General features: G+C 48.0%; 4 protein-coding genes across 6 annotated transcripts in view; 2 read left to right on the top strand and 2 right to left on the bottom strand.

Annotated features, from left to right (window-relative positions):
• Positions 1–11,493: 11,493 nt before the first annotated feature.
• On the top strand, positions 11,494–24,037 carry LOC124485983 (probable ribonuclease ZC3H12C). Its single transcript, XM_047047925.1, has 6 exons — positions 11,494–11,967; positions 16,099–16,898; positions 17,721–17,860; positions 18,756–18,990; positions 19,167–19,273; positions 19,645–24,037. The coding sequence occupies exons 2-6, from the start codon at positions 16,216–16,218 to the stop codon at positions 21,099–21,101; spliced, it is 2,622 nt and encodes an 873-aa protein (XP_046903881.1). The 5' UTR covers positions 11,494–11,967; positions 16,099–16,215; the 3' UTR covers positions 21,102–24,037.
• An 836-nt stretch (positions 24,038–24,873) lies between these two features.
• On the bottom strand, positions 24,874–50,669 carry LOC124485465 (radixin). Of its 3 annotated transcripts, XM_047047096.1 has the most exons (15): positions 50,462–50,669; positions 46,620–46,719; positions 39,996–40,079; positions 36,797–36,892; positions 36,462–36,584; positions 35,536–35,687; positions 34,730–34,813; positions 34,274–34,420; positions 32,471–32,567; positions 32,164–32,327; positions 31,601–31,731; positions 28,623–28,783; positions 27,423–27,515; positions 26,524–26,733; positions 24,876–26,113 (listed from the first exon to the last, which is right to left on the bottom strand). In XM_047047096.1, exons 2-15 carry the CDS (start codon positions 46,629–46,631, stop codon positions 25,949–25,951), a joined length of 1,719 nt encoding a protein of 572 aa, XP_046903052.1. In that variant the 5' UTR covers positions 46,632–46,719; positions 50,462–50,669; the 3' UTR covers positions 24,876–25,948. The 3 variants fall into 3 exon arrangements, with proteins under 3 accessions (XP_046903054.1, XP_046903052.1, XP_046903053.1); XM_047047097.1 differs by lacking the exon at positions 27,423–27,515 and having other exon boundaries at positions 24,877–26,113; XM_047047098.1 differs by lacking the exons at positions 35,536–35,687; positions 36,462–36,584; positions 36,797–36,892; positions 46,620–46,719; positions 50,462–50,669 and having other exon boundaries at positions 24,874–26,113; positions 39,996–40,054.
• Positions 50,670–55,645: 4,976 nt separating this feature from the next.
• Positions 55,646–62,128, top strand: fdx1 (ferredoxin 1). Its single transcript, XM_047047806.1, has 5 exons — positions 55,646–55,656; positions 55,981–56,028; positions 56,130–56,254; positions 60,213–60,342; positions 61,810–62,128. Exons 1-5 carry the CDS (start codon positions 55,646–55,648, stop codon positions 61,928–61,930), a joined length of 435 nt encoding a protein of 144 aa, XP_046903762.1. The 3' UTR covers positions 61,931–62,128.
• A 4,421-nt stretch (positions 62,129–66,549) lies between these two features.
• arhgap20 (Rho GTPase activating protein 20) overlaps positions 66,550–70,526 on the bottom strand; it is a 19,673-nt gene continuing 15,696 nt past the window's right edge. Inside the window, exons 14-15 of the mRNA XM_047047047.1 lie at positions 69,481–69,595; positions 66,550–68,733 (exon numbers count right to left, since the gene is read on the bottom strand). Of these exons, the coding sequence (XP_046903003.1) occupies positions 67,136–68,733; positions 69,481–69,595 (1,713 nt within the window). The 3' untranslated portion in view covers positions 66,550–67,135. The remainder of the gene's footprint in view (positions 68,734–69,480; positions 69,596–70,526) is intronic.

Below are 70,526 nucleotides of genomic sequence, written 5' to 3'. Positions count from 1 at the left end.
AGATACTCTTCCTGAATGACAGGCCCTGATCCAGAGTCACCAGCCGTCAGAGATACTCTTCCTGAATGACAGGCCCTGATCCAGAGTCACCAGCCGTCAGAGATACTCTTCCTGAATGACAGGCCCTGATCCAGAGTCACCAGCCATCAGAGATACTCTTCCTGAATGACAGGCCCTGATCCAGAGTCACCAGCCATCAGAGATACTCTTCCTGAATGACAGGCCCTGATCCAGAGTCACCAGCCATCAGAGATACTCTTCCTGAATGACAGGCCCTGATCCAGAGTCACCAGCCATCAGAGATACTCTTCCTGAATGACAGGCCCTGATCCAGAGTCACCAGCCGTCAGAGATACTCTTCCTGAATGACAGGCCCTGATCCAGAGTCACCAGCCATCAGAGATACTCTTCCTGAATGACAGGCCCTGATCCAGAGTCACCAGCCATCAGAGATACTCTTCCTGAATGACAGGCCCTGATCCAGAGTCACCAGCCATCAGAGATACTCTTCCTGAATGACAGGCCCTGATCCAGAGTCACCAGCCATCAGAGATACTCTTCCTGAATGACAGGCCCTGATCCAGAGTCACCAGCCATCAGAGATACTCTTCCTGAATGACAGGCCCTGATCCAGAGTCACCAGCCGTCAGAGATACTCTTCCTGAATGACAGGCCCTGATCCAGAGTCACCAGCCGTCAGAGATACTCTTCCTGAATGACAGGCCCTGATCCAGAGTCACCAGCCATCAGAGATACTCTTCCTGAATGACAGGCCCTGATCCAGAGTCACCAGCCATCAGAGATACTCTTCCTGAATGACAGGCCCTGATCCAGAGTCTAAAGCCGTCAGAGATACTCTTCCTGAATGACAGGCCCTGATCCAGAGTCACCAGCCATCAGAGATACTCTTCCTGAATGACAGGCCCTGATCCAGAGTCACCAGCCGTCAGAGATACTCTTCCTGAATGACAGGCCCTGATCCAGAGTCACCAGCCATCAGAGATACTCTTCCTGAATGACAGGCCCTGATCCAGAGTCACCAGCCATCAGAGATACTCTTCCTGAATGACAGGCCCTGATCCAGAGTCACCAGCCATCAGAGATACTCTTCCTGAATGACAGGCCCTGATCCAGAGTCACCAGCCATCAGAGATACTCTTCCTGAATGACAGGCCCTGATCCAGAGTCACCAGCCATCAGAGATACTCTTCCTGAATGACAGGCCCTGATCCAGAGTCACCAGCCGTCAGAGATACTCTTCCTGAATGACAGGCCCTGATCCAGAGTCACCAGCCATCAGAGATACTCTTCCTGAATGACAGGCCCTGATCCAGAGTCACCAGCCATCAGAGATACTCTTCCTGAATGACAGGCCCTGATCCAGAGTCACCAGCCATCAGAGATACTCTTCCTGAATGACAGGCCCTGATCCAGAGTCACCAGCCATCAGAGATACTCTTCCTGAATGACAGGCCCTGATCCAGAGTCACCAGCCATCAGAGATACTCTTCCTGAATGACAGGCCCTGATCCAGAGTCACCAGCCGTCAGAGATACTCTTCCTGAATGACAGGCCCTGATCCAGAGTCACCAGCCGTCAGAGATACTCTTCCTGAATGACAGGCCCTGATCCAGAGTCACCAGCCATCAGAGATACTCTTCCTGAATGACAGGCCCTGATCCAGAGTCACCAGCCATCAGAGATACTCTTCCTGAATGACAGGCCCTGATCCAGAGTCTAAAGCCGTCAGAGATACTCTTCCTGAATGACAGGCCCTGATCCAGAGTCACCAGCCATCAGAGATACTCTTCCTGAATGACAGGCCCTGATCCAGAGTCACCAGCCGTCAGAGATACTCTTCCTGAATGACAGGCCCTGATCCAGAGTCACCAGCCATCAGAGATACTCTTCCTGAATGACAGGCCCTGATCCAGAGTCACCAGCCATCAGAGATACTCTTCCTGAATGACAGGCCCTGATCCAGAGTCACCAGCCATCAGAAATACTCTTCCTGAATGACAGGCCCTGATCCAGAGTCACCAGCCATCAGAGATACTCTTCCTGAATGACAGGCCCTGATCCAGAGTCACCAGCCATCAGAGATACTCTTCCTGAATGACAGGCCCTGATCCAGAGTCACCAGCCATCAGAGATACTCTTCCTGAATGACAGGCCCTGATCCAGAGTCACCAGAATGACAGGCCCTGATCCACCAGCCATCAGAGATACTCTTCCTGAATGACAGGCCCTGATCCAGAGTCACCAGCCATCAGAGATACTCTTCCTGAATGACAGGCCCTGATCCAGAGTCACCAGCCGTCAGAGATACTCTTCCTGAATGACAGGCCCTGATCCAGAGTCACCAGCCATCAGAGATACTCTTCCTGAATGACAGGCCCTGATCCAGAGTCACCAGCCGTCAGAGATACTCTTCCTGAATGACAGGCCCTGATCCAGAGTCACCAGCCATCAGAGATACTCTTCCTGAATGACAGGCCCTGATCCAGAGTCACCAGCCATCAGAGATACTCTTCCTGAATGACAGGCCCTGATCCAGAGTCACCAGCCATCAGAGATACTCTTCCTGAATGACAGGCCCTGATCCAGAGTCACCAGCCGTCAGAGATACTCTTCCTGAATGACAGGCCCTGATCCAGAGTCACCAGCCATCAGAGATACTCTTCCTGAATGACAGGCCCTGATCCAGAGTCACCAGCCATCAGAGATACTCTTCCTGAATGACAGGCCCTGATCCAGAGTCACCAGCCATCAGAGATACTCTTCCTGAATGACAGGCCCTGATCCAGAGTCACCAGCCATCAGAGATACTCTTCCTGAATGACAGGCCCTGATCCAGAGTCACCAGCCATCAGAGATACTCTTCCTGAATGACAGGCCCTGATCCAGAGTCACCAGCCGTCAGAGATACTCTTCCTGAATGACAGGCCCTGATCCAGAGTCACCAGCCGTCAGAGATACTCTTCCTGAATGACAGGCCCTGATCCAGAGTCACCAGCCATCAGAGATACTCTTCCTGAATGACAGGCCCTGATCCAGAGTCACCAGCCATCAGAGATACTCTTCCTGAATGACAGGCCCTGATCCAGAGTCTAAAGCCGTCAGAGATACTCTTCCTGAATGACAGGCCCTGATCCAGAGTCACCAGCCATCAGAGATACTCTTCCTGAATGACAGGCCCTGATCCAGAGTCACCAGCCATCAGAGATACTCTTCCTGAATGACAGGCCCTGATCCAGAGTCACCAGCCGTCAGAGATACTCTTCCTGAATGACAGGCCCTGATCCAGAGTCACCAGCCGTCAGAGATACTCTTCCTGAATGACAGGCCCTGATCCAGAGTCACCAGCCGTCAGAGATACTCTTCCTGAATGACAGGCCCTGATCCAGAGTCACCAGCCATCAGAGATACTCTTCCTGAATGACAGGCCCTGATCCAGAGTCACCAGCCATCAGAGATACTCTTCCTGAATGACAGGCCCTGATCCAGAGTCACCAGCCGTCAGAGATACTCTTCCTGAATGACAGGCCCTGATCCAGAGTCACCAGCCATCAGAGATACTCTTCCTGAATGACAGGCCCTGATCCAGAGTCACCAGCCATCAGAGATACTCTTCCTGAATGACAGGCCCTGATCCAGAGTCACCAGCCATCAGAGATACTCTTCCTGAATGACAGGCCCTGATCCAGAGTCACCAGCCGTCAGAGATACTCTTCCTGAATGACAGGCCCTGATCCAGAGTCACCAGCCGTCAGAGATACTCTTCCTGAATGACAGGCCCTGATCCAGAGTCACCAGCCGTCAGAGATGACAAGAAGATCCCTAGCACTCTTCTGCTTTGAATACAACCATGGAAATCCCCCCCCCCCACCACCCCCAAACAAAAGAGACACACATTCCTGATACGACACAGGACTTGTATCACCACAACCCCCCCCCCTCCCGACACACACATGCATTCCTGCTAGCATACAGAACAAGAATTACAACTTCCCGCTCCCCAAATCAAATCAAACTTGATTTGTTTAGCGCATTTCATACAATTAGGCGCCACAATACTTCACAGAAGCAAAAAGGGTTGGAGGGATACAAACACTTATGTTTGACACAAATGTCCCAGAGGGAAGCAAAAAAACAAATCCCCCATTATCAACAAACACACACACACATTCCTGCAAGCATACAGAACTAGAATTACAGCTGCTCCCCTCTCATTGTGCCTGACTAAGCAATTACGCCTGAACCAACACTGGTAAATGTCACAGCTTACATCCAAATGTTCCTTGTCACCTACTGGAGGAACCTGCAACAGCGTCAACGTGAGCCTTCATACTGCATCTGCTGCTTCTCTGGAACTCTGTTAATAATGTCTGCAATTAAAGAGAAAAATGATGACGTCTGCTTGTGTTTGCATACTCCTTGGTCAGTGGTATGCGTCTGTGTGTGTGGTGTGTATCAGTGTGTTTGTAGTGTGTGTGTGTGTGTATTTGCGTGTGTGTGCAGTAGGTTGAGAAATGCTACATCTATAGTTTCATAAAGAAATAGACACCGCCTCAATTTTTTTGCATTTTCCTGTGTCTTTTATTTTGGGTGACATCCAAACCAGTAAAGGGCGCTAAGCGCTACTGTGGGGACTAAAGGGACAAGGCGCAGACGCGGTCTCAGAATTAAATGAGCTGTGGCAAGACTAACGTCTCCTCCGTCTCTCCTCAGCGTCACCACACCTTTAGGCTACACAGTCTATCCTTAGCTGTGTGCCACTTGTTACTACCCAGCTTCCCCTAGGACTGGCGGTGGTAATATGTGCCTATGTGCATATGTGTGTGCGTGTTTAGCTGCTGATGTTGTCTGACTAACCTGACACCTCCAAGCCATCTGTTCTCATGACATACAGTATCTGGGGTTACACGTGCAAACACACCTGAGGACATTGTGTGGTGTGTGTGTGTGTGTTAGTCGCTGTATTGGTTGTGTGGTTAATCCAGCCAGTGGGCGAGAGAATGCAAGAGACAGACAGTCTGACATTTACTTGAAGGCCATTATCTGTTTGGTGAAACATGTCTTTAAGATTGCTTCAAGCTTGAGCTTCCTGTTGTTTGACTGAGTGTTATGGTTCTAAACGGTTCCACCAAAGACAGCTGACAGTTGGATAAGCTCCTGTTGATGTGAGTAGACTCTATGCTATGGCAATTAAGCATACTTGTGACACGACATAGGCAGAATATTTATATTTGATCATTCATTGTTTCTGTTTGTGTGTGATGAAGCAGGTGGCTAGACCCAGGTCTGGGAAAAGACCAAGGATTATCGGACAGATACTTATTTCCAGTGACATACATCCCAGCTGTTTTTTTTCTAAAAGAAAATACGACAATAACATTCAAATAATAACAGTCACACACATACATGCATTTACACATTACAATAATGTTGCAGCTAAAAACCAACCAAGGCAGTCCATACAAACATCAGCCCATGATCTTAATCTGAACGTGTCGGAGTACGCAGCTCTGTGCAATTACAGAAAGCCAGGTGCCAAACATGGGGTTGTACCTTCGACGTAGATCTTCGTATCTACAGATGCTTTACAGGATAACACATCTTCTGTTGTAGTATGTGTGTATGCTGAATGTGTGTGTATGTATGTGAACGGTCGCATGTGTGTGTGAAAGAGAAAGAGAGAGATGGAGAAAACAGGCTCATGCATGTGGGTGCCTGTGCTTCGCATATGTCTCTATGTGACCTTTCCCCTAGCTTCTTGCCAGGCCCAGACGTGACCCTGGATCCCTGGGTGGAACGTGTGTGTGTCAGTGATGACGTTTGTCCGAACAGCTGTCCGTAGCCCTCTGGGGACCTGGTCTCTGGCTTTGTCCTCCTCTGGCCCCAGTGACATGGCACTCGTCCGGCTCCACACCCACCCCAACCCCCCATCCTTCTTCCTCTCCCCCCTCTCCCCCTATCTATCCCCCTCTCTCTCCCTATCTATCCCCCTCTCTCTCCCTATCTATCCCCCTCTCTCCCCCTATCTATCCCCTTCTCTCTCCCTATCTATCCCCCTCTCTCTCCCTATCTATCCCCCTCTCTCTCCCCCTATCTATCCCCCTCTCTCTCTCCCTATCTATCCCCCTCTCTCTCCCTATCTATCCCCCTCTCTCTCCCTATCTATCCCCCTCTCTCTCCCTATCTATCCCCCTCTCTCTCTCCCTATCTATCCCCCTCTCTCTCCCTATCTATCCCCCTCTCTCTCCCTATCTATCCCCCCTCTCTCCCTATCTATCCCCCTCTCTCTCCCTTTCTATCCCCCCTCTCTCCCTATCTATCCCCCCTCTCTCCCTATCTATCCCCCTCTCTCTCCCTATCTATCCCCCTCTCTCCCTATCTATCCCCCTCTCTCTCCCTATCTATCCCTCTCTCTCCCCCTATCTATCCCCCTCTCTCTCCCTATCTATCCCCCTCTCTCTCCCTATCTATCCCTCTCTCTCCCCCTATCTATCCCCCTCTCTCTCCCTATCTATCCCCCCCTCTCCCCCTATCTATCCCTCTCTCTCCCCCTATCTATCCCCCTCTCTCTCCCTATCTATCCCTCTCTCTCCCCCTATCTATCCCCCTCTCTCTCCCTATCTATCCCCCCCTCTCCCCCTATCTATCCCTCTCTCTCCCCCTATCTATCCCCCTCTCTCTCCCTATCTATCCCCCTCTCTCTCCCTATCTATCCCCCTCTCTCCCCCTATCCCCCCTCTCTCCCTATCTATCCCCCTCTCTCTCCCTATCTATCCCCCTCTCTCTCCCTATCTATCCCCCTCTCTCCCCCTATCTATCCCCCTCTCTCTCCCTATCTATCCCCCTCTCTCTCCCTATCTATCCCCCTCTCTCTCCCTATCTATCCCCCTCTCTCTCCCTATCCCCCTCTCTCTCCCTATCTATCCCCCTCTCTCTCCCTATCTATCCCCCTCTCTCTCCCTATCTATCCCCCTCTCTCTCCCTATCTATGCTTCTCTCTCCCCCTATCTATCCCCCTCTCTCTCCCTATCTATCCCCCTCTCTCTCCCTATCTATCCCCCTCTCTCTCCCTATCTATCCCCCTCTCTCTCTCCCTATCTATCCCCCTCTCTCTCCCTATCTATCCCCCTCTCTCTCCCTATCTATCCCCCTCTCTCTCCCTATCCCCCTCTCTCTCCCTATCTATCCCCCTCTCTCTCCCTATCTATCCCCCTCTCTCCCCCTATCTATCCCCCTCTCTCCCCCTATCTATCCCCCTCTCTCCCCCTATCTATCCCCCTCTCTCTCCCTATCTATCCCCCTCTCTCTCCCTATCTATCCCCCTCTCTCTCCCTATCTATCCCCCTCTCTCTCCCTATCTATCCCCCTCTCTCTCCCTATCTATCCCCCTCTCTCCCCCTATCTATCCCCCTCTCTCTCCCTATCTATCCCCCTCTCTCTCCCTATCTATCCCCCTCTCTCCCCCTATCTATCCCCCTCTCTCTCCCTATCTATCCCCCTCTCTCTCCCTATCTATCCCCCTCTCTCTCCCTATCTATCCCCCTCTCTCTCCCTATCTATCCCCCTCTCTCTCCCTATCTATCCCCCTCTCTCTCCCTATCTATCCCCCTCTCTCTCCCTATCTATCCCCCTCTCTCTCCCTATCTATCCCCCTCTCTCTTCCTATCTATCCCCCTCTCTCTCCCTATCTATCCCCCTCTCTCCCCCTATCTATCCCCCTCTCTCTCCCTATCTATCCCCCTCTCTCTCCCTATCTATCCCCCTCTCTCTCCCTATCTATCCCCCTCTCTCTCCCTATCTATCCCCCTCTCTCTTCCTATCTATCCCCCTCTCTCTCCCTATCTATCCCCCTCTCTCCCCCTATCTATCCCCCTCTCTCTCCCTATCTATCCCCCTCTCTCTCCCTATCTATCCCCCTCTCTCTCCCTATCTATCCCCCTCTCTCTCCCTATCTATCCCCCTCTCTCTCCCTATCTATCCCCCTCTCTCTCCCTATCCCTCTCCTGGACAATCCATCATGACTTAATCAGACTCTGCCGACACATGGTGACCTCCCAGCCTAGCATACATGGATATCTTCATACTGGTAGTTAGCTACATACTGATAGTTAGCTGCTGGTTAGCAACATACAGAATACTGGTGTTTAGCTACATGGTGGTGGTGAGCTTCATAGTGGTGGTTAGCTATGTATTGGTGGTTAGCTAAAAAAAAGAGTGGTTAGCTCCAAAAGTGATGGTTAGCTAAATACGAGTGGTTAGCTACATCCTGATAATTAGCTACATATTATGGTGGTTGGCTACACAGCTGGTTAGCAACGTACCGTTGGTTCGCTGTACTGATTGTTAGCTACACACGGGTGGTTAGCGACATACTGGAATTTAAACTAAACAGAACGTGCCTAGAACCCAGAGTAGTTGCACCTTGTCTGTATCAGATGGCATTATGAGCACAGAACTCACATGTTCTACAGTATATCAACATGAGTCACTATCTCCTGTTATGTAGTGTATTTTGAGCACTGTGAGTAGGGGTATGAGTAGTATTACCATTTTGTTTGTTGCAAGACTGTGTTCATGACATCACAGAATGTGGTGTTTCACTTCACAATTTCCACTCTAATACCCGGTAGCCTACAGAAACAGCAGGTGGTGTGTGTGTGTGCGCGTGTCTGTGTGTATGTGTGTGTGTGTGTGCAACTGTGTGTGTGTGTGTGTGCGCAACTGTGTGTGTAAGGGGGTTGGGGAGGGGGTCGTAAAGGACTTTGAGGGTACAAAAGATTGGCCTTAGGCCTAATGCCCTCAGGGTCACTTAAAGGCAATGTGTGCGCACACACACACCCACCATGTGGCCTGTTAGGTCCCTCTGGCTTGCTGATCCTCTGTGGGGGGTGAGGAGGCATGTGTGAGGGCTGTATTACGTTGGAGAAAAGGGTGTGTGTACTGTAATGGAGAGAGAGAGAGATGCCATGACAAAGTTTCATTGGAGCTCTTGGGCACAGATTGATTTGACCGTGTTGGATTGGAGTTAGTAGGCCTCGCTCTGGCCTTGAGGGCTGGGACTAGAGTAAGCCCTGCATCCCCCCAAACATGTTTACACAGTGAGCTTGAAAAGCAAGACCTGCCTGGCCATAGGGACTCCTTCTGTTCCGTCTGTTCCCCGAGTCTTCTGGTCAACAGGATTAGGAGTTGTATCTCCTTTCTCCACTCACACGCCCCTTTCTGTTCGTCTTCTACATCTGTGGCTGCTGACAAGTCTTTTTTCTCCGTCCAACTTTCTGGTGTATCTGTCTCTGCCACAGTCATGCTCCCTCCCTCCCTCCCTCCCTTTTTTGTTTTCTTTCTTTTATCCTTTCTCCCTAGCACTCCTCTCTCCCCCTTCTCTCTCTTCCTCTCTCCCCCTTCTCTCTCTTCCTCTCTCCCCCTTCTCTCTCTTCCTCTCTCCCCCTTCTCTCTCTTCCTCTCTCCCCCTTCTCTCTCTTCCTCTCTCCCAGTTCTGATCACTGGGGATTTTTTCTCATGCTGTATTGCACTTTGGATAAGATTCTTCCCAATGATGGAAACCTTGCCGTTTACCTTCCAGCAGCTGTCTCCCCAGACAAGCGTCAGCTAAGGACGGTCCCTCCCAGGTGCAGGCTGGAGGGTCTCTGAGGCTGGGCTGGCCTGGGCTGGGCTGGCCTGGGCTGGGAGGCAGGATGGGTGCATGGAACAGGGCTCTGTTAACAGTGCTGCAGGGTCTGGTAAGGTGCAGGCGGAGGGGAGAGGACACCTGTTTATGCTGGGCTGGCGAGCAGATGGCCGTCGTTTCACAGTCCCCCAGGGGCCAGCAGCCAGCTCAGGCTCCATTAAGGAGTCGGGGCAAGTCACAGAAGTGACAGAGAGACAGAGAGAGGGAGATACTCTCCAGATACACACACTCCACACACACACACACACACACACTGCATACATACACAAACTAGACACTCCCAAAGACACACACTCCACACACTGTACACACACAGGACAGTCCGAATGCATCCTGCAATTCCCTGCCTTAGCTCTGCAAACCTAGTCCACCTCTCTCCCTCTGATATTGTGTAAATGCAATGTGTTTTAAGCAGGAAGTCACTGACTCTAAATGACTTCCTGCTTAAAACACATTGCATTTACACAATTCCATCTTGTATTTGTATCTTTTATAATATTTGTATTTTTTGTATTCTCATATTGTAATTGGCAACTTATATTTTATTTTATTGTACATTTTATTTTGTTCTAATTCCACTTAGTACTGCTAGTTTATGTACCCTTAGTATGGATAGTCCCCATATTTTAATTTTAGGTTCTTATATGTTTATTGTATGCATCTTCCTGCCAAAGTAAATTCATTGTCTGTGCAAACCAGCATGGCGAATAAATCCCTTTCTGATTCTGATTCTGATATGACATTACCATCTGCTTCTTCTTACTTGTACTAGTCTAATGTCGAAGTGTATGTGTGGAACAAAGAGCTGGACTCCATATCTTGGATTGGGATTGAATTGAGCGAGTGAGCAGCGCTGTACTGCCAAGTCTCAGAGACCTCTGAACCAAGCAAACGCATTTATCCAATTCAATCTCCCGATAAAACGTATATTCCATTGGACTGATGTTCAGATTCCTTTGCTAGCCCGGGTGTGATTTTGTTAGTGTTAGCACTTTTTGTAGTTTGGAAGCAATGCGAACGTGTGAAAACGACATTGCTTTAGGTGTTTTGGGAGATTGTTAAATGCAAATATCTGAGGAGAGTCAACAAACATACTTTGTTTGATTGGCATGAGAACATACTTAGTTTGATTGGCGTGGCTGACTGTGTTCCTTGAGGCCAGCCATGTTTGCCTACAACCAAGCTTGTACACATTCTAACGTTCAGGGAAAGTTGTTCACCCTGTCGCCTGACATTAAATCTTTGGCTGCTTATTTGCCTGTAGTAATTCAGGACCTAGGGATGTACAGCATGATCTGCTTTCAACATGATCTGTTGTCTAACCCCTACGCCCCCCTCCCACCCCCCCCCCCCCCCCCCCCCCACCCCCCAATGGCAGACCAGGTGTTCCTCAGGGCTTAGCCATGGGTGCTCTTCATGTCTCTCTGTCTCTAATGGCTCTGTGCCTGGTGTCTGTGTGCAGCTGCCTGCCATGGGCCCTCCTTTGTGTGTATGTCCTCATTGTCAGCATACCCCCCACACACACACACCCATTCATGGCTCAAGTCGGCTGGATGTGGTGGTGGGGGGGAGGGGTGTGGGGGGGGGGGAGGGGTGTGGGGAGATTCTACTTTCTTATCGTAGTTTCCTTTGGTGTGCGTGTCTGTGTCTGTGTCTGTGTCTGTGTGTGTGTGTGTGTGTGTGTGTGTGTGTGTGTGTGTGTGTGAGAGAGAGAAGCAGAGTGTGTGTGTATGTAAAGGATGGGAGGGGGCAGTGTTTGAATGTGTGTGTGTGTGTTTGAAAAAAAGCGCGTGCCGTAGGAGAAGACTTGACGGAGGGAGAGAGAGAGGGTGTGGGTGTGTGCGAGTGTCTCATTGTGAGGTCACGGGGCTCTCATTGGTCAGGAGCAGATTGAATGTATTGAGGGAATAGTTGATACTGCCGCTCCATCTGCTAACTCTCACATTGTTCAAGCTGCCCCCCAGGGTCCTGCTGCCCACAGACGGGATCATAGACTCAGACACAGGGACCTCCTCTCCCCTCAGCTTCCCTGGGACTTTACCTCTTTCCTCCTCCTCTGCTTGGATGCAGAGCAGACTGTAGTCTGGGTCTGGAGTTTCCTTGACGTCGACACGGCAAAGCTGGGGAAAGCTCTCGGAAGTGAAACAACGTCCTTGCTGGAATGGCCCGCGGTGTTCTCTCAGGAGTTTACTTCCTGCAGAAGAAAGTGTGTGTTTGGCTGGATTAACTTCTCCCCGCATCACCGCTCACTGTGGAGCCCTGCGGTGAGTTTGTTTGTGGAGAATTCACTTTTACTGAAAGAGGGGTTCGGAAGTTTGGTTTAAAAGTGTTTTCAAAGTCAAAGTATTGGAAGAGAGAAGTCTTCAGTGTGTGTGTTTCTGTATTTAAAAGGGGCCCTCCCTTTATATCTGTGAATGTAAATGCTTTCTGTTTTATGAGTTGTCAATGACTGTAAATTAGATGTCCAACACTGGAGTTGATACAGTCAAATAAGGAGCAAAACTTTTGAAAAGTCACATTGTGGAATCGATCACTTCTTCTGAACCTGCTAACATGCAGTTTTATGGCTGTATAACCTTGATTACTGTCAAACTTGCTGGCTCCTGGTCATTAAACACTGTGCCAGTTGGCAGCCAATGCTAACCACAAACATTTGCATGTAGAGCAGAGTGATAAAAAGATTGAGTGCACTCATTTTGCTCAAGGCCAAAGGAAGTCTTTCCAACGATGAATACTGTACAATCTAAAGTGCAACTTCACAGGCATAAACTGATCAGAGTTGACAGAAAGAGAGGTTAAAGTTTAAAAACGTAACATACGTTTCGTTTTTTCATCCTGGTGTATACCTCAGTATGATTGGATGGTCAGTGGTGGAAAAGCGAAAGACCTGAACTGCTGACTAACAAAGAACAAGAGGAAACATATGTGAGAGCATTCAGCTGCTGTGTGTGTTCGTGTGTGTGTCTGTGTGTGTGTTTGAATAAGTGTGTGTAAGGCAACTGAGGTGTAACTGAGGTACTCAGCTGCTGCTGTGTGTGTGTGTGTGTGTGTGTGTGAGGACACATTTCCAGACGGGTGTAAGAGGGGTCCATGTCTGCACTGAGGGGTGATAGTTCCTACCCCCCTCCCCTACCCCCACACACACACGCACCCTTACTTAGGTCACATGACCACGGCGATATGTATCTGTGGTCTGTACTGAGCGCGCTCAGTGGAGGATGAGCAGGGACACCAGTTGCAGAGGGTTCCCCTGTGGCTTCAGCAGGCATCTGTTACCCCTGCTGCCTATGCAGCCCCCCATTCCCCCCTGTCCCCCCTCCCTCGATCCTCCCCTCCCTCCTCTCTCTTTGTTCCCCTCTCTCCAGACTCTAGTGGGGATCTGGAGCTGGCCTCCGTAAGGACCTGGCTCAGGTCTGGCCCCGAGGGAACCAGCAGTGCCCAGGGGAGCCCCTCCACTACCAGGCCAGAGGAGCTAACTCTGGCCCAGTTAGTCCCACCCCTCCCCCATGCCCAGGGGAGCTCACCCTGACCCAGAACCACCCCTGCCCTCCCACCCCTGGGCCCAGAGCAGTGGGGTCCAAACTGCAGCATCTGGTTTCTACCTCATCCTTCACCTTAGTGTTCTGCAGTCTCTGAACCAGACCTCATCTTTCAGTGTTCTGCAGTCTCTGAACCAGACCTCATCTTTCAGTGTTCTGCAGTCTCTGAACCAGACCTCATCTTTCAGTGTTCTGCAGTCTCTGAACCAGACCTCATCTTTCAGTGTTCTGCAGTCTCTGAACCAGACCTCATCATTCAGCGTTCTACAGTCTCTGAACCAGACCTCATCATTCAGTGTTCTGCAGTCTCTGAACCAGACCTCATCTGTCAGTGTTCTGCAGTCTCTGAACCAGACCTCATCTTTCAGTGCTCTGCAGTCTCTGAACCAGACCTCATCTTGCTCCCAGACAGACAGAGGTTAGACTGGGAAGCTCAGATATCGGTGACAGTCACGGTTTCCCAGGGAGTTTTTGGTTTCCCACGTGTCATTATTATTCTAACCTCAATGTTTGGAGAAGAGGATATCAGACTTGTTAAAGTCATTTGTGGTTTCTCAGTTTCATGAGATGTAAAATGTCCAATTTCGCAGCTGCTGCCTGTGTTTTTCCTGCTACCATGCAGGTTTTATAACAGTATATAAGTGTGCCCATGAAAAGGAACATATACTCTTATAGATGCATGAACAAGACATATATACACAGAATATGTAGTCAGACAGGCAATGGGACAGTCCACTACGAAAAGTACAAGCTCTTTATCTAGCAATGGTCGCTGAAGATCTTGAATCTTTTAAAGAGATCATCAGTCTGTATAACAGGTGTTATATTTAATAATGGCAGGTAGTATATTTAACAATGACAGATATTTGAGAGTTTGAGCTGGGCAACAGCACTCCTGAACTACAGCGGAGGAAACACATCTGTGCTTGTCTGGTATTTTAGCTGACAGCTAAACAGTGACTCAGGAAGCCCGCTACGCGAAGATGCATCGCTCATTGAGTGTGTGTTAGCGGCTGTGTGTGTAAGCGTATATTTGAGTGTGTGTGTGTGTGAGAGCATGTAAAGTGGAGGGTTGTTTGAATAGCTCCAGCCACCGTCTGTGCGTGGAGCCCAGGCCTGGTGAACAATGGCTGGTCAGAGAGCTCCAGATTGCGCTGGCAGCTGCTTTGTGAGGTGACAGCAAGCCAGACACACTTTCACGCACCCCCGACCCCCTCGTCCCCGTCCCCCCCTCGTCCCACCCCAATCCCCCCCTCGCTCACACGCACACACTCTCGCTCTCTTTCTCTCCTCTTTTGTTGTCGAGCGACTAAATTATTCCGTCTTTCTTCTGGCATTCGTGGACACGCCCTCTGGAGTGGCAGCTTGAGGAGAGGGGCGCGGGTCATGGGGCTTCTGTCTTCCGGTCCAGAGGCCCTCTGTCCTGCCGCTGCGTGCACGCTCCTAGCAGGAAGTCTCCTCTCTGCACCTCCACACGTGCACGCTCTTCAGCGCAGCTGTGGAATCCCGACTGGACAGAGACACAACTTCTGTTGATCGTGCGTCTGTTCAGTGGACAAAATCAGTCCACATTCATGCAGTGCCCAGACACACACAAAGTGTCCATGTGGATGAGCAGCCATGTTTACATTTACATTAACATTACATGTATGCATTTAGCAGACGCTTTTATCCGAAGCGACTTCCAAGAGAGAGCTTTACAAAAGTGCATATGTCACTGATAATGAGACAATAAGACAGCCCCAAACATTGTGGGTAGCCAAAACATAAAGCATACATTGTGAAAACCAAATAAGTCCCAAAGGGAAGAATCATAAGAGCATGTCGTTAAACAAGTTACAACTGAACAACATGAACCTCAAAGGTGCAAGGGTTTACCTCTGAAAAAAGCAAGTAACAATAATACATTTCACAGCCATGTGTGGATACTCAGACATTGTGAAGCTCAGATTATGCACTGAGGACAATGCCACACACAAGAAAACAAGCCCTTGTTTAAAGGGTCACTGAGCAATTAGCTGGGTAGGCCTGGCTTCAACAGATCTCCTTTGTGTTAGCCAATCAGGTTTCCCTTCCTTATACGACAGGCTCCGTCTCAGTGCTGTGTAAATATGAGGTGCCTGTCTTTATAAAACACGACAAACACAATAAGCCCCTGAAACCCAAGTGCTTCAAGTCTCCTTTGTCTGAAACATGCTTGAGTTGAAAGGTTGCTATTTGCCCAATAAACAGAAGACAGTGAAAGGTTTTATTGAATTAAGTCCAGAAGTTGGTGAGTTATCATCTTGTCGGCAGAGACTTAGTTGTGTGCAAGCATCTCAACACACCTCAAGCAAGTGATCGGTTAAATGCAAATCAGTTGACAGGGAGGTCGTGCAGGTAATGGAGACGAGAGAAACAATGGAAACGATTTTTGCCCTTTTGAAAATGCCCTCAGGTCTTTTTTCTGCAAAGTAGAATGATGTTGAATGCGTTGAGAACGTCAGAGGCTTAGCTCAAAGCTGTTCCAATGACAGATGACTTTATTTAATAATGTTCTTACTGTACATGCCCCAAGGGCCCAGTGCTGGTTGCAGTTGACTTTCTCAACACATTTAGGAGTACATTGAGTACAAACGTGTCATTCTTCCATTACAGAGAAAGTGGTTTGGCATTGATTGTATTGCATCTTAACACACTGCCTGGTGGTCCTTCCACAACAATGAGCAACGCATGTGTGTGTGTGTCTGTGAGTGTGTATATGTGTGAACCCCCCCCAACCCCTGTATACCACATTTGGCCGCAATGACAACATTTGATATCCAGGTAGGGACTTGATTGATTTATTTGTTTGATGTCAGTACCATTCTCTTTCAGGCTTCTGTGCCAGGATTAGTCAGACAGCAGCAACAGCGGTGACAGTGAGGTCATCCAGGGATTGCCAGAATCATCGAGGTCACGGAGGAGACAGAACTGGATGTATGAGACGACTTCATGGGCCTGAAGGAACACCTGGAGGATGAAACAGGCCGCATCCTCAGCCTGGGTCTCGATTTGGAATACCTCCACGTGGAGGGCAGCGTAAGGCAGGCAGACCTGAGCGCCACGGCTGGTGCAGACGCAGGGCCCTTGGAGGCAGGGGTGGCCAGGGGAGCCCATGGTATCAGCACCAGTACCAGCACCAGCACCAGTAGTAGTTGCAGCAACTACTCTGAAGAGAGTGCTGCTTCCGACAGTGAAGATGAGAGAGTCCAGATCTCTGCTTCTGAGGTCCAGAAACCTCATCGTCACCCCTCACCCGCCTCGTCAGCTCAGAACCCTACCCCTGAGGAGTCCCCTCACACAACAGCCCTCCTCACTCACAGCCAGACCAAGGTGGAGTTCGCGCTGAAGCTGGGCTACTCTGAGGATCTGGTGCTGCAGGTGCTGGGAAAGTTGGGCCCAGGCGCGCTCATCAACGACATCCTGGGAGAGCTGGTCAAACTTGGAACCAGGACAGAGATGGAACAGGAAGTGATCACCCATTATGCGTCTTCCTCCTCTTCCTTTCTATCTTCTTCCCACTCGTCCTCGTCGTCGTCTCTGGACTTCTGTCGCCAGGTGTGTGAGTCTTCCCGTCTGGAGGACCAGGACAACCTGAGGCCGGTGGTGGTGGATGGAAGCAACGTGGCCATGAGGTGAGTCTCCTGTCCCCTGACCTCCTCTCTGTCTCCCTTCTCCTGTCTCCTCCCCTCCTCTCCTCTCCCCACATCTGCTGTCTTTTGTTTCCCAGTATTGTAGCATGGTGTGAACGTGTTGGACATTCTGTCAGTTCACTAAGCCCCTCTCCTCCCTGTGCTGTCCCTTACTCAGGTATCAATGCTCAGTTGAGGTTGGGAATTCGGGGAACCCTGGTTGAAATGTGCCTGCATATACTGTAGACTATGTCATCCTGCTTTTCAAACTGTGGTTGTCTCTGATGCTGTGTTGGATCTGACCACCAAGCTCAATCTCACAGCCTCCCCTCCTCCCCTCCTCCCCTCCTCCCCTCCTCCCCTCCTCCTCTCCTCCCCTCCTCCCATCTTCCCCTCTTCCCCTCCTCTCCTCTCCTCCCCTCCTCCCCTCCTCCCCTTCTCCCCTCCTCCCCTTCTCCCCTCCTCCCCTCCTCTCCTCCCCTCCTCCTCTCCTCCCCTCCTCCCATCCTCCCCTCTTCCCCTCCTCTCTTCCACTCCTCACCTCCCCTCCTCCCCTCCACAGCTCCCCTCCTCCCCTCCCAAGCTCAATCTCACAGCCTCCTCTCCTCCCCTCCTCCCTTTCTCCCCTCCTCCCCTCCTCCCCTCCTCTCCTCTCCTCCTCTCCTCCCCTCCTCCCCTCTCCTCCCCTCCCCTCCCCTCCCCTCCTCCCCTCCACAGCTCCCCTCCCAAGCTCAATCTCAGAGCCATCCTGAAACTGCTGTAGACCTGACTGAGAGCGTTAAGCGCGTCCTGACACTACTGATCACGTCCTGTTGTGCTTCGCAGTCACGGGAATAAGGAAGTGTTCTCCTGCCACGGCATACAGCTGGCAGTTGATTGGTTCCTGGAGCGCGGCCACAGAGACGTCACGGTGTTTGTGCCCGCCTGGCGGAAAGAACAGTCGAGACCCGACGCACTTATCACAGGTACCAGCAGGGGTCGGGAGATGGTGTAACCTTTAGCAAGCACACACACACATGCATGTAGACACAGCCATGAACGTACATGCACACACACAGTCATACACACACAAGCAGACACACACACACACGGGTGCAGGCACACACCCATGAACGTGCACGCACACACACGTACACACACATGCACACACGCAGACACACACGCACTCATTATTCAGGTGCTTACTCAGGCTTTTTCCTCGTTAATTACATCAAAGGCCTACCACTGCCTCAGGTACAGACTTCACAACCCCTCAGATGGGCTGTGTTCAGCCATGTTTTGACTAGTTCTTCTAGGAAAAAGGCCAATCATTTTAAAGGGCAACACCGGAGGGCTTTTTTATGTGGCATCTAAATCTGATCCAGTGGAGTGTAGATCTGGTGAATTCGAAAACTTCAGATTAGAGAAACATGCAAATATGTGCAATTTATTTTCCTGATGCAATCTAATGAGCAGTGGCTACATAAGGAATCTAATGAGCAGTGGCTACATAAGGAATCTAATGTGCAGTGGCTACATAAGGAATCATGGCATGAAAGGGGGATTAAAGCTCACATTAGCTCTATGAACTATTCAACTGCTCTTCAAGAACAAACTTATGATGAAAGTAATGGTATGATGATAAGCATGTGTGCTTAACAAACAGTTTTTCATCAGTGTAGGTCACGTATAGCTTTACAAACAAAACCAACAAAGATATGAGAGGATGACATCACTTTTTAATACACTGCTTGTTTAATGTTTTTTCTGTATTTTTCTCTCTCCCTCCTTTTGTCCCTCTCTCTTTCTGTCCCCCCCCCCCCACCACCACCACCATCACCCTTCTACTTCACTGTCAATCTCTCTCTGTGTCTGCAACAGACCAGGAGATTCTTCGGCGCCTGGAGAAGGAGAAGATCCTGGTGTTCACGCCGTCACGCCGCGTCCAGGGCCGCAGGGTGGTCTGCTACGACGATCGCTTCATCGTCAAGCTGGCCCACGAGTCGGACGGCATCATCGTCTCCAACGACAACTACAGAGACCTGGCCAATGAGAAGCCAGAGTGGAAGAAGTTTGTCGACGAGCGACTCCTCATGTACTCGTTTGTGAACGACAAGTAAGGAAGCCCCGCCCACTTTGTCAATGACACAGACGGGTCATTGAGGTCTGACTGATTCCACATCAACAATGCAACTGTTGTTGATGTTGTTGTCATGTTTATCCTTGCTGTCTGCTGCCAGGACTCGTTCAGTAGAGTTGTGTCAGAACAAAGCTCACACTTCCTGTGTTCAGGTTCATGCCCCCTGATGACCCTCTTGGTCGCCATGGCCCCAGTCTGGAGAACTTCCTGCGGAAGAGACCTGTCATCCCTGAGCACAGGAAGCAGCCCTGTCCCTACGGTAACCACTTCTTCCTTCCTCCCTCTTTCATTTCATTCATTTCTTTATGTCTGGAAAGGGTAGTTGGTTCTGCAAATAGACCAGCAAAAAAACAGTTCTGGCATACATTAAGAAACATAATGAAAAAAACATACAAAACAATAAAACTCTTTTTAATGTCATCCCATAAAAAAATGCATCGTAATAATGTATTGGTCCAGCAAACACTTATCGCTTTGGATAAACCTGTCAGTCACTGGATGGGTTCTCTTGTTCTGAAGCCAAATGCTATACCCCTGAGCTATATTCATCCCATTTATAAAAGCAATGTAATGTAAGATTATGAGTTTTGGCAGCTTCTTGACTGGCTGTTGTTATCGTTCACTCCTCAGGTAAGAAGTGCACCTACGGGCACAAGTGTAAGTTCTACCACCCTGAGAGGGGCTCCCTACCACAGCGCTCCGTGGCCGACGAGCTCCGGGCAAGTGCCAAGGCCTCCTCTTCCTCCTCCTCCTCCTCCGCCTCTTCCTTATTCACCTCCTCCTTCTCTTTCTACTCCCCCTCCTCTTCCAAGACTCTGGGGGACTCCTTCACGGGAAAGAGCCCAGCAAGCTCCAGGATAGACTCGTTGTCCGAGTCCCGGGGCAGGCACCCTAAGAGGCGCTCAGACTCCTACAACAACCTTCTGGATGAGCAGCTGGAGGTGCGGAGCAGGACAGAAACTCGTAGCGGCAGCAGTGGTAGCTTCCTCCCTCCAGCTGCGACGCCCTCGGGCCAGCGGGACCGGAGAGAGCGACCCGAAGGAGGAGGAGCCTCCAGGGGCCATGGAGCGGTGGGGCTGGGTCCAGGGGAGTTTTACTCCAGGTGTGAATCCCCAGAGCTGGGCTACCCCTCCTTGATGAGGGCCTACTCAAGCCTGAGCCTGGTGGTGCCTCCGAGCCCAGAGAGGTTCTTCCCTGCAGAGCTGTGGCCCGGCTCCTTGCCCTCAGACTGTAGCAGTGAGGACAGCGTGAGCTCGGACTCCTTCTCCCCCGACCCAGTGCTGGAGGAGGGCCTCAGATATCCCCACCACCACCACCACCACCATCACCCCTGCCCCGGACGATACCCCCAACCGCCCTCTCACGCCCCAACCGGCATGTCCCAGCACCCACACCACAGCTACCCTCTTTCCCAGGGCCTGGGGAGGATGCATGGATACACCCTGGAGGATCCTCCCTCCTCCCTCCTCCACTTCAACGCTCCCCTTGCGTACCTGCCGTCCCACCTGCAGGCCCGCTCGGGCTACCCTGGGGACTATCCCCACCCCCCACCCCAGACCTCCAGCCCCCACGCTCGCTCACAGGGATCCCCTCTGGGGCGCACGCTGCTGGGCACAGCCTGGCAGGATGACGGGCTGTTGGAACCTCGGCTGTACGAGCACTCCCCCCACCGCCCCAGGAGGGGCTGCTCTGGGCAGGAGTCGCGTCTGGCCAGCTGGGACCCCCACTATCAGCTGCCCTCCCAACACTGCTACGAACCCTTCTCCTTTCACAGCCTGCCGGAGGGACACCCACAGCCCTGGTACTCCCCTTGGGCCAGGGGAACGCACTCCCCCCGTGGGCCTCCATCCTCCCTGCCCCCTGCCCCCCCAGCCCTCCCCACCCACTCCTCCATGATGGCCACCCAGCTCAAGGAATCCCCAGACCAGAGCCGTTACATCGAGCTGCGGGAGAAGGTGTTCACCAACTTGTGTAACATCTTTCCTCCGGAGCAGGTGAGGGTGGTGATGGGGAGGAACCCCCATGTGATCGATGCACAGCAACTGGCGGCAGCCATCTTGGTGGAGAAGACCCAGAATGGGTCTTGATGCTGGGGGCAGCCATCTTGGTGGATGACTCGGGCTTCTCTACCCCCAACACTAGAGGAACGGATCTGCTTGTGTGTAGCAGAAGCATTCTCACTTTTTCTGACTGTAGATCATCAGGAGCACTGATGTTAGCTTAGCTTCCAAATAATATGCTTCATCAAAGTGGTGTGTCTGTTACTTGATACTGTGTAAAGGAAAATCCTAGCTACCTTATTTTTCTATGTTGATGATTTTTTGTAACTGCTCAGAGTACCTTCAGCACTTCTTTCTCCATGGGCGGAAATGTTTTGGTGTAACAATGGGGAAATGTCTATGTGGTTTAATTGTGTGCAGAAAATGTATTTTATTGTGTTATTTGTTGACTTGTTGTTGTTGGGATCCATTGCTTTAATGTATTTATATTTTACAGATGTTTTAAGTATTTCATTATTCTTAAGTTATTTTAATAGCTAGCATTCTGTTCTGGCACTTTTTGTTGCTTTCTTATCAACATTTTAATTTTGGCAATCATACTTCGGGGAAGGATGATTAGTTAAATAGCTTTTGAAATATTTCCTGAAAATATTTAATTTGTCATGTACCAATTTGGCCTCAGTATGAACCGGTTTTAGTTTCAGACCTTAGATTCATCTTTATTAGATTTCTCTTACCAGGTGTTGTGTTTACAAAGGTGGTAATGTATTTTATGAATTTCCCCTTTAGAGAAGTGAAACCGAATTAAACTGCAAAAAAAGCCCTTCAATGTTTTAGGAAAAAACCCTTCAGATCTATTTACTGAGTTGACTTCCCCTCCTGGTCTAGCACCCGGCCCCCTTCAGAATCTGGGGGATTTCTACATAGAGTTTTACTTTTATTTATGATTTTTTGGTCCTCAAACCATCCTGGCCATTGAAATCACATCAGGATGGTTTTGGGAGATGTGCAAATGTGTTAATTTATCATTGTTAATTCTATCACGTATGTAAATGTTTGTGGTATGTCAACATGAGGTGTCTGTGGCTTGAGTACCATTGCAGAAAAAGAGTCTTGCCATCTGGTCAGGTGTAACTTCAATGACAGACAAGATCTGTCAGTTCCTGCAAGGACTTAGTGGTTTGGCACATGTTCAAAGTTATAACCTTCTCATGGCAAGCAAACAGTAAATTAAACTGCAAATTATACTTGCGTGTAGACACTGGCACACATACAAAAGGGATAATTTTGTCTTTACAGAACAGAGCTGTTGTCAGAGTGACCAGCTCAGCACTCCAGAAAACACCTCTCCTGTAGTTGATACAAATTGTATTCTTACTTACCCAGATAATTGTTTTATAAGAAAATATTTATACAAAAAAGTATTTGAATATATCTTCCATATTCTGTATAAGGATACAGCACGTCATTTGAGTTGGAGGAGAAAAAAAGAGCATCAAATGCTATTTCTTCCAATAGCAGGGTTTTCTGACAGTGTACAAGGAGGTGCCAGTAGAGCCTGTCAGCATAATTGTTATGTAACGTTGACCCGGAGGTGTGTATGCTGGGTGTTCAGAACATAAGTGATTGTTAGGACTGGTTAGTTAGCCTGTGCTTTGTGAGAAGCCTGTGGGTGCTTTTATAAAAGTCTTAGGCAGTTTACTACACCTAAGCCTGCCATCTTTCAATGCTAACCTGTCACTGCTCGGGGATGCCAGTGAGGTCAGCTTTGTGAATGTAGCACGTTTCCTCTCACATAGGAAAGATTCTTGCTCAGGGGAGAAGCTCAGGCATCTTAGGAACCAGTTTACTAACAGCATGTCATAAATATCTGCCTGACTCGCTTTTAAATGGTTTAAAAAAAGGCTTTTCCATATTTTGTCTGTCTGCATGGTAACAGTATTACGTGACATGGCCCTTGGTTACGTGTTGAGTTTCATCATCCCCTAAACTGGTTTGATTGCTTTGAGGTGACAGGGTTGATGGAATAAGCCTTTTTTTCTGAACACCTAGCCTGGAAAGCCCCTGGCACTGTGTGCCAGTGTGAGCTGACAGGTTGCTGGAAGCGGGGTTGGGGGGGGACAGCTGAAGCTATATCTGTTTTTTGTACTGTAATCTCAACCAGCGGATCATGTGGACGTGTCAAAGATAAAGCTTTCCACTTCAACGTTTTCTTTTTTTCTTTTTTGACAGATTGAAACCTTTCATCTGAGGGTGTCCTCCCTGTTGCTGAATTAGGGGGTTTTGATTTTTGCAGGAAAATATATTTACATCTGGTTGAGATTTTGTGTTCAGTTTATGTACTGTTTGATGCATGTTGGGACGGTTGGTGCTGGGGTATACCCCTGTCATGTTTGAAGCTCAGTTGTCATTTGGGTTTGCTGAGTCAGCTTTATAGAGAATCTTTTTCATTGTCAGCATGTCTGCCTTATATCAGTGTAGTTCAGTTGAACGCATACACATCCCAGTCAGGAACGTATCCCGTGTTCACTAGAACGCATCGCTGTTTATTTCTGCTGTCCTATCATCAAACTTGAAATGTGCTGTCTTTCAAGCTTCAACAAAATGTTTTAACCGGGTTAAATGTTGAAAGAAATGTTTAAAATCAGTTTAACCTGGACAAAGGTGGGATGTAGTATTCTTTCAGAGACCAAAGCAAATGGGCAACATAACAGTGTTAAGATGATTATAGTTATTCTGTAGCTTTCTGAGGTTCTTCTCCACAGTTTAGCCTGTATAGGGTGGAGGGAAGACAGAAACGTCCCGACCAGACTGGATGTTTGGATTCTTCCTACATGTTCTGGGGAAACTTTAGGCACTGCAACCCAAAGCCATGCCTTTCTCAGACAGGCCTGTGTTCAGCATAGGCTCAGACAGGCCTGTGTTCAGCATAGGCTCAGACAGGCCTGTGTTCAGCATAGGCCCTATTCAGGGAAAAGGACCAAAATGTTGACTTGTTTTAGTGTTGTGATTATTTACGCAATAAATTCCTACTTAAGCTTTCAGATGTTGCGCCGATTGTTTCTAATGGATTTTTGTGAGGCTAACAATTTAATGATTTATTTGAATTTTATATGGTAAAGTACCATGATTTCTCTGTAGAAATACAAATCTTTTTATTTTGTTAACATCCTGTCAACACGACTATAACTCAAATCTATCACAAACCTCCTTGTTTTAGCATATTTAGTATTTGAATCCTGTCACCACCAAGTAGAACTTTGTAGATGTAAGGAGTGGTTTTGTGTGAACGCTCCAAGCGCAGGTGCGTGTGATTACAGGCCATGATGAGAACTCTCCTTCGCTGACATTTACAGAAGTTCAAATTAATGCATGCTTGTGTGGGACAAGCACCATCAGGTTGCTTAATGTCATGTAGAAAGCTCCCTTTCGAGCTATAACCTTCAACTGTCTATTCTTGCCAGGCCTGGCAATTATGGGGTGCAGATTTACACCCAGAGGAAAACCCTCCAAAAAACTAGTGCCAGTGTTTATTTTTTTTTAAACGTGTTACATTTAGCAGACGCTCTTGTCCAGAGCGACTTACAGTAAGTACAGGGACATTCCCCCCAAGGAAAGTAGGGTGAAATGCCTTCCCCAAGGACACAACGTCATTTGGCACGGCGGGGAATCGATCCGGTAACCTTCTGATTACTAGCCTGACTCCCTCACCGCTCAGCCATCTGACCCCCAGTGTTAAACACTTACTTTCCATTAATCATGTTTATTGTTTAAACGCACTTGAGTCTTACGTTTTCTGGGAATAATGTCACAGATAGGATAGACTCAGGAGTTTCACTGATTAAATAGACTTTCTTGATCCTCAAGTGGGGAAATATGGCTCCAGAAGCCTGTTTATTGTTGATAAATGTGACACTTGAAAGTTAAATAACCAGTAGAACACTGTATCTGCTTCACAGAAGAATGACCTGATTCATAACATTATTCCTACTGGATATGTAAGCATCGGATGACAGTGAAAAAATGTAATCGAAATTTTATTGAGAACCAAGATTTAAATGTTAACGATGAACAATGAACATCCAATCAGAAAGACGGGTAACTAGTAATGAACAAGTATTCCTCAGGAAGTCATGACGGTTGGTAGTTAGTAGACAATTTGATGAAAATATAGCCTTTAGTACAAATAATTTATATATATATACATACATACTGTATATGTATATATCATTAGTCAGTCCTGACAGGACCATGAATGTATTGGCCATACTTAGCCCTGTGTTTGAAGAGACCCCAGATGGGGACTAAATGAGAAGCCTGTTTAGGCTGAAGAGTTAGGATGACACATCAGACATGACTGCATCTGATCCATCTAGCTTGACAAAATACTGCTCACCCTGGGAACTATGCACCAAATGGAGAAACCATGGAAACCCCTATTGATGGTGAAACCATGGAAACACAATGAGACAAGGCTGTTTATACAAGAACATTGTTTAAATCCTTCAACTGTTGACAAACAAAATAGGTATGCATAATTAAGCTTTAAATACAAGCTTAGTGACATCAAAAAGCTACAAATGGCCATTTTCAAATAAAAGCGAGATTATCAACCAGCTACAGTTCCTTCTTCTTATCCGTTCTTCCATAAGACAGTACGAGCGTTAAAGCAGCCTTGTCCGAAGGGGCCCGTTAGTTTGAACAGGATACCTCGTCTGCAGTTTGCAGCTGGTTTCCCGACGTGGCTACAGGCCACATGCTGTTTGCTTGGACGCCTGCTAGTGGGCGGAGCTTTGGCAAGGCGTAGAGGGCGGGACACTGGAGCCCCGCCCTTCTGACCTTTATTCTGCAGGGGGTTCGGGACGGGGCAGGGTCAAGGGTCAGCTGTACAAGGAAAGCGAGGCGTCGTCATGGCGAACGAGCGTCCCTCTCTCTCACATGGACTCAAACTCGTCGATGCGCTGCTTGGTGTTGCCCTGGCGGATCTGCCTCAGGGTCTTGTACTTGTCGCGGCCCGCCTTGACGTTCTCCGCGTGCAGAACGTCGTTCTGGGTCTTCTTGGAGTCGTCTCGGGCCTCAGCCAGCTCTGAGCTCAGTGCCTGAGAGGGGGAGGAGGACAGAGGTCAAAGAGGGGAGGAATGACATGGAAGTGAGTCAGTGAGTGAGTGAGTGAGTGAGTGAGTGAGTGAGTGAGTCAGTGAGTGAGAGAGAGAGAGAGAGAGATAGAGAGAGAGAGAGAGAGAGAGAGAGAGAGAGAGAGGGGGGGGGGGGAGAGAGAGAGAGACAGAGACAGATAGACAGAGACAGAGACAGAGACAGAGACAGAGACAGAGACAGAGACAGAGACAGAGACAGAGACAGAGAGAGACAGAGACAGAGACAGAGAGAGAGAGAGAGAGAGAGAGAGAGAGAGAGAGAGAGAGAGAGAGAGAGACAGAGCGAGAGACCAAGACGCGAGGTAGAGGTAGATACAGTGAGCTGGAGGGGTTAGGGGGCTGGCTCCTCCTACCTGCAGCTGCTTCTTGACACGGTCGTTCTTCTGGGCCTCGGTGATGCGCTCCTCCTCGCTGCGATGGCTGTTCACCCCGTCGCTGCGCAGCTCGGCGCTCGCCTCGCCATTCGTCTCGTCCTGCTCGTCCTGCTCCGGCGCCGGCGGCGATGACATCACGGTCTTCAGCTCCTCCTTGGTCTTCTCCAGGTCTTCCTGAGCTGACAATGCCTGCAGGGGCGGAGCCAGTCACCGGTCAGACACTAGGCAGGGGCGGAGCTAATCACGGGTCGGACACTAGGCAGGGGCGGAGCTTATCACGGGTCAGACACTAGGCAGGGGTGGAGCTAATCACAGGTGAGACACTAGGCAGGGGTGGAGCTAATCACGGGTCGGACACTAGACAGGGGCGGAGCTAAAAACGGGTCAGACACTAGGCAGGGGCGGAGCTAATCACAGGTAAGACACTAGGCAGGGGCGGAGCTAATCACGGGTCCGACACTAGGCAGGGGTGGAGCTAATCACGGGTCGGACACTAGGCAGGGGCGGAGCTAATCACGGGTCAGACACTAGGCAGGGGCGGAGCTAATCACGGGTCAGACACTAGGCAGGGGCGGAGCAAATCACGGGTCCGAAACTAGGCAGGGGCGGAGCTAATCACGGGTCGGACACTAGGCAGAGGCAGAGCTAATCACGGGTCAGACACTAGGCAGGGGCGGAGCTAATCACGGGTCCGACACTAGGCAGGGGCGGAGCTAATCACGGGTCCGACACTAGGCAGGGGTGATACTAAACATTTACACTCACACTGACACACATTCCCACACACATCCAGTCATGCCAGGGATGTCTGAAGATACAGGCAGAGAAAGTAGAGAGGGCAGCGTGCGTGTGAGGGGGGGGGGGGGGGTAACCGTTACTTTGTGCTGCCACTCGCTGGCCTCTTCCTCCTTCTTCCTCTTGGCTTCCTCAAGAAGAGCGATTTTGGCTGTGAACTCTCCAAGCTCAGCAGCCTGCAACCAACAAGCACAGGGCACACTCCTCTGTGACACACACTTACCTCTGTGACACACACTACGCTATTACAACGTTCCTAAGAAGAGCTTAGCGTTGAGAGCTTCTTAACGAATCTGGGAAATCCGGCCATTATTAGTGTTACACACACACACAACTTGCCAGAGACTGGAGCTCCATAGTGGGGCTGGGATGTCAGGGTTTATCACTTACTGGACGCTTTATTGAGTTATTTATCGAGATGCTAAATTGGGACCCCAGGTTTAACCCCTCCCCCAGAGTATAACTCCTCCCTCAAGTATAACCCCGACTTTTGACCCACCTCCCCCCCAACTCCCCCAAGTGTGACCCTCCAGGTATGACGTATGAGACCCCACCCAACCCCCCCCCCCCCCCCCCCCTCTCCTCCAGGTGTCTCCACCAGGTACAACCCCCCCCCCTCAAGGTGTCTCCACCAGGTATGACCCCCCCCCCCCTCCAGGTGTCTCCACCAGGTACGACCCCCCCCCCCCTCCAGGTGTCTCCACCAGGTACGACCCCTCCCCCCCCTCCAGGTGTCTCCACCAGGTACGACCCCCCCCCCCTCTCCTCCAGGTGTCTCCACCAGGTACAACCCCCCCCCCCTCAAGGTGTCTCCACCAGGTATGACCCCCCCCCCCCCTCCAGGTGTCTCCACCAGGTACGACCCCCCCCCCTCCAGGTGTCTCCACCAGGTATGACCCCCCCCCCCCCTCCAGGTGTCTCCACCAGGTATGACCCCCCCCCCCCTCCAGGTGTCTCCACCAGGTACGACCCCCCCCCCCCCCCCTCCAGGTGTCTCCACCAGGTACGACCCCCCCCCCCCTCCAGGTGTCTCCACCAGGTACGACCCCCCCCCCCCCCCTCCAGGTGTCTCCACCAGGTACGACCCCTCCCCCCCCCTCCAGGTGTCTCCACCAGGTACGACCCTCCCCCCCTCCCTCCCCTCCAGGTGTCTCCACCAGGTATGACCCCCCCCCCCCCCTCCCCTCCAGGTGTCTCCACCAGGTACGACCCTCCCCCCTCCCCTCCAGGTGTCTCCACCAGGTACGACCCCCCCGCCCTCCCCTCCAGGTGTGTGTCGTTACCAGCTGCTCCTGGTTCTTCATCTGGTCTGCAGCCTGCTGGGCCAGCGCTGCCTTGGCATCCTCCGCAGCCTGCTTCTCCCTCTCAAGCCGCTCTGCCTCCTCCTTCGCCCTCTTCCGCTCGTGCTCCAGCTCCAGAGCCCTCAGCGTCTGCTCCTCCAGCTCTGAGGACACACACACCCCCAGGACACACACGTTCATATAGATATACAGTGCCCTCCAAAAGTATTGGAACAGTGAGGCGAATTCCTTTATTTTTGCTGTAGACTGAAAACATTTGGGCTTGACATCAAATAATGAACGTGAGACCAGAGATCAACGTTTCAGCTTTTATTTCCAGGTATTTACATCAGGATCTGATGCACAACTAAGAAAATATCACATTTTGTTTGAATCCACCCATTTGTCATGTGAGCAAAAGTATTGGAACAGATATACTTAAAACATATTTAAGTGAATAAGACTTAATATTTAGTTGCAAATCCTTTGCTTTCAATAACTGCAGCAAGTCTGTGACCCATTGACGTCACCAAACTTTTGCATTCTTCCTTTTTGATGCTTTCCCAGGCTTTCACTGCAGCCTCTTTCAGTTGTTGTTTGTTTTGTGGGGTTCCTCCCTTCAGTCTCCTCTTAAGCAGGTAAAATGCATGCTCTATAGCAGGGGTGTCAAACTCATTTCGCATCGTGGGCCACATACGGCCTAGGGAGATGTCAAGTGGGCCGGACCATTAAAATTATACCATACTCTGCTATAAATAACCAAAATATCATGTCTTTCTTCTGTGTTATCTAGTTTAATTGATATAAAGACCATATCGTATAAAGTCCGTCCAACCGCTTTAACAAGTAATGATCTCTTCGGTGGTGTAGTTGGTTAAAGCGTTGTACGGCTACATATTGTTAATGCGAATCTGGGATCCCAAGTTCGCGCCCTAGTCCAGTGAATCTCGTACGATATTCTTTAACTTTTACTGTGAGAAAATGACATAATTCTAAAGGTCTACGGATGTATCACAACATTTTAATGTGTGAGCACTAATATCAGATCAAAATGAACACATGTAGCCTTAATTAAATATTGAATAACGTAGGGTAGTCTACCGTCGGAGACAACCACTACGCCTCATTCAGCCAGTTTAAACGGCTGCTAGATGACGCTGTTCATTTTCAAAGCGCCGATAGTTCGGCTCTTTGGGCCGGCACAATCCGGAAGAAACCACCAAAGCTTCACAAGGCATCGTTCGCCCATCCCTAGTAGAGACCAAGGTATTAATTGATACCGTCTGCTGTTTTCAGTCTGTCTCAGTGATGCGGCTTGTCTTCTACTCTGATGGAAAGAGTGCGCCCCTTAGCGGATAATCCATGAATTACAGCGAATTAAAAATATTAATTCCATGTCTTTTATGCATTTTTTCCACTTTCAAATTATCCTGCGGGCCTGATCGAACCTCCTTGGGGGCCGGTTCCGGCCCGCGGGCCGTATGTTTGACACCCCTGCTCTATAGGGTTTAAGTCTGGAGATTGACTTGGCCAGTCTAATACCTTCCATTTCTTGCCCCTGATGAACTCCTTTGTTGTTTTGGCAGTGTGTTTTGGGTCGTTATCTTGCTGCATGATGAAGGCTCTGCCAATCAGTTTGGTTGCATCTTTCCTTAAATTGGCAGACAAAATGTTTCTGTAGACTTCCGAGTTCATTTTGCTGCTGCCATCATGTGTTACATCCTCAATGAAGATTAATGAGCCCGTCCTAGAAGAAGCCATGCAAGCCCAAGCCATGACATTACCTCCACCGTGTTTCACAGATGAGCTTGTGTGTTTGGGATCATGAGCAGTTCCTTTCTTTCTCCAAACTTTAGCCTTTCCATCACTTTGGTAAAAGTTAATCTTTGTCTCATCAGTCCATAAAACTTTGTCCCAGAATTTTTGAGGTTCATCTCTGTACTTTTTGGCAAATTCCAGCCTGGCCTTCCTATTCTTCTTGCTAATGAGTGGTTTGCATCTTCTGGTGTAGCCCTTGTACTTTTGTTCATGAAGTCTTCTGCGAACAGTAGATAGTGATACCTTCACTCCTGCCATCTGGAGGTTGTTGCTGATCTCACTAACAGTTGTTTTAGGGTCTTTCTTTACAGCTCTCACAATGTTTCTGTCATCAACTGCTGATGTTTTCCTTGGTCTACCTGTTCGACGTCTGTTACTTAGTACACCAGTAGTTTTCTTCTTCTTCAGGACATTCCAAATGGTTGTACTGGCTATGGCCAATGTTTCTGCAATGGCTCTGATTGATTTTCCATCTTCTCTAAGACTCACAATTGCTTGTTTTTCACCCAAAGACAGCGCTCCGGTTTTCATGTTGTTTTCCCCTCTGAATACAGTCTGCATAGACAAAACCTATCTTACCCAATCTGAACCTGAGTGTAGACATTCAGTGGTATTTATTGATTGAATAATGTATGTAATAGGACACACCTGGGCAACAAAACACACCTGTCAGTCATATGTTCCAATACTTTTGCTCACGTGACAAATGGGTGGGTTCGAACAAAAAGGTGATATTTTCTAATTTGTGCATCAGATCCTGATGTAAATACCTGGAAATAAAAGCTGAAACGTTGATCTCTGGTTTCACATTCATCGTTTGATGTCAAGCCCAAATGTTTTCAGTCTACAGCAAAAATAAAGGAATTGGCCTCACTGTTCCAATACTTTTGGAGGGCACTGTATATATATATAGGACACGTGCAGGCATATACACAGACAAACATGCTTAGACACACACACAGTCACCCTAGACATACATGTACAGACACACAGATACATTTTGACATCAATCATCGCTCTCTCAGCTTGAATCTTAACAACCGCATGTTCACGTCCATTCCACAACTCCTAATCCACCAGTCTGTCGTGTGGGACCTCAGCTATGTTCACAGATACAGAACCTACTGTATATATATATGATATCAATATATAGTATACTGTACCTTTCTGGGCCTTTAGTGTCTGTCCCTCGATCTGTCTCAGCCTCTCAATGAGCTCGTCCTTCTCTCTCTCTATCCTCTCCTTCTCCTTCTCCGCGTGCTCTCTCTTCTTCTTCTCGTTCTCCAGCTGGGCTCTGCCGGGCGGAACCGTCAAAGTGATCAAAACAAGCGCGTGTCGTGACGTCCAACTGCGTGAGAGGAATCTACATGTAACCTGGCTTATCTATGAGTGTGTGATGGACCTCTCCAATCAACACCTCAGACACTTTGGCCCAGTTTCCCAGACATGAACTAAGCCTAGTCCGAGACTAAAAACCTTTTTCAATGGAGATCTTCATTGAATTCCTCTCTTACTTTAGGCTTAACCCATGCCTGGGAAACTGGGCCTCGGTGTACTACTATGATCCTTTTGTGTTTGGATGTCCCTGACAGTTTTACAAATACAATGCTGCCCCCTGTTGGTCAGGATGGTTCCATCACAGAGCTTGACTGAGGGGTCCTCTGTTCTGTGTATGTGAGTGTGTGTGTGTGTGTGTTTGTGTGTATGTGTGTGTGCTTCCAGTAACCTCTCCATCTGCTTGTGGTGCTTCTCCTCGCGGGCCTGGGCCTTCATCTGCTGCACCTCGATGGTGTCGGGCTTCCTCCTCCTCATGTACAGCTCGTGGTTACCCATGCACAGGGCCAGGATGCGCTTGTTGATTCGCAACCGGGGAGCGTAGAACACAAAGTCCTGGGGAGACGGCCTCTCGTTAGAGAGAGAGAGAGAGAGAGAGAGAGAGAGAGAGAGAGAGAGAGAGAGAGAGAGAGAGAGAGAGAGAGAGAGAGAGAGAGAGAGAGAGAGAGAGAGAGAGAGAGAGAGTACAGCAGACTTACTGGAGCTTTCTTGTCAATGGGTTTGATGACAAACTTCTTGTCATTGAAGGAGATGTTTCTTATCTCGCTCCAGGGGAAGCCGATCTTTGGCGTCAACCTGGAGAAAGAGAGAGAGACAGAGAGAGACAGAGAGAAGGGGAAAAAGAGCGAGACAGGGAGAAAGAGAGAGGAAGAGCCAGAGAGAGACAGAACAGCAGAGAGAGGGAGAGAGAATGCGAGAGACAGGGGGAGACAGAGAAAGTGAGGATGATTTAAATTCTGTCAACAGCCCTTCAGGGTTAGGGTAAGGGTGGTGTGTTTCCTGTGTTACTAAGCAGAATGGACCAGTATGTACTGCTGGCAGGCAGCAGAGGGCGCTAGTGAAACACAGCTGCTCTGGCCTGAACGTGCTCAGCCGTCTCCATGGTAGCAAGCCTGACGCTGCCTCATGGCATGTGAGGAAGCATTCTGATTGGCTGACACTGTCTGTTACCACAGAAACACAGATCAAGCACAAGAGCAGGTTGACATACACATACAGTTGTGTGGCTGGGTTAGCTTCAGAGACTGGGAACTAGGGTCAGGGACCAGATATAAGGAGTAGGGGTAGATGTGCTAGGTACTAGGTTTAGGGGATAGTTGTAGGTGTCAGAGGAATGTACTAGGGTGAGGGGCTAGGGGTAGGTAATATAGGAGTAGGCACTAGAGTTAATGTGATTAAGTTTTTAACTTCACGTTAGGGTTACATGAACTACCATGTAACTACATAACAATGTCTATAGTACTAACATTGTAGAAACACAGCAATGCTTATGTAGTGCGCTGTGTTAGCAGTACAAGTTATTGCGTGAAACTTGGTATGGGGCCGGCTAGGCTTTCCAGCGGTAAGAGGATGTTAACGCTGATCTTGTTTTGGTAACAACCTTCAACTGCCCCTGTACAGCATCCACATGCTCCTTCCATCCCTCCCTCACACAGTGCCTTCTTCCATCTTAGCAACATTCCACACCGCTAACGGCGAATACAATTTCATGAGATTTCAATTCCTACGTACCCACATGGTTTTGACTTCAGGTCTTGCCATGCAGTGACATGGTAGTTAATGTAACCTTAACGTGTTACGTGTGGCGTGGTAGAGGTGCAGTAGGAGAGTGTGGCGTGGTAGAGGAGCAGTAGCAGAGAGTGGCGTGGTAGAGGAGCAGTAGGAGAGTGGCGTAGTAGAGGAGCAGTAGGACAGTGTGGCAGGGTAGAGGAGCAGTAGGAGAGTGTGGCATGGTAAAGGAGCAGTAGGAGAGTGTGGCGTAGTAGAGGAGCAGTAGGAGAGTGTGGCGTGGTAGAGGAGCAGTAGGAGAGTGTGGCATGGTAGAGGAGCAGTAGGAGAGTGTGGCGTGGTAGAGGAGCAGTAGGAGAGTGTGGCATGGTAGAGGAGCAGTAGGAGAGTGTGGCGTGGTAGAGGAGCAGTAGGAGAGTGTAGCAGGGTAGAGGATCAGTAGGAGAGTGTGGCGTGGTAGAGGGCAGTAGGAGAGTGTGGCAGAGTAGAGGAGCAGTAGGAGAGAGTGGCGTGGTAGAGGAGCAGTAGGAGAGTGTGGCGTGGTAGAGGAGCAGTAGGAGAGTGTGGCGTGGTAGAGGAGCAGTAGGAGAGTGTAGCAGAGTAGAGGAGCAGTAGGTGAGTGTAGCAGGGTAGAGGAGCAGTAGGAGAGTGTGGCAGAGTAGAGGAGCAGTAGGAGAGTGTGGCAGGGTAGAGGAGCAGTAGGAGAGAGTAGCAGGGTAGAGGAGCAGTAGGAAAGTCTGGCGTGGTAGAGGGCCAGTAGGAAAGTGTCTGACTTGTCTTCGTGCTCGTAGATGTTGAGGCCCAGGGCGTCCACCCCCAGCCACAGCTCAGTGCCCTTCTTGTTCTTGATCTCAAAGTAGTTGACCCCATACATCTCCAGGTCCTGGGCGATCTTCAGGTACTCCATCATGGAGTCCTCCCTGCTCACACAGATACACACACACACAGGCACCGGATGTGTCAGATGAATGACATGTACACACACAAACAAGTATGTAGTGTATAAGTCAGGATAGTGACACAAACACACTTCTCACCATGTACACATATCCTGACGTCAAAAGATCTCAACGCGTACCTTGACAGACCCAGACAAAGGAAACACACATTCACACACGCGCACATACACTCACACGCGCACACACACATACACTCACACAGACACTCACACACACGCACACACACACATACACTCACACAGACACTCACACACACGCACGAACACGTACCTCAGCATGCCTCTGTGCTCCTCGTGCCAGCTCTGTATCCTGTCTTCCCACTGCTCCTTGGTAAGCTTGTGCTGCTCCAGTACTCTGCAGGACACACACACACACACAGATTAGACCCGACTAAAGACACACACACACACTCACAGAACACTAACACAGTCTCATACCACTACTATATAAGGGACACCTTTGGTTTGCACCTAAAGCATATTTGAGTCTATGCGGAGCATAGTCTCCATCCACATGAACGATGGCCGTCCGAGCACACAAACACACACACACATGTACATGCACACACACACCCTCACCACACACACGTGCACACACGTACAGGCCCCCTCTCAGAGGAGGGGGGCGGGGAGGAGACGGGCAGCACACAGAGGGGGTCCTGGGGGCCGGTCCTCCCAGTTACTATGACAACACGGCACCCACTCGAGCAGGAAGTGAACAGGCTAGACTAGCACTTGGTGGGGCTGAAGTGGAGGTTTTAACGTGGTGAACTTACAGCGATCCGTTGACTAGTAAACTATGAGAAACAATCATAGCTGCTGATTTGATCCACACCAAAACATGTATTGGAAACAAGTATTAGAATGACATCAGGACAGTTTAGAGTTAAACCTAGCGGAGAACGTCTCTGCTCGTCTAGCCAGCGTTCTACCCAGTGTCCTACCCCACAGACAGACAGACAGACAGACAGACAGACAGACAGACAGACAGACAGACAGACAGACAGACAGACAGACAGACAGACAGACAGACAGACAGACAGACAGACAGACAGACAGACAGGAAGGCTTGCAGACCTCTGGGGCAGCAGTCTGTCTGAGGTGAGGTATCCAGCCTTGTGGATGTCCTTGCTGTAGTCAGCGTATTTGGACTGGACAGAGTAGGAAGCCAGCAGCACGGCCGTCTCTGGAGGACAGTAGTTCTCATCGTTCAGTATGGCCTCCTTCACCTGGAACACACAGCATGGCTTTACTCTGCATCTCTACATCCCTACTCGACATATCTACTTTACATCACTACTCTACATCTCTACCTTCCATCTCTACTCTACATCTCTACCCTCCATCTCTACTCTACATATCTACTCTACAGCTCTACCATCCATCTCTACTCTACATCTCTACTCTACATCTCTACCTTCCATCTGTACTGTACATCTCTACTCTACATCTCTACCTTCTATCTCTACTGTACATCTCTACTGTACATCTCTACATTCCATCTCTACTGTACATCTCTACTCTCAGCCCTGTTCTCTACTTGCAGGGAAACCTCCACTGACGCTGGAGTTCCTGTTACAAACATCATGACATATTTAGGTGCTGAATTTTTTAATAAATTAAATTATTTTATAAAATCTTGACCTGCAAAAACAACATAGAGGTTCACCTCCGGGCTGACGGAAGGATGGGCATGTTTATGTGTGTGTGTGTGTGTGTGTGAGTGTGTGTGTGTGTGTGTGTGTGAGTGTGTGTATGTGTGTGTGTTTGTGTGTGTATGTGTGTGTGTGTGTATGTGTGTGTGTGTGTGTGTATGTGTGTGTGTGTGTGTATGTGTGTGTATGTGTGTGTGTGTATGTGTGTGTGTGTGTGTATGTGTGTATGTGTGTGTGTGTGTGTGTGTGTGTATGTATGTGTGTGTGTGTGTGTGTGTGTGTGTGTGTGTGTGTGTGTGTGTGTGTGTGAGTGTGTGTATGTGTGTGTGTAAGTGTGTGTGTGTGTACCTGCAGAAAGAAGAGCCTCTGTGTGATCTCCTGGATCAGCTCCTCTGACACGTCCTCGGGGAAGAACTTGGCCCTGAACTTAAACTGGAGGGGGTTTTCCTTCTTCACATCCTGCTGGGTCACCTGGGGTACAAACAAGCATCCACACACACACACACGCATCCACACACACACACACACATCCACAAATCCACACATGCATACACATACAAACATTGATACACACACTCGCACAAGCAAAGACACATCACACTGTCAATATGAACATCAGGTGAACACCGAGCACAGAGTATACATACATAAACAAACACGCATACACGCGCACACACACTGACCTTTTTGTTGAGCTTCAGCCAGGTGCTGTATCCTTTGCTGTCTGTGTACTGGAGGCCAAAGAACCACACCTCCCTCAGCCCCACGGTCTTGACCACCTGGAACACACACACGCGTACACACACACACGTACACACACACACGTGTCAGTGTGGCGTGATCCCAGTATGGTGGCACATATCACTGCTGCTTCCCCTCCTCTCCTAATCCCCATTCATAGTCATCAGACTAAAACGCTTCAGCCACTCCCTTCATCCCCTCCCTTCATCTGCTCCCTTCATCCTCTCCCTTCATCCACACCCTTTATCCACACCCTTCATCCACACCCTTCATCCTCTCCCTTCATCCTCTCCCTTCATCCTCTCCCTTCATCCTCTCCCTTCATCCACTCCCTTCATCCGCTCCCTTCATCCGCTCCCTTCATCCTCTCCCTTCATCCTCTCCCTTCATCCACTCCCTTCATCCTCTCCCTTCATCCTCTCCCTTCATCCTCTCCCTTCATCCACTCCCTTCATCCAATATAATCACACACAATAAGTATAATCAGCAGATAATCAGCACTGATACAGCACTGACAGCTCTGGTGCTGGAGGCTACTGTATGCTACTGGTTAGCACTAGATAGTTGCCGTGTATGTGTGTTTCAATGTGTGTAGGGGTGTGTATGTGTGTGTGTAGGTGTGTGCAAAGTAGGTTGCATGTTGGTAGCTCAACAACTAATATAAGACGGATGTCATCGTTGCTCTAAATTGCTCTAACTACGATACATATTGTATTTATTTTGCATTGCGATATATTGTACTACAACATATTCTTACACCCCTAATAGTGTATATATGTATACAGTATATGTACTGTTTAGTACTGTATATATATATTTACATAGACACACACATATGTAGATGTAGATGAGCCAAACCAAAGCAATGAAGATGACGGCAGAGCCCTCACATCCTGCCAACAGTCTCTTTAACTGTCTCCCCTCTGGACAGCGATACAGGGCCATCATGACCAAAACATCACGTCACCTCAACTGTTTTTCCCCCAAGCAATAGCCCTCCTAAATAGCTCCTACACATGAACTTTATGGCACTTTATTTAACTTTATTTACTGTAACATTACTATTGTTGCACTATCTCCATTCTTATTTATTATTTCGCTCATACTGGTACTATCTGTCCTTGTATTGTTGTTCTGTTTTGTCTTGTTGTTCTATTTGTGATGCTATAGCCTGCATGGAGAATACCAAAACCAATTCCTGTTATCTGTATACATGTCGAAATAAATAATAAAGTCATAAAGTCATCCCCAACTGCTTAAAGTGCTGCTGTTTCGGCTCATAAGTGTATGTGTACGTGTGTGTGTGCATGTGGGTTTGTCTTCCAATCAGACTTCTGTAAGCAGCCTATGATGTAATCTACCCCTGATCAGAAAATCAGCATGAGGAAAAATGAACTGACGGCTTTTCATGAATGAGATACACAGAGACACACAAACACCCTATCACTCTCTCTCATTCAGTAACACACACACACCCTATCACTCTCTCTCATTCAGTAACACACACACACAGCGGTTCACATGAAGGTCTAGCCACAGCCAGCGTGCATCAGTTACTGGCAGAGAGCTGGTTGCTATGGAGACTTCTGGGCACCGGCATCAGACATCGACAAGTGGTGAGTCAACGGTCTGTTTCTGGCCCGACTCAGCTGTACGGACCTGTGTGCGTGTGTGAGTGTATACGTGTGTATGTGTGTGTGTGTGTGTGTATGGGGATCATAAATAGACTGCATGTAGATGATGCCCCTATCCAGAACATCTGTGATCACATGATGGCCCTTTTCATATTTAAAAAGAGAGAGAGATGTGCCGTTTTCTTTATAGGGGTGTGAGAGCTTATGTGAGCAAGTGCATTAAAGTGTGTGTGTGTGTGTGTGTGTGTGTGTGTGTGTGTGTGTGTGTGGTGGAAAGCCCCAGAGGAGTCAGCAGAAGAGGATCGTCCCAGAGTCAGACTCTGGGCTGTGGTCCAACACTGTTTCAGTCAAAACCTCTCTGAAGCAGTGGATGGACCTGGTTCCACCGTCTGAAGGAACAGAACACACCTGGTACCCTCCTCTGAAGGAGCAGAACACACCTGGTACCCTCCTCTGAAGGAACAGAACACACCTGGTACCCTCCTCTGAAGGAACAGAACACACCTGGTACCCTGCTCTGAAGGAGCAGAACACACCTGGTACCCTCCTCTGAAGGAGCAGAACACACCTGGTACCCTCCTCTCATTCAGACCTTCTATCCTACTGTAAGTGTGAACCTCAACCTACACACACACACAAACACACACAAACACACACACACACACACACACACTTTTCCTTTTCTCAGCAGGCTGTCTCTGAGCACTGCAAACTGAAAGATAACCATTCTCCTCTCAAACAATATAAACACACATACACACATATGCCTCCCACCTCCTACCATTCTCCACCAGCCTCTCTCTGTGCTCATCTGTCTCTCTGTCACTGACATGGGGACAATGACTGTTCTGTCCTTGACCAGTCCAGGCCAGCTCGGCTCAGCCTAGTCCAGTCCCTCCACACTCCCTAACCAGGACTGCCCTCCACTTCTCCACCAGTCCACTTCAGTTTAGTGAAGAAAGAAAATAAAATGATTCCAAAACCAGCATAAGTTAGTAGTGTAGTATAAGTCAGTCGTGTATTAAGTCAGTAGTGTAGTATAAGTCAGTAGTGTATTAAGTCAGTAGTGTAGTATAAGTCAGTAGTGTAGGTCAGTAGTGTAGTATAAGTCAGTAGTGTAGGTCAGTAGTGTAGTATAAGTCAGTAGTGTAGTATAAGTCAGTAGTGTAGTATAAGTCAGTAGTGTAGGTCAGTAGTGTAGTATAAGTCAGTAGTGTAGTATAAGTCAGTAGTGTAGGTCAGTAGTGTAGTATAAGTCAGTAGTGTAGTATAAGTCAGTAGTGTAGGTCAGTAGTGTAGGTCAGTAGTGTAGTATAAGTCAGTAGTATAAGTCAGTAGTGTAGTATAAGTCAGTAGTGTAGGTCAGTAGTGTAGTATAAGTCAGTAGTGTAGGTCAGTAGTGTAGTATAAGTCAGTAGTGTAGTCAGTGTAGTAGTAGTCAGTAGTGTAGGTCAGTAGTGTAGTATAAGTCAGTAGTGTAGGTCAGTAAGCAGGGTCAGAATCCTACCTGGTCAAACAGCTGTTTTCCTGTGGTGTTGGGCTGGATGGCAAACTCCAGCTCCGCATCCATGGTGGTCACCCTCACATTTATCTGGAGGTACACACACACACACACATACACACACACACATATATACACACACACACACACACACACATACAGAGGCATATTAACATTAGTCACGTATGGATCATGTTGTTCGTGTTGTCAGTATGTCTACGATGTTACTAATCTAAGTTCACCCGGTTCAGACAATGTATGCTGTGTGCAACAGTGTTTTCCTACACAAACACACATCTACATACCCATCTTTACCACACCAAGCAGACACGCAATGTTACTGTGATGTCACACACACTCTCTCTTTGTCTACGTCACACACTCTGCGTGGTGCGCTTCTCTCGCCCCCCCCCCCGCCACTCTCCTCTTGCCCCTCCCTTCCTCCTCTCCTCTTATCTCCCTCCCTCTTTCGCTCTCTCGCTCTATCAGTCCTCTCAGCTGGTTGTCTAATTCAACCAACTCCACCTCAAAACAGAGAGAGAGAGAGAGAGAGAGAGAGAGAGAGAGAGAGAGAGAGAGAGAGAGAGAGAGAGAGAGAGAGAGAGAGAGCAGAGCGTGTCCTAGTGTCACCTAGTGTGCTGTGTTGTGTTAGATGCGTTGTATGTACACTGCCTCCTGATTGGAACTGCCGTATGTGCTGTGTGACTCGAGGAACATACCGTTAGCGTAAAGGTCTCAGCTGACTCGGGTGTGTGAGGGTGTGTGTGTGTGTGTGTTCCATTTCCTATCAGATTTCTATAAATACCCTGCACTTCTAGTGTGACAGCCTTGCAGTGCCCCGCTTACTTACAATGAAGTGATAGTGCTGTATATGGTTCTTACACATTGGGGGGGGAGAGGTGAGGGGAGAGGAAAAGTTTCATTACCAACTGGTTCTAAGTCAAGGGTCAAAGCTAATTTTCACCTTCAGTAGACAAAGGGCATAGAGAAAAAGAGACAGAGGGGGAGGGAGAAAGAGAGAGAGAGAAATAAAGAAAATAGAAAGAGAATGAAGAAATACAGGCAGACAGTGAGACACAGAGACAGGTAGGAGAGGGGGAGGGAGGGAGAGAGAGAGAGAGAGAGAGAGAGAGAGAGAGAGAGAGAGAGAGAGAGAGAGAGAGAGAGAGAGAGGAGAGAGAGAGAGAGAGAGAGAGAGACAGAGAGACAGAGAGACAGAGAGAAAGAGATAGTGTCACAGTATCTACCATACTGGAATAGCATGCAACCTTTCCCTCAGTTCACACTGCCCCAAATTTATTTTGCCTCAAAGTCATCCAACCTCATCAGGATTTCAACAGTCAATATAACCTAAACCGCTATCTTAATCCTGTCTAGTGAGCAGAGTGCCCCCACCCCTCCCCCCCAAAAAGGAGAGTGCATCAACCCCCTGCTCAAAGGAGACATTAGAGTGTCTGTGATGTTCTCAAAGGTCTGTCAAGGTCTCAGAGGGTCCGTCATAGCCACCATAAACACAATCCAGCTCTGGCTCAAAGGACATTCGACAGAAACAAGCTCCTTTTCCAAGTCCCTTAAAATAACTATTACATCAGGGATTCCTCCAAGCCTTATTGACCGCCAGAGTATGTTGGCTAAATGTGTGTGTGTGTGTTCCGGGAGAAAAGCCCCACACAATCCCAAGGAAGGCTTGTCAACGTGGAACGGTCCGCTTTTAGAAGAGCAAGGAACACTGTTGTGTCACTTGTGGCTTGGAAAACAGATTTGACGTTATTATGTGTGTATTTAGGGAAAGAGAGAGAGAGAGAGTGGGTTCCCAGTGGCTCAGTGGATGAGTGTTTAACGCCTCACAACTCATTTCCTAAAAAGCCTGGTGATGGTTCTACGCGGGGATTTAAACGTCGAAGAGCTGGAAAATAAACCAACCTGGATTAACCCGTCTTTAGACTGAGTGAAGGCCCGTGATCATGTAGCTCATGGACAGTACATAGTGTAGCTAACGGGGAGCTAACGCTCAGGCTAAATCCACTCTGACCTCCTACAGCCTGCTCACTAGACTAGTTTCCATGAACTGTATTACTAATGGAATGAATCTGGTGTATTTGTGCTGTTGTGATGTCCTTTGCACCCAAAATAGCTTACTTGAGGGACAGCTAGTGTTTGTGTGTGTGCAAGAGAGAGAGAGAAAGAGAGAGAGAGAGAGAGAGAGAGAGAAAGCGGGAGACAGACTGACATAGATAGAGCAGCAGACAGAGCAAGATGTGGTCAAACTGATAAGTTCTCACCAACTGTCAAACCTACACCAGCTGTGTGGGTTTGACGTTCGGCATTCGACACTCCTAATTCGGTATTTGGCAATTTGCCAGTAACAGACAGTGGTTGATCTGTGATCCATACGGAACCCTGTAATTCCCCAAAATCTCGATGCAGAGTTGCAGTGAAAAGATACAGACTAGACTATTATGTTTTAATATATCTTGTTTGTGCTGTATTTTACTCTGAAGTGCTAATTTCATTTGATTATTAACAAGCGTGAATTAGTTATGACCAAAAAGTTATCAAAAAGCAACAAAATAAAAAAGAGCAGTGACAGTCATAGCTAGCTGATGGAGCAGAAGAACTTGAAACGCCACTAGCATCATTTAAATAGCATGATTATTAACAATAACATTCAGGTAAATGGAAAGCAAAGTTACATTTGTAAAATATATTTGCTGATAAGGACAATGATCCCATCCATGACTCAAATCCGCGGTTCAATCTGAATTGTGAGTTTAGTGATCTGATGCTGCATTACTTGCAGGTACATCATTTGACTGGTAGATACTTGAGTACCAACAGCAGTAACCACTTCAACTGCAAGAGGCCAAGTTGCCCACCCAAGTTACTCATCAATCGTAAACAATTTAGCAAAAGCAAATCATATACTTCCAAAATGATATGGATTTACATTTAAATAACCAAAACAAAGGACATTAAATCGGCAAAATGCCGGCAGGACACAACACACTGCGATGGATTCAGTCCACCGCCCACCGTCCATTGCCAATGTATTCGTCATATGACGAACGCTTCCAACGCTGGACTGTGTGTGAGTGTGTACGTGTGTGTTTCAGCGAGCAGAGCCTGTGTGTTCTGTTTAGCCAGACAAGCCTCATTAAATGCACAGCTGTTTGTAGCTAAGCCGTTTAGCAGGGGCTTTAGGGCACAGAGGGCCTGTCTGGGTCTTCACCCCCCCTCACCCCTCCACCCCACCCCCCACTCCTCCTCGTCCTTCCATCCATCCACCCTCCCTCCATTAGCCTGCTCCTCCATTCCCTCCTCCATTCACCTTCCTTACTTCTCTCCTCCTCCCTCCCTCCATCCTCCTCCCCCTTTCACCTCCCCCAGACAGACAGTCTGTGTCCAGGGCCTTGGGAGAGATAATCCCCCTTAACCCCTCCTCTCCAGGAGCACAGACAACCTGGGGGAGGAGGAAGAGGAGACGGCAGAGATTGAGGTGGAGCAGAAAGAGGGAGAGATTAAGTACAGTAGAGGTAAGAGAAGGAGAAAGAGGAGGAGGGAGAGGCGGGTGTGTGTGAAGGAGGTGAGGGAGAGGAGGTAGAAGAGATGGAGGTGCAGATTAATGACAATGTAGAGGAAGAAGTGAAGGAGAGGAGGAGGTGGTCAAAAATAGGAGGAGGGCTGGGGGTGAAGGGGATGATGGAGAGAGAGAGAGAGAGAGAGAGAGAGAGAGAGAGAGAGAGAGAGAGAGAGAGATGAAGGGGTATAGGAGAGGGAGTAAAGTAGAGTAAGGGGAATGAAGGATCAGATGAAAGAGATAGGTGAACAAAGAGAACAGAAGGAATAAAACTGTCAGAGAGAGAAGAACGTGGGGAATTCACTCGCTTTAGGGTGTGTGTCTGTGTGTGTGTGTGTCTGTGTGTGTGCAAGAGAGAAACAAAACACGAGAGAGAAACAAAACATTTGAGAAGGAGGGAGGTAGCGTGTGTGTCTACAAGAGTGTGTGCATGCCAGCAAATGCAGGTGTGTGTGTGTGTGTGTATGGTCAGGGCAGGTTGGGGGTTAGTGAAGTTCACACCCTATAATTAGATTTAGTGACTTGGATAATTCCCATTATATTAATGAAAACTGGGCTCTGAAATATTTAGCGCTGTGGTCCGGAGGGGCGGTGTGTGTGGGGGGGGGGGGTCGACATGTGCAACACGGCTCAATAAATCAATAATGCATCAAGTCCCACTGTGCCTTTCACCGTGGCCAAGCAGACTGATACATGCTTGGACACACACATGCGCTAAACATGCATTCACACACACACACACACATATACCCAATTTATGTGTAAACAAACCAGACCTCCTAAAGGGGATTTGACTATGTGGACACACTCAAAGTAACAAGGAAAAGGTGCTATGAAGCAGCCAAACCCAAGACACACACACACCTGAGAGAACGGTCGTTTACTACGGACCTGGTACTTAGCAGCAGCTCTCACAGGATGAGAGACCCAGCTCGGGGGTCCAGCCAGGGTAGGACAGGAGAACCAGAGCTCCCTCATTATAACCTGCCCAGGAGGAGGAGAGGCTGCGAGGCCTGCTTTAACAGCCCGCCCCTGGGGGCCTGGATGAGGGGAACGTGACCTATACCTGCCCCTGACCACCACAGGGGCCCGCTCAACCCCCACAGATCCCCCTTTAGGAGCACCAAACACAGTGATGCATGGAGAGGTCTAGACTGGTTCTCCATTTTAACCCCCTTGGTACTCAACTGGTACTATCTCATTGTACTATAACAACTAGATGGATCTTAGCTGTTGCTTGGTATGTGCATAGAATTTGCAGGGTGGGTTTTGGGATCCAAGGTCATAAAACAATGCACACACTGGAGAGTATCACAAGACAGAGATTTACTTCCTTGGACCTGCGATCCAGCATGCACAAGACATCCTATAGGAATAAAGCCTTCTCACAGTGAGCCATTCAGGGGCTTTCTCCCACCAGCTCTCCTCCCACCCCACCCCACCCTACACTACCCCACTCTGCACCATACCACCCCCCATCCCAACTCAATCACACTCCTGCTTTTCATCATTCTCTCTTTTTCATCTTCCTCGCTTTGATTTTGGTCACATGATCACCCTCTTTCCAGGAAGTGTCCCCGGGCAGCCAAGCTGGAAATGACTGAGTGTGCAGGGCCAAGCTTGCTTGTGTGTGTCCAGTGCTGGCTTTAAAGCCCTTACGTAAGCAGGGCTGCCTGGCTGCCCTCTCACTGTCTCCCTGTCTCTCTGTGTTCATGCCAGAGTGCCACAATGCACACTTGTGTCTTTCGTACCATAAATAGATAACAACGACATGTTTGTGTGGTTTTGTGAACTGACCACAAGCAGAGAAGTAGTTCTCAGTACAGCCACCGACAGGCCAGGCACTGTGTGTGTGTGTTTGTGTGTGTGTGTCTTAGTGATGTCAGTTTCCGCAAGTGTAAAATATTTCACTGACGCAAAACCAAAAAGTAGGAAATCCCGATTAAGGAAATGATTGGTCGATACAGTTTTTTTCTTTCTACCATGTCAAAATCTGTATACAAATGTTGCTTCGGATGAGGCTTCTAATTTCAGCTCATTTTAATAAGACAGGTTATTTTTCCATATATTTGAATGACAAAATACCTCATGCAGACTTAGGATAAAAAGCAACCAATTGGACATATGTGTATTCTTTTTACTGAAAGGGAAACCAGTCTTAAAAAGCTGACATATTTCTTTCCTGCAACGGAAACTTGAATCTGAGTGTTGAAAGTTCTTAAAGAACTGCCTCCTTTAGATTTTTTTTGTACAACATATTTTACAATTGGGAATTCTGTCCTGATCCGAAAACTTATGTCCACACAGTCAACATTTGTATTGACTAAGTGTGAAAGTCCTCACCTTATTTTCAACAAAGCAGACTGGCACAGTATCATCTGTCATTACTGTAACACGTGACTGGAAAGAAAAACGTTTGCCTAAAAGGAGGTAAGCATGATGCCTTTTCAGACAAGACAATCAAGTAATCCATTTTTTGTTGGCAGATATTTTTGGCCTGTAATCTGCCAATACCCATTGCTGACCGATTACTGTAATCAGTGCATCCCTACAATGAAGTCCAACAATGAGTGTGTGTTTGTGTGTGTGGTGTCTACTTAAATGTGCTGTTTCCTGTGTCTGCAATTACAGTGTCTGTGACAGTGACTGAGGTGTAGTGACAAGAAAGTGGGACTGTGGAGAGTGTCTGGAGACGACCTGCGCTTCTCCCCCCTCCTGAAGTCCTCCTCCCAGCTGGGGGAGGGGTGAGGAGGGTGAGGAGGAGTGGTGAGGAGGGTGAGGAGGGTGAGGACGTGGAGGGGAGGGGTGAGGAGGGGTGAGGGAAGGGAGGGAGGGAGGGTGAGGAGGGTGAGAGGAGGGTGAGGAGGCGTGAGTCGAGGAGAGTGAGGTGAGGGAGGGGAGGGTGAGGAGGGGTGAGGAGGGGAGGGGAGGGTGAGGAGGGAGGGGAGGAGGGTGAGGGAGTCTTGAGGAGGGTGAGGTGGGTGAGGAGGGTGAGCGGAGAGGAGGGGAGGGAGGGGGAGGGTAAGGGTGGGGAGGGGGAGGGTGTGTCTTACCGGTTTGGGCATCTTCCTCCCTCTCTCTGCCCGTCCCCTTCAGAGGAAAAGAGAAAAAAGTCGTCCTCCGTCTCGATCCCCCTCTTCTGGGCTCCAGCGCCTGCCAACAACAACCACAGGCTGGTGTCAACAACAACAGGCTGGTGTCAACAACAACAGGCTGGTGTCAACAACAACAGGCTGGTGTCAACAACAACAGGCTGGGTGTCAATGACATAGGCATTGTCAACACCTGCGTCAACACGGTAAACAACAGTGAACAATAAGGGGGAGATAGAGCGAGAGAGAAGGACACTTAGCCAAGGTTTCTTTTATTGAAGTATTTACATTTATGCATTTAGCAGAAGTATTACAGTAACACGCGCTGGGCCCGGACCTGTGAGTGTGTGTGTGTGTGTGTGTGTGAGAGTGAGTGAGTGAGTGAGTGAGTGAGTGAGTGAGTGAGTGAGTGAGTGAGTAAGAGACAGAGCATGGTTGGATGGATGAAGTAGTCCTCCCTCACACAGAGAGTAGCAGAGCCAGAAAATAGTGTCTCTTAGTTCAGTAATGAGAGGAGGCTGTGCAGCAATGTGATAGCCTGTACCACTGCTTAGGGCTCTCGCAAGACTGTGTGTGCGTGCCTGTGTTAAGGAAATGAGGTGCAGGTTTAGCTGAGGGAAGGTAAAATGACTCTCACTGGCACACTGGCAAGGCTGGGAAAATAGACTCCAGAAGGAGAGAAAGATATGGAGAGAGAGCGAGAAAGAGAGCGAGAGAGAGCGAGGAGAGCGAGAGAGAGCGAGACGAGAGAGAGAGAGAGAGAGAGAGGAGAGAGAGAGAGAGAGGAGAGAGAGGAGAGAGAGAGAGAGAGAGAGAGAGAGAGAGGAGAGTAAGAATAAGAGGAAAGCTTGAGAAGGAGGGGGATAGAGGAAGAATCAGAGAGGGGATGAGAAACAGAGAAACTAAGAGAGAGAGAGGGAGAGAGGGAGAGAGGGAGGCGAGCGAGAGGGAGAGCTATCCCATTATCCACCTGAGCAGAAAAGATATCAGAGGTTTGTAAAAAATACCAGCCCCTGAGCAGATGGAGGACTGAGCCTGGGAGAGATCAGAAGCTCCTTCAGATGTGATACTGGGTCACAGTATGAGACCTACAGCTCGTCTCTTTCTCTGTCCAGTCTCCTGTCCACCTTGCCGGTATTGCAGCATGATGTGAGCTAGTGACCATGCTGTCAGTTCACCAAGCTCCTCTCCTCCCTGCACCGTCCCCTACCTAGATATCACTGCTCGTTTTATAGTGAGCATACAGGACATTCTGGTGGAAACATGGCGTACATTATCTCTGTGCCTCAAATAGACAACACCACTTGGCCTTTCAGCTCCTCGCGCTACATTTACTTGAGAGGGCCTCTGTTTCTCAATATTTAATATAAGACACTTTGAGAGGGCATTTGAGAAGGGACCTGCAGACTGGCTCTTTCAAATCAAATCACATTTGATCTGTGAAGTATTTTTCACACACAAGCAATGTCACAGAGGGCTTCACAGATCGCCCCCAGATCCACACTTAGGTCCAGCCTCAGAGATGATCACCTGGCTGTTAACCTCCCTTATCGAACAAGAAGGTTCAGTCTGGATGGAAGGTCATGACCTCTGGATGGGGGAATTACCTCCACACCCACCTAGAGGCCATTGCAACCTTCCAGGTCGTTGATAATATCCAGAACCAGTCAATAAGACACAGGTACTGCACACTCACACTAATAACGCTGAGAGGCTGTGCGCGTGTGTGTGTCGGAGGGTCCCTCTCAATTGGATATGGCTTTCAGGTTATCGTTCATGCAGAAGAAAACAGGCTTTGTTCAGCACAGATTACTCCTCTCTTTCATCCCTCTCTCCTTCCATTGCTTCTCTTTCATTCATCTCTTCTTCCTCTCCTTCTCCTTTCTTACTTGTTGGGCGTTTTGCAGTATCTACCTCTACACCTCTAGCAGGATGGTTATATGAGGCCTCTGTTCACATAGCGGGCATTGGGATAATCCTGTTTTCCTTCACCCTCTCCATTCACACTGTCACTGCTTCTCAATACTCAGTGTGTGTGTGTGTGTGTGTGTATGTGTGTGTGTGTGTGTGTGCGTGTGTGTGTGTGTGTGTGTGTGTGTGTGTGTGTGTGTGTGTGTGTGTGTGTGTGTGTGTGTGTGTGTGTGTGCTCGCACCTCTGTTAGCAACTCTAGCAGCTGTGACAACATCATGCAGCAGTTGTTCTCTCTACACTGTCTCCAAACTGGGCCTCCATACATTCACTACACAGCCTCCAAACTCAGCCTCCACACAACCTCCAACTAGCATACACAGCCTCTATTCTGCCTCTACATCCTTCAAACTCGGCTTCTACACAGCCTCCAGACACGCCCCTGGCCTGGTGCCATCCTCCTACACTTAGTAATATCCTGAGTGAACGCTGTTCCGTTTCAGCCGGCACTCGTGCAGCCACGGAGATGGGCTTCCCCTGGGGCCGAGGCCGTACTGCGGGAGTAACCCAACCAGGCAACGCCACCGTAACCAGATAGCATTCGTCTGTGACACTGTCTGCAATGTGGGTCACACTACGGCGTATAACGGACCCAGTGTTACATAGCATATTAGCCTATCTAACGCAACACCTAAACTTTCTGTAATAAGATCCTGAAAATTGAATTGGAAACGTAGGTTAAATGTCGATAAAATTATGACAAGGCACACAATTTGTATTGGGAGTAATTTAATTAATGCACGTAGGTTAATACGCCTACAGGACAGGCGTTTCCTTTGTATAAACTCTGGGTCTTATAAAATATAAATATAAGACTTGGAATAGAAAGAATCTCGTTGACAGTCCTGTGCTCTCTTGGGGGAATGAACGTTGAGCAACAGGCGGGTGTGAGTGACTAGGACAGTGGCCCATTAAAACAGAATCTCCCTCAATAGGGGCCAATCAACAGGCCTAAATATCAAACGTCATCACAGCATCTGTTTCTGCCAGATGGAGACGCGGAGAACCCGAAAGTCCACGACGCGCACTAGCGCACGCAGCGGTAATAATAATTTGGCTCAAAGTTGTTAACAAAACCGTTTTAAGTTGAAGAATGGATGTGGGCAAGCTTTTGATGAAGTAACCTGAAGGACTAGCAGTTGCCTATTTGAACAACCTTAGGACATTTCGAAGGATTCTTTCTTCAAATGCGCCACAACAATGACCGAAACAGTGCTGTAATAACGTTGCTCAAAAAAGGCGCGTTGACTACACTTGTAACAAAGTTGCAGACCGCCGTGAAAACAGTTTCCGCCATGCCTTTATCAGGAGACAAACCATAACTGTCATGAAAACAACAATCGTTAGTGTAGTAGGATGAATGACTTGTTTAAAAATAATGAGATGCAAATTCGTTTTTTTGCGGTGAGAACCATAGGAGGGCAACAGTGGTATCCTAAGTCATAGCCTTGTGCTATAAGTGGCATACGGTATGTCTAATTAATTAGGGAACTAACCATGTCGGCTAAATTAAACACGGGTCATTTTAGCGTTCGTGAAGCAGCGTCCACCTATTTATTTTATGGTATTTTAGTGTGTATTCCAAATTATAGTCAAGCTACATAACATGGGCACCGTTTGTCATTTTGCGGTAAATCTGTCAAATGTTTTAAATTAGCTTTCACAAAGTAGATAGTTGCCTAACGCAAAGCGTAGGCTTTCTCCATTCATGCAAATGCTTGGTCTGGTAACAGACAATCGTAATGTCAACTAGACTTGACACTTCCAAACCCACAGCAAACCTTCCTCACATTAAAGATGGGTATAAGACCATCGAAAAGTACCTCAAACTCACCTCAGACGAAGCTCCCTTGATATAACGGGAAATGTTCCCCGGTCAACGACACACCTACTTTTATGTCCAACGAAACAAATATAGCCTGGTTTCCCGTTAGATAGGCTGCTCCGTTATTCCCGGGCAAGGTATGAACCTTGATGTAATGTTAGAAGACACTCCACTGCTCGTTCCACCAACCGGGGGAAGAGGTGCATAGTCAATATGGCCGTCGGACTCTTACCGTACGGGGCGTGGCTCGTTTGATTCTATTGGGGCGAGCAGGGGGGGGGGGGGGGGGGGGGGGGGGGGGGGGGGGGTGAGTCCGACTTATCTATACCCCTCTCTCACCTATACACGGGTTGGGAATGGAACACACACCTATGCACACAACAGTTTATTACCTACACATCTTGCGTCGAAATAAATGTACTGAATAATTGATAGCTGCTTATTGATAACTCAAATATCATGATTAAAGGAATGTCTGAAGCTGAATTATTTTTTTACAATTAGACATAGGCTAGACGTAGCCTACATTAAACATGACATAGCCTATTTATAGGGCTACATTTAATGAGTCCATGCCCAGATAAATATCCCCACGTGCGCAGAGTGCAGTTTTTGTCATCGCACACTACATGATGTGTCAACTTTATGTAGATTAAGCTACAGACGACACTGAATCATGATCTATTTAAACCACGCAACCTGTTTTCTCCACATGAATCAAGTTATTAATGAACTGGCCGGTAATGATTGTAGACAAATAAAGTTGACGAAGCAGTTAGCCCAAATGACCAGACTTGTCCATGTTATCAAACCAAAGAGCTCTCATCTAATTTCAAGGTTCTCTGTCACCGGGTTACTCATGCTTTCACGTTCACGCATGACTCACATCTCCAGGTGTTGGCTATGGTTCATTGTTCACTCACTCTGGTCTACGGGTTTCACGTAGTTATTTCACCTCAAGGCTACATAATTGTCATGACTGAAAGCCACATGTGTGGTGCGTTATCTGACACCTTGTAACCATACTGTAATGAAGTGGCTGACTCACACACGGAGACCACCGTATTCTCCTCGCCGTGACTCATACAGGTGATTTAACAGCGCCATCTAGCGGTGAAGCCGTTATTATGCCCCACTTGGCCACAACACATTCTCCAGTTTCCATATGACCAGTCTTTCCACACGTTGAAACTCCATTTACAAATAGGTAATTTGATCAAATAATTACATGATTGCTTCCATATAACTCGTGCAAATGATTACATTTAATTACAGTAACTGAAATAAAATAATGAGATGCAAATGAGTTTTGTTTGCGGTGAGAACCGTAGGAGGGCAACAGTGGTAGCCCCAGTCATAGCCTTGTGCTGTAGCGTGTGTCTAATTAATTAGGGAACTAACCATGTTGGCTAAAATTCTAAAAGTATTTTCACACGTTGAAACTTCATTTAAAAATTGGTAATTTGATCAAATAATTACATGATTGCTTCCATAAGACTTGATTACATATAATTATATGAACTGAATAGAAAGTGTGGATTTGTTGAACTGTTTACTGGTTCGGACCAATATAGCAGAGATGACGGTTTGAACAAGTGAGAACAGAAATAGTCAACACTCCCAAAACAGCAGGGATACATCCTATTGGTGCACAGGAATGTGTAACCTGATGTGTACGTTGAGCTGATGCTTTTATCGAAAGCACTGCACAGAGGGCAGTTGAACCGTTTCATTGAAAACAAAGTCAATGCTTGTCTATGCTCCTTCTGGTAAACAATTTGGTCTTTGTGTCTGAGAGATTGTTTCTCTCAGGAAGCTTGTGAGGTTTTGAGGACTCTGGCCTTCACTGGCCTCATTACTAAAATGTTGCACAACAAGCTCAAATCAAATACAAAAGAAAGAGTTTTATCACCCCAATTTACTGTTGAATGTTGACTGGACAGTGCAAATGACCACATAACACGATTAGTCTTTGTTTTTGAACCCATTCAGATATACAGATGAAAAAAGGTTTTGATATCCTTGATTTATGCCTGGCTCACATCCAGTTCCTGGTAAAGTCCTGTACTCCGGTAGTCTTAACAGGGGGTGTGGCGTGGAGGATTATGGTCTGTAATCTCCTCTGGACCGTGGGTTAACTCCTCCTGGCTCCACGGGAACCCGGTTCCCAAATCAACTCTCAACCAAGTGTTACTACCTTGTTCTACTCTACTCAACTATCTAGCTCCAAGTTACCCTACTACACGTTATAATTCCCCCAATTCTCTAACCCTATGGCAGTTTTCCATCTGCAGGCAATTGGCTTCGGGTCCTAATCTAAAACATGCCGAGTATAATCCGAGTATAATCCTAGCGTAGTTTCCCAGCCTGTGGCTAGACAACGGTGCCAAAGGTCAACACTTAAGAATACGATTTTGCTCACTTGATCCCCAAACCGTTGGATTGTAAATCAGATGAATGATACTAGTACTCCTATACAGAGTTACAAACATGATGTGGAACAGTAAGGGTACACTTTGCTTTTCCAAACCTGGAAACCATGTTAGATAACCCTCACACCAACTCCTGGGCATGGCAGTGGTTTACCCTGTGCCCGACACTCGTAGGCCTATATATAAATGTAATGGTAAACAGCGTAAATAAGTACCTGTTATGTATAGAAATGTAACAACAGCATACATATCATGACAGATATGCTACAAATACAATGAGAGCGTGAGAGAATAGGGTCGTGCTCAGCATTACTGTAAGAGCGAGAGTTGGCTGATGGAGACATACTGCCGTTTGATGCCAAAGAGGTTTAAGATAGAGCACTGAAGCCCTGTTTTGCTGAGTGTACAATTTACTGCAGCGTCGTCATATAATCTGTTGAGCAACTCTGAGAAGTACACTTTTTCCTCAGTGATAATAGCGCCGTCATTACGCACGCACCGTGAGAGACTTTCTAGTCAGAGCAACAACTTCTGACTTTTTTATGTATCTGTCTAATTTATCATTCGAGTCGTGACAAAATGTCAGTTTTTTCAGCTACACGTAAACTTTCACCTCTTTTAAACGGTTTCTTTCGCGGCCGGAGGAAATGCGCACCTATGAATGTCTTGCCAAGAGTTTCCAGCAAGTCTCCAAACTTCCAATCAATCTTCCTCGGGAACCAAGTGCTGTTAAGCACATCCATTCAGCCTATGAGGTATGGTGTACACTGTATAGTATTATAGTATAATTACAGTATATTACAGTTTACAATTATCCGTTTGAGATGTACGTATGTGAAAGCTAGTCATGACAACATAGACTGTCAGCCTGTCAGGCATAGACTCAGACAGTGTAGGCGCGTGTACAGTTCATAAAATTCAGAAAGGCGCGCCACTATTACCATTCTCATATTTTTGTCCTCAGTGTTTAGTGACAGAGTAGTTGGCTGATAATGAGCATCACACGTAGGGCAATTTGGCCTCTTAAATTTCCCTTTTACTGTAAATGGAATTGAGGTGATGCAGTATGTAAACCTAATAGCCTAACCCATGCATTGTTCTGTTTTCCGGCATTTCAGCTGTGAAAGCTTGGATTAAACCCGCTAATCATTTTTTTTTTTGTGCACGTTAGATAATATGACAAAGACGCCTTTATTTCGTAGTTTCCAAAACAAAGTCCGCTTTCAACTGTATTTTAACAAAGTGGATTGTAAAGCGTTGGTCTTCATATCACAGTTTCTTTGGAAGCTAAAATGTATCGTCCAATTACAACTGTGATGAAAATTTATAGCGCAAGGTCAAGGTCAGAAGTCATTAATATAATTCTAGAGAGCTCATTCAAGAGAGAGTTGATCAAACAGAACACCAAACCCTTGACTAGCTACCTCCTGGATACTAGTGTAAGCTAACTCTTTGAATTGAGTACATTTAATGTTATTGAATTGAAACAGCAAAACTGTTTTCCGTCGGGCAAGGGTGAAATAAAAAAATCCAGTGCAGTTTATGAATTCTTCGTCAGGTGCGGAGCACAGGGGAAACTCAGACAAGGCAAAAATACCGTATTACCCACACTAGAGGGGTCATCCCTTTTGAAATGTCAGTCTTGAATTTAATCTGCAACAGCCTACATATTTACACTACTAGATATAGTTTAGCTAATCCTATTTTGGGAAATATTGGGATATTTCGATAACTCATTATGTAGCCTATTAGGGTAGACTTTGATGTAACCCGTATCGTTCCTGTAAAATTAGTATTCTACTGGGATTTCTGGTTCAAATAATTCCGGAGAAAAAAAGATACCAATTCTATTATTGAAAATAGGTTGTTTAATCATGACCTGCCAAGACACATCCTGTGGAAGACTTTGATCTGTTCCAAGGCCAGAGCGTAGAGTCACTAGGTTATATGATCTTCTCAGTTTAAGGTTAGGTTGCACACATTCATGCTTGGATTAAAACCCCTACCTTTGCTTACCTTTATCTGATGTGACGATGATCCGCCTATAACCTAGGGAGAAGTTCTGTGTAGGTTTTGCATGGCTGTGTGGAGACTGGAACTTGTTTAATCTTCTTTAGATTGAGAAGCACTCGAACATGGTGCACACAACTCTAAAGGGGCTGGTAGGAGTAGGACAGAGAAACACACACACACACACATACCAACAAACAGCACACAGAACATTTCTAATTGTTCATTTACCACCAGGAGTGTTCGTTTTTGGGAAGGCCCAGCTTCCCAGACATGGATCAAGCCATCGCCTTGACTAAAAACGTTTTCAATGATCTTCATGGTCTCTTACTTTGCTTAATCCATGTGTGAACCTGGGCCTGAGTGTTTATATACTGCAGGTATCTATATAGGTACCTCTATAAATGCTCCTGGTGTTAAATTAACACTGGTTATTTACAGTCAAATTATACAGATTTGATACGTTTTTACCATAGTATTTGTAGTGTAATGTACATTGTTTACCAGACGCTGCTTCAGATGCACAGTTCAACATCGTCACGTGTCAGAGTGTAGTTCCAACTAATGGGCACAAGAGGGCAGCAAAGCATCACTTTGATGCTTCATTTCCAATTTTGCTCTGTTGAGAAAAAAAACGACGTAGTATTTCATGAAGTTTTCATGTTTATTTCATGTTGTTTAACTCATCAATCTGTTGGCCAATATGTACTAATTAGGGTTTGAAAAAAAGTGAGATTGCTTAACTGCAGAAATGGCACATTGGTATTGTTCACATATAGCTTGTGATTTTGTTCACAAAGAGAGCAGTGTTAGCGTTAGGGGAAGGGACATGAGTAATGCCCGTTATTAAACTCTCAGTATGAACTCCATTAAACCCCATGAAGGTATCTGCTGAGTGAGAGGGTATACTCTGCAGCTTTTATAAACCAGACAGCCAATCTCTGCTGTCCACACAGAAACACACTGTCCTTGTAAAAGTCACAATTGTGTCGTGTGTGTTTATTTGAGAGACAGAGAGAGAGAGAGAGAGAGAGAGAGAGAGAGAGAGAGAGAGAGGTGAGAGGGAGAGAGAAAATCAGTGTGAGAGAAAGGGGCAGAGAGAGCAGGACCGGGAGAGAGTGAAAGAGAGGGAGTGTGAGATATAGAGATAATTCTATCCAGTCAGAAATACCTGATTACAGTAAATGAGCTTTCTGTCTGAGTTATGTGTGTGACCATCTCTCTCTGGCTGGCAGGTCTGCAAAAAAAGTGACAGTTCAGTTTGTCACTCCGGCCGGATTTAAGATCTCAGGCTCGGGGAACGCTGGCGACACACTCCTGGATGTGGTGGTCAACCAGAAGTTGGACTTTGATGGCTTTGGTAAGAAGGCTCTGCGTCACATGATCATCCAACCATGAAAGGTTGTCCAATGGCAGCTTTCCTCGACTCTTAATTTACTGAAGACTCGAGTCCAAGGATCATCTGCAATATAAATTATAATTCCAGTTTATACTCATTATTGTTTTCCCATTCTGTAGTTTTCAAGTAGAAGGTGTCGTTTCTGCAATGGAACGGGACAGGTGTGACAAAGTTCCCAACAGGAAATCAGGAGTTAATATAGATACCATAGGAAGCCATTAGGTAATGCCCATATTAGGTCTAGTGCTGAGGTCGACCTGGTGTCAGTCAGAATGGGGTTCTAGAACGTACTAAAATGCTGCCCTGGTCTACAGGGGTTCCATGGCTGAGAGGGGGAGGAAAGGGATGAGAGAGGGAGAGAGAGGGAGGATGGAGCTATGGGGAGCAGGGGGAAATTGTGGAGACCTAGACAGCGAGAGTTGGGGTGGGAGGAAAACGAGTGTGTCATCCAAGATGCTACCAAAAGTCTCCTTTTCTCTCTCCTCTCCTTTTCTCTCCTCTCCTCTCCCCTGCTGAATGTCGCTCCTATTTTGGTATTGGGTTGATCATATCTGCCGTCCTGGGATCCTTCAAAGAGGGTGGAAGAGAGAGAGAGAAAGAAAATGGGGGAGGGCAAGAGAGTGGTAGGGAGAGGGATAGAGAAAAGAACTAAGAATGGAAAGTGCTGGTTAAGGTGCTGTAGTAGACGCATGTAGGAATGTATAAGAGAGGTTGGTCATCGGTCAACATCTCCTTCTAAAGCTTTTTTCAGAACAGTTGCCATAAGCCTTTGTACTGGGATAAGGAGTTCTGGAGAAAACTCTCAATGGAGCCTGCCCAGGGACAGCCCTACCTTTCTCTCTCTCTCTCTCTCTCTCTCTCTCTCTCTCTCTCTCTCTCTCTCTCTCTCTCTCTCTCTTTCTATGGGTCTGGGACATGGATTCTAACCCAAGTCTCTCAAATCTACAGTGTGTGGGAACATAAATAAATATTAACAAATGATACAGCATCAAAGATAAAGTCTTATTTGATCCCTCCGTGTGTGCTTCACATAGGAGCAAGTTGAGTGATGTTGGGTATTAGCAATAGATACACACATCTCTATGCTATACAAGCATGCTGTGTACTCAGAAATAAAAGTGTGCAACCAATACCTAGAAGTGCAAACTTGAGCTGGAAAGTAGCACTTCTATGACCTCCGAGCAAATCTGTTGTTGCTCGGAGACCATGGTCTTGTTTGCACCTTCTTGCTCTGTTGACAAGGTGCCAACGGTCAGTTTACCTGCTTTACCTTCTACCTATTATCAAGCAGGTATGTCTTATACATCAGCCAAAACATCTTTGTAATTTTAAAACGTTTATATAGATAGGTTTAGTTATGTCGGTTAGCTACTAGTTAGTTACCTTACTGTAGTAAATAGTTTACTAGCTAGCCAAGTGAATCACATCTAAGAACATAGTAGAAAGTGTGGGCATGCCTTCGTATTCGTGTGGATAAACTTAGTGGAAAAAGTTGGCTAGACTGGACATCTCCATGATAGGTGTATCTGTACATGACTTGATAGGTTGATTCTGACCAATAGGAGGATTGGTTTCATTCCATACGATGACCAGTAGGAACTCAATACATAAATGTGTTGTTATTTCCAACATTTTGGAGAGTTTTTATAACTATCTCAATGATACATGTACAACATAAACACCAATTAAGATCAATACAATTGGAACAGAATTCTGTTCATAAATATGGTGTTTTACGTACTAACCTTACATTGCCCTCCGCAGATTTTCATTGGCCTGGCTTTCGACACAAACGTTTTGTTTTCTAATGTCCTGCCTTTGTTTGACTTGGCAACATATTCAAGACTGAGCTACAGGACTGCTACAGGGGAAGTCAAGGTGGACTTGAGCTACCTGCTACAGTCCTCTGTTTGTGTGTGTGTGTGTGTGTGTGTATGTGTGAGTGTGTGTGTGTGTTTGAGTGTTTTGCTTTGAGGAGTTTGTTGAGTCAGTGCTAGTCCAATTCTTGCCTAGGCAATACTTCTTCCCACAATATCAACAGTGTTTCTTTGCCAGTTTATCTGTGGTTTTCTGGCCAACAATAACACCACTCACCTTTTATGACCTGCCAGTCTATAAATCTCAGGCTGGAAGGTTTGCCATTGTCAATTTTGTACTGACACACAATGTTATTGTTCTGAACATTGCCTATTGCCCAACGATTAAATAATTCACTTTACAAAGAGGTGAAAAATATGTGTGCGATTCTACATGCAGCTCCCACCCAAACACAGACACACACCATTCCATCCTGCTAGCTTTGATCTGTTTCATGACAAATTACACCTTTGACCTGGCTGTCTCACTGCTATCTCTCTCTCTCTCTTGTTCTCTCTCAGTCTCTCTCCCTTTCTGTCTTTCTTTCTGTCTCTTTATCTCCCTCTCTATCTGTCCCATAGGGGGATAGGTTAGGGTTCAGATCTCTATCCTGCACATGATAAATATCTATATGTTTCTTAAACAAGACAGAACCAGAACCAGAGCGGACAGGTTTTAATTAATAAAATCAATGTTTAAAAAGTCTGTGACTCGATGACGAACAAGGCAACAGAATTGTGACCTTTTTAGCCATACGTCTGCTAACTCAGCTAACGCACATTAGCAAACTCGGCTAACCCAGTTAACCTAGCTAACCCAATTAAGCTAACTAACCTACAGCCTTTAGCTTAGCATTCCCAGCTAACTCAGCTGCCCTACCAGGACCAGCTGGTTAGTGAGAGGAATGTCGGGGTGGTCAGAATCAGAATCAAGGTGTGAGAGGGTTTCTGCTCTCCCTCCATCTCCCTCAGACCTCCATGAGGGCATTTGGAAACCACACCATTCAGATAACATTCTCCACATTCAGTCTGGTGGAATTCTGGGAAACGGTTTGGAATGTAACATGTTTGTTTGACTGAGGTGATTTTTACAGCCTGTTTTGGGGCCGGGTCAAGGCGTGGGTGAGTTGGATGTTTTTTGGACTTGCTGTCTTACCTTCCCTCCTTCCCTCCTCCCCTCTCCTCCCCATCTCCTTTTCTCCTCGATTACACCCTCTCCTCTCCCCATCACATACCCTCTCTCTCCCCTCACTCGCACCCTCTCTTCCACACGTTTACTCTCTTCTCTCCTCTCCCTTCCTACCTCTCCTCTGCTTCACCCCTCCCCTCTCTTCTCCCCTTTTCCTCTTCTCCCCTCCTCCCCTCTTCTCAATTGCCTCTTGTCCCTGCAGCCAAATCGTGGCAGTGTGCCATGTTCACCACAAGCGTTTGTAAATGTGAAGAGCTGTCCGGAGAAGGCAGGTTGGCTGCCTGTATGAACCCGTCATCTTCAGATACGTCCAGACGTGCTTCTAGAACCTTCTAGAATGTTGTAGTGTTTTAGAGCTCCCTGTTCTCCGAGGTCGACCTGACAGGAAGTTAGCAGCAGAGGTTTTCTGGGTCCAGTGGGGCTCAGCCCTCTCAAGTAGAACATTACCAGCGAGAAAAACAGACGCCACGAAGGCGCAGACCAATCAGGAAACAGATACAACTTGGTTGTGGCTTTTCCACCGAAATGTTTATATTTTTTTCATTGAATGACGTCAAACGCTTTATGAGAGCCTTACACATGGTCGTTATTTAGAATGTTGTGATTGTGAAGTCGACGGGCTGAACTCTCTGCACGGCAACACTTCACTTTCGCACACAGGAAGCACATTCCTATTGGATGGATTCTGTCATGTTTACTCTGTTTGAGCAGATAACACTGCTGTCACCCGTGTGTTTAATCCTCCTACAGGCAACACTGCTTCAACTGGGTAGAGATCAGGTATGCTGCTGCTGGGAGTTGAGGAGTTGCAACTGATAAAAGAAAAATAATAGAGTGTCTGTGTGTGTGCGTGTCTGTGTGTGTGTGTGTCCAGGCGCGTGTGAGGGGACCCTGGCTTGCTCCACTTGTCACCTCATCCTGGACCAGCCGGTGTATGACCAGCTAGGGAACCTGGCTGACGAGGAGATGGACATGCTGGACCTGGCCTATGGACTCACAGACACGTGAGGCTCACACACACACGCATACACTCACACAGACACTCACACACACACTCTCATACACACACTAACACCCACTAACACACATACATACATACACACACTCACACACACACACTCACACACACACACTCACACACACTAACACACTCACACACATACACGCAGGCTCTGCTACACACACACGTTCTCATACACACACTAACACACGCACACACACTAACACACATACAATGTGGAAGAAAGGTTTTGTTTGTCTTCGCTGGAACAGCGTATCAGGATTACAGCAAGAAAACAGCTGATTGTAGAGAGTTAGTGGACACCCCAACAAGAAAAATGACCAGTTTCAGAGAAACGGTGTTATAGCAGGGTCACTACCTCTGAGGCATGGAGGTCAGAGGTCGGTATGTTCCCGGAAAAACAAATATAACTCACAGCAAACAGATGTTTGTTATTCAGTCAGGCAGATGCTACATCATAGACCTGTGGCTGTCCTCACTGTACACAATATAGGTTACAGTAGGAATGTATTTGAATAAATATTACCGTAAGACAGAGTACATGAACAGATACTACAGTAATAAGGCAATAGCTGATCTACTGAAGATGATTACAGTAACATAAGCACATTAGAAATCCCAGATTTTCTGCACAAGACACACACACACGTACACATTCACACATTACCGTAACACACATGAATACACATTTCAACAAACACACACATTGACACACACTAACCCCCTCTACAGACGCAGTGAGGTGAGCATGTGGCAGGATCCAGGTTCTAACTGCCATGTGAGTGACAGGTCACCTGACCTCTGCAAGGATCAGAGCCAATAGTAATTACAGTAAAAGGTGGAGTTGCCATGCGAGATTAGAGAGCTTCACTGGAAACCCTGCCAATCAAAACAGACCTAATGCTACAGCAATGGTCCTCTGCCATTGGTTGAGCTCAAATGTAGCCTGTATTCCGTTGTGAAGTGAGTTAGAGTTCCTGACAGCGCCTGAGGGGATGAAGGTGAGGAAGATGATGATGCGTGTCATTAGAGACATGACTGTGGTCTCAGCTGGAGTGACTGGATGCATGAATGAACTTCATCCCCTGGAAGAGTCTACTCCAAGGTCCAGCTTAGTAACCGAAGGAATTCCCCCAAGACACGGAGGTGCCTCTGAATGTACATGTGAGAGTGTGTTTATGTCTGTCCGGATGTGTGTGTGCGTGTGTGTGTGTGTGATAGAGAGAGTGTATGTGAGAGAGAGAATGAGTGTGTGTGTGCAGGATCGAAGGGGCTGTGTTAGCAGGTCAAGGCCAGAGTGCTCCACCTATATCTCTAACAGCACTGCACATGTTACTCTTCTGTGAGCCTACTTATGTGGTTTTATAGGTGTTTTAAAGTTTGAGTGTATAGTAACATGGAGTGTATTGCTTTGCTCTGCTAAGCTGCCCCCTCCTCTTCCCCTCCACAGGTCTCGTCTGGGTTGCCAGGTTTGTCTGACGGAGGAGCTGGAAGGCATCACTCTGCGCATCCCAGAGGGGGTTAACGACATGAGAAGGGTGGACGACACAGACTCCACTAAATCCTCTTAGACCACCACACACACACATGCACACACGCGCACACACACACACCTTTAACTAGAACCACACTGATGATTTCTTGATCCTCCCTTCTCCTTGGGAATCAAAGTCGCCATGGAAGGGGATTGTACATCAATCTGTGTAGAGATAAAACCCTGCAATAAAGTAGTCTCGACCAAATATCAAACATTTTGATTGTTGAAATGCAGCGTTTCCATTCGGGTCACACACAAATACCCCTCTCTCTGATGACGACATGCAGTGAATGGCGGAGCGCCTCAACTGTGAACACTGACGTGGCTGACTGCCACAGAGAGAACATCCCGACTCGTTCCAGACCTCGGCTCTGTAACTCTGTTACGAGCTGAAACGCGGTGTTCCACACTGACACAGTCCATCATCTGGCAAACTTTGTGGACCTCCAGAAATGTCACTTCCTATGCCTAATTGAGACATAACTCAACAGAACTCCCTGTGGTAATGCACGGAATGCTCAGAGCTGTTATTAACCGGGGAGGGGGGAGGGAGGGGGGAGGGAGGAGGGGGGGAGGGGGCAGGGAAAGGGAGAGAGGGGCGAGAGGGGGAAGGGATGCTCTGTCGCTCACCTGGCAGTGATGACATCTTGTTTGACAGAGGAGCCGCTGTCGCACATCTCACACATGCCTCGTTCTGTGTGTTTGTGTGTGTGGAGGAGGGGGGGGGGGGTGGACTAAGACAGAGTAGAGATAGATAGAATAGGTGGGGAGGGATGGAAAAGGGAGGGAAAAGGGGTCTGGTAGAGAAGATGATGAGAGCAAGGAGAGGAGTATGGTTGAAGGGAAGGGTTAGACTTGGGTGTAGCGAAACAGAATGGAAACAGTGAACAGAATGTGAGCAATGCGTGGACCTGTGTATTTGCATGCATCCGTGTGTGGAATGAAGCTAAGTCAATAGCTCGTACTGTACTACACTTGCATCATTTAAAAAACAAGCGGAACTGGTTCAGACGGGAGACTGTGGTGAACTGCACAGTTGATATTACCACTGTCACAGGATGATATAATCATCCTCTCCAACGTTAACGGCGCTGTCTAGTTCAGACCAGGAAATCTCATTCATACTTTTTGTTTCCCTCCACCAACCCAGCCCCCACCCCTGGTTCTGTCTTTGTTGATGTGTCAGGGGGAATTTATGGCTGTCTGAGCTCTGAGGGCTGTCTCAAAGCAGAATAACAGCGCCAAGATGATGTTTCTGTACCTTCAATAATGTTGCGTGAAACATGACCTATGTCTCCTGATTGGACCAACTCATTAAAGTCAAGCTTCTTACTTCACCTAACCGCACCAACACAACATTCACCTAATCTAACCATAACTACATAATATTCACCTAGCCTACACACAACTGCACACAATTTAGCTACAGGTCCCATAGGTCTCGAAAGTTTAAAGTTGGCATTCCAGTCTTGGTCAGTACATTTTAATTATAAGAGAAGCCTGTATAATTACTCTGCAGTTGAGTTATTGTGTAAGTATAAAGGGCCAGATGTACTCTGAATGTTTATGTAGAGTGCGTCTTATGTAAGGCGGTGCTTAAGGTCAGAGATCAAGCTGACAATAACTACCTACCATGGAAACCACACACAGACACATGCCTAACTCACTCATCACACACACACACACATACACACCTAACACTCATCTTTCAGACACACACACACACACATTCCTAACTCAATTACCTCACACACTCACCCCTCTCTCTCTCTCTCTCTCTCTCTCTCTCTCTCTCTCTCTCTCTCTCTCTCTCTCTCTCTCTCTCTCTCTCTCTCTCTCTCTCTCTCTCTCTCTCTCTCTCTCTCTCTCTCTCTCTCTCTGTTTCTTGACGTCCATCTCTCATTCATGGACTGCAGGCTCAGGGGTCTTCCGTGCCTGGCCAGGTAACAGCTATTATTATGGTCTTTGGCATTACATAACCTGTGTGTGTGTGAGTGTGTGTTGGGTTGGTCACCAGTTCTATCTCTTCTATCAGATGGTCCTCTGAGTGCTTCCGTGACATGGAGGTCAGTCCATCTGTTTGAAGTACGGACTGGACAAAAAAAATAAGTCAAGCCTAAACTCTAACACACACATGCACACACACACACACACACACACACACACAGTTGGATGTTCTCTAGTCATCCACTGATCTTCTAAACATGAAGAGCTACCCACGTCCGTGTCATCAGGAAGGGACGGGTGTTCCAGATCAAATGGCGGCCTGTATTTGAAGCCCGACGAGGCTGAGTCGGAAGGAGGGATCACGCTTGGGGGAGGCGGTCTGTGAAAGGAGGGGGGACATGACGAGAGAAGGTTGTGGGGTGATGAAGGCTCGGACCAACGCTGCTATGTTAATACCAACAAAGGTCAGTGTCCTGTACCCCTGCTCCTTTCCTCTCTCTGACACACACACATGAAAGGACGCGCAGACACGCTCAAACACTCCTGGGCAAACGGAAAATGGCAGCTTTGAAGCAGGGGTGGAATGCCTCCACACACTACTGATCCTCAAAGCGAGCAGGCTCCCTGATAAGACACCTGTGCAGCTGATACAGGAAGTTTCTCGGTGGCAATGTGTGTGTGTGTGTGCGTGTGTGTGTATTTGGGTGTTTTTGAGGACAAGGCTTTGAAGACCAGAGCGTTTCCGAGGTCTCTTCAGAGCATCGTCTGCACAGCCCTTCACACTTACTCACACTCATACAGCACAGAGGCAGTCATCACATGGCCTTTCAACACCATGGTGCAGCTTATCTAAGACTGGGCTATCTTCCAGTTTACAGTCTGAGTCCCCCTGACAAGTATATTCCTCTCTCTGCCTCTCTCTCCCCATTCATCATTGTCCTCGCTCCTTCCGGTCCACCTTCAACGATCTGTCGTCGCATTGTGTAACACAACAGACACATTCTTCCTCTGCACGGCCCTGTAATTAGTGGTGTTCAGATGTGGACATCGTTCAGGCCCTCTTCAAAAATGACATGTTTATCTTCTAATTGCACAGTAGTGTCTTGAAATGTCAAATAAAGGCGATTGAACTTATTCCAAACTCATTTGCGTAAAAAAGCGCAGTGAAGGTCATTGGAATGTCATCTCACACGATTTTCGGACAGAAATCCTGACCCCCCCCCCTCAAAAATAAACAGCATAGTAAAAGAGGTTGTGCTTACAGTTTAAACTCAAGCATTCCAATGTCAAATGTCATCGTTGGGTTTTAAATTACAGCCCAGAAACTGATCAGAATCATCTGGAGAGTCCCTGAAAGCGACCTGTGGGGTGTGAGTTAACGCCTGCCCCACATTGCAACACCAGCATGTGTGACACTGAAACAATAGCTGGGGCACGACCAGCCTTTCTATGGAGGGGGAGGTGACGTGTGCTCTACAGAGGTTCAAGAGTGCAAAAAAGGAAGAAAATACACTTTAATGGCTGTTTTGACTCACGGTCATGAGTGAGTCGAGATCCTATCAACGCTGACCTCATCCCACTGGGACACGAGGCGGACGAGGCATGTCGGGGGGAGAGAGAGAGGGCCCCCTCTTAACTCGGCCCAACGCAAACAATGGCAAACGGGCCGTAGCCGAGGAAACCACGGAGGAATTGGAAGCAGTGGCCGCACCTGGACTGTACCAAGCTACGTGCCTCCCAGAAGGAGCGAGCAGCCGCTACGACACACGGCAACACACGCGGCAACACACACGTACGCTGTCTCCGAGGGGGCGGTGCAGTACCAACAGAATGGCGATATTCTGGAACAAGTCTGTGTTGTTGATTGTGACCTCGGGAGGGCTGGCGTTCAGAATCTCATCACCACCAGAAGGACCCGCAGGTCAAAGGTCATGGCTGCAGGAACTGAGGGGTTTGAACTTGCCCCGCCACTTCCTGTTCGCTCACGTTTTGATATCAAATTATTGGAGACGTAGCCAGAATCATTTTCTTTTCTGAGGGTTTTCCGATAATGGAGAATCTCAAGGTTCCATGTAAGAGTGTAAGAGAGGTGGTGGTCATACTGGAAACTAGACTCTAGTATCATTCAGCAGTAACAGCTCATTACTGAGTATCGCATCCTCAGCTCTCTAGATGATGTTAGTTTCTGTTAGCTGCGAGACTTGGCAGTTCGTCTGGCTACCTGGCCAGCACAGCCAGTGCTGTCTAACACAACATCAGGCCTTATGCCCAGCTTTGATACAGTATGAGTTAATAGTGGAAACTGTGATGTTTACACCAGCCTCTGGGCTTCATGAGAATGAGCAGATGTGGTGAATACAGTCTGCTACTGACAGTCAACATGACTTCATACTAATGTCCACAGACACAACACAATGCAGTACATCTGCAGTCCTGTTGGGTTTTTGGTGTCATTGGGCTATGTTGGGCTATGTTGGGTGATGTTGGGCTATCCTCAGTCTAGTTGCTTATGGTGGGTTGCATTGGACAAATTTAGGTCAAATTTGGTTAAGCTGGGCTGTGTTGGGTTACATTGAGCTATGTTGGTATATGTTATGTTAACTACGTTGGACCATGTTGGACTCTGTTGGGTAATAGTTTAGGGTTGTTGTAAGTTCTGGATTCAAACAAGATTAAAATACAAAGCAACTCTTGTTCATACCAAGACACTTTCACAAAAGCAACATTTATTATAGTCAAGATAAGTTGTTTTCTGAAGCAATGGACATCCGATATACACAATATTCACATGGTGCGTTTGGTAGCAAATATACTTTTCTTAGACAGCAGCAGCAGGCATGTACAAAAATACACCTTAGATTTCTTAGAACTCATACAATACTATAACCAAGCAGATTCATAAATACATACAACTATACACAAGGAATACAAATCATCGGAGAAAGGTGATACATATATAAAGTCTTAAGAATATATAAAAATCATATATTTAATGAAATATTGGCAGCAAAAATAATAAAACACATCATAATGTAATTAGACAACAGATATATTCTATAACATATTTAGGTGCTTTCACCTTCAAACATACATGTATAATGTACACACACACCAACCTCTCTCTCTGTCTCTCTCTCTCTCTCTCTCTCTCTCTCTCTCTCTCTCTCTCTCTCTCTCTCTCTCTCTCTCACATACACACAAATTTGCACGCACATGAAAACATACAACACCAGGATTCAAAAGGACTATATTTACTGCTCCGAAACCAAAATGACTGTCATACAAAGTCCGGTTACACATAAGACTCTTCGGCAAAGAATATTTGGTCAAAGTCGTCGACGCGAGGGTCGCTGCACCTCCGACTCTGCCACTCCCTCTTCCCCTGGACGATGGCCAGCGCCATCTCTTGACTCTGACGACTGCCCCCGTCTTCCTCCGCCTGGGAGGAAAAGTAGTCCCTAACAGCCCGCGTGGCGGAGGGAGACAGGCAAAAACGCGGCGTGGCGGCAACGTGCTGCGGCTCCACGTCGGACACTCTGAGTCCGCTCTCCTGGAGTTGACCTTTGACCCTCCGGGTGCCCGGGGGCCTGTCCAGGGTGTGGCTGGAGGGGGGGGGAAGGTCGAGGGGGCTGCACGCCGGCTCCGAGGCCCGGCGAGGCAGCGTGAGCGTCTTGCGTGCTCCGCCCTCCAGGACGGGCGTGAGGGAGTGGGACTTGTTCCTCTGGAGGACCAAGTTGGAGCTGCTCTGGCCGTAGAACATGCCCAGCGGGGGCTGAATGAGGTCACTTCCTGTCGAAGAGGACCCCTGGGACGTGTCACTTCCCGCGGGGGGCCTGTGAGCGCAGAACTGGCCGTGGAGCTTCCGCAAGTCTCGCACGGTCAGCTGCTTCTCAGCGCCCCGGTAGAAGGGCGAGCGGTTGTGTTGCAGCTGCAGCACCGCCTGCTGGTAGGAAGGGGGGCTACAGGGGGGCTTCCCCTTCCCCCCGCCCCCTGGCCCCTCCTCCACCTCCTCCAGCTGCCCGTTGCCAGGTTGCCGTAGAGACAGGCGGCGGTCTCCCTTGAGCAGGGTGTTGGGGTGTAGTCCGTGAGTTTGGGAGGACCGGGGGGTCAGGCTGGGCACGGGCCAGTCTGGGGACGCTTCCCTCTGGGGGGAGGATCCCTTGGGAGACAGGGGAGGGCCTCGGGGGAGTGGGGGGGGCTCGAAAACTGGTAAAACACCATTGGCCATGTTGTCGGTGGAATACTGTGAGAAGGCGGAGTCTAAAGAGCTGAGGGAGGAGCCTGTGGGGGAGGTGGCCGGGGACGACAGGCTGGAACAGCTGGCGTCCAATCTCAGAGGGGGGGGCGGGGCATGCTTCTGCTTCCTCCGCCCATTGAGTCCTGGAAGTCCTCCTTTTACTCCTTCTTCTCCTCCACCTCCTCCTTCCTTCAACTGCAGCCCTCTCAGGCCCTGCTCCAGGAACACCTCCTCCTCCTCCTCCCCTTCCATGGCCCCATCGTAGCTGGCTTTGCGAGTCACTAGTCCATGCTTCTCTACGTGGACAGACAGCCCACAGGGGGCGTGGCTTAGGGCAGGCTCTGAGCTCCGTCTCAGGCGCCGCGGGCCCTGTGATTGGCTGCTGGCCTGGCGGGGACGGGGCTGGCGGACAGCCGGGGTGAACTTCCTGGGTCTGGCCAGCGGGGGGAGCTGTAGGAGGTCGGGGTCAGGGTCAGGGTCGGGGTCGGGGTCGGGGTCACAGTCGCTCAGCGTGATGACGGAGTCTCGGCTGCGGCGGCCGGGTGTGCTCTTGTCCCGGAGGGGCGGGGCCTGGTAGGGCGACTCGGGGTCCTCGTTGAGCTCGTTCTCTAGACTGTCATAGGACGAGTCGTTCATCTGGAAGGAGGAGGCATCTGTGGTGGGGGAGGGGGGAGGAGGGAAGAGTACAGTCAACATCACAGTGTCCCATCACCTTATATATTACTCTTTTGAGTTTAAAGATATTACTGACATTTCATTATATTGTGAGGATATTCCAAACGTAATGTTTCACATTTGTCGTTCAATTTCTTCTTCAGACACTCCTGCTTTGTCGAGTGTGAAACCTTGAACAAGACTGAATGAGACTGAGGCCCGTGTCCTGTCTGGCTGTGCTGCATGCAGCCTTTCACACAGTCTGAAGAGCCTCTGTGTACCTGGAGACCTTCCTAATCACTGCTGTCACACCAGGTCACCGTGGTGACCCCGACCAATCAGACCCCCTCTCACACACACACACACACAATCACACAGCTTATACAGAGACGTGCTACGGACAGACTGACAATACTTAATGCATAGACCACACACGAACACACACAGGACCTTTGTAACCCTTGTGAAGAATGAACACACGGTTATGTCGCTCTACGCGGTTTGGCCTCAAACCTCAGACGTCTTATCTCTCTTTTTCTTTCTCTCTCTCCCTCCTCAAGATGCTCTGTTACCATTTATTTTCCTATTTATTCTCCCTCCCCACACCATGCCACTATTCCATACAAATCCCAGTTACAAGAGCTGTATTATTCAAAGGAACGTTTCATTGGGTACAGACTGTTTGAAAAACGGCATTGGTTTGACTGTCTGAATACAGGTATGGGCAAGTTGCGTGCTGAACTCACCTGAACCCTGGTCACTGCTGCTGCTCTTCTGGGGGAAGCTTCCAAACAAGGAAGTGACATCATCGCCCAGCACCTGCCTGCAGTTCTGGATGAGGAAGCGGACCAGCTCACAGACCTGGGGTCAGATGATACAACCTGGTTAACGCTCAGTCACAAAGACAACAACCAGTCCTGGGTTAGTGTGTGGCCCAGGATATCTATGTTAGGTTGCTTTTTATATATTTGTAGCATTAGATATATGTACATAATGTAACATATGATATTAGGTCAGAACATTTCACTGAGCTGTTGACAGCAATTTAGAAGGTTTCATCATGTACAAAAGTGCTAAACATTTGATGAGGAACTAAACAACCACTCAGAAAGCAAAGTGGTGTGTTCACAAATGTTGAACAGAGATGAAACATCCACAAAACAAAAACAGTCAGTTCAGCTGACTTCAAGGCCAGCTAAACAAAGTTGGAGTCGTCTTCTCAGAAGTGTAACCTGTGGTAAGTTTTTCCTAAGTCCTGAGCCGTGAGCCGTGTTTGGGAGCGTGATGAATCTACTGCCTCCTGTGTGCTTCCATGACGCCATGGAAACAGGCGAGAAACAAACAGTGGGCCTCTCTGTTTGTTGACCTCCTGGAGGCAGCGCCTGCCTCGCCCTCTGACTCTGTCTGGTCTGGGGCCTCCATCAGGCCTGGCTGGTCAGGTGTCTGTCTGGAGTGTTCAGCTGACTGGAGGGTTCAGGTGTCTGGAGTGTTCAGCTGACTGGAGTGATCAGCTATCTGGAGTGTTCAGGTGACTGGAGTGTTCAGGTGTTTGGAGTGTTCAGCTATCTGGAGTGTTCAGGTGACTGGAGTGTTCAGGTGTCTGGAGTGTTCAGGTGTTTGGAGTGTTCAGCTATCTGGAGTGTTCAGGTGACTGGAGTGTTCAGCTGACTGGAGTGTTCAGGTGTTTGGAGTGTTCAGCTGACTGGAGTGTTCAGCTGTCTGGAGTGTTCAGCTATCTGGAGTGTTCAGGTGTTTGGAGTGTTCAGGTGTTTGGAGTGTTCAGCTGACTGGA

The sequence above is a fragment of the Hypomesus transpacificus genome, chromosome 23, assembly GCF_021917145.1.
Source record: "Hypomesus transpacificus isolate Combined female chromosome 23, fHypTra1, whole genome shotgun sequence".
NCBI classification, from domain to species: domain Eukaryota; kingdom Metazoa; phylum Chordata; class Actinopteri; order Osmeriformes; family Osmeridae; genus Hypomesus; species Hypomesus transpacificus.
This window is presented reverse-complemented; position numbering and strand designations above follow the sequence as displayed.

What these genes read in the sequence shown, in the direction of transcription:
- LOC124485465 (XM_047047096.1), bottom strand. An exon ending in GAAAACAGCTGTTTGACCAG is followed by an intron (nt 36,893 to 39,995) that starts GTAGGATTCTGA and finishes TGTGTGTTCCAG; the next exon opens with GTGGTCAAGACCGTGGGGCT. An exon ending in GACACTAAAGGCCCAGAAAG is followed by an intron (nt 28,784 to 31,600) that starts GTACAGTATACT and finishes GTGTGTCCTCAG; the next exon opens with AGCTGGAGGAGCAGACGCTG.
- LOC124485983 (XM_047047925.1), top strand. Translation starts at nt 16,216, where the DNA reads ATGGGCCTGAAGGAACACCTGGAGGATGAAACAGGCCGCATCCTCAGC. An exon ending in ACCCGACGCACTTATCACAG is followed by an intron (nt 17,861 to 18,755) that starts GTACCAGCAGGG and finishes TGTCTGCAACAG; the next exon opens with ACCAGGAGATTCTTCGGCGC. An exon ending in TACTCGTTTGTGAACGACAA is followed by an intron (nt 18,991 to 19,166) that starts GTAAGGAAGCCC and finishes TCCTGTGTTCAG; the next exon opens with GTTCATGCCCCCTGATGACC.
- fdx1 (XM_047047806.1), top strand. An exon ending in GTTGGACTTTGATGGCTTTG is followed by an intron (nt 56,255 to 60,212) that starts GTAAGAAGGCTC and finishes GTGTGTGTCCAG; the next exon opens with GCGCGTGTGAGGGGACCCTG. An exon ending in GCCTATGGACTCACAGACAC is followed by an intron (nt 60,343 to 61,809) that starts GTGAGGCTCACA and finishes TCCCCTCCACAG; the next exon opens with GTCTCGTCTGGGTTGCCAGG.